At 37.5% G+C, this 72,089-nt stretch overlaps 2 protein-coding genes across 3 annotated transcripts; both read right to left on the reverse strand.

Moving 5' to 3' along the window:
* Window positions 1-18,728: 18,728 nt before the first annotated feature.
* Window positions 18,729-32,800, reverse strand: LOC104229074 (ARF guanine-nucleotide exchange factor GNOM-like). Its single transcript, XM_070171935.1, has 3 exons — window positions 32,653-32,800; window positions 29,317-30,149; window positions 18,729-22,817 (listed from the first exon to the last, which is right to left on the reverse strand). Exons 2-3 carry the CDS (start codon window positions 30,049-30,051, stop codon window positions 19,218-19,220), a joined length of 4,335 nt encoding a protein of 1,444 aa, XP_070028036.1. The 5' UTR covers window positions 30,052-30,149; window positions 32,653-32,800; the 3' UTR covers window positions 18,729-19,217.
* Window positions 32,801-42,204: 9,404 nt separating this feature from the next.
* LOC104229073 (26S proteasome non-ATPase regulatory subunit 11 homolog) lies at window positions 42,205-47,161 on the reverse strand. Of its 2 annotated transcripts, XM_070171936.1 has the most exons (3): window positions 46,957-47,161; window positions 44,932-45,113; window positions 42,205-43,702 (listed from the first exon to the last, which is right to left on the reverse strand). In XM_070171936.1, the coding sequence occupies exon 3, from the start codon at window positions 43,675-43,677 to the stop codon at window positions 42,406-42,408; it is 1,272 nt and encodes a 423-aa protein (XP_070028037.1). In that variant the 5' UTR covers window positions 43,678-43,702; window positions 44,932-45,113; window positions 46,957-47,161; the 3' UTR covers window positions 42,205-42,405. The 2 variants fall into 2 exon arrangements, with proteins under 2 accessions (XP_070028037.1, XP_009779951.1); XM_009781649.2 differs by lacking the exon at window positions 44,932-45,113 and having other exon boundaries at window positions 46,957-47,158.
* Between the last annotated feature and the right edge of the window lie 24,928 nt (window positions 47,162-72,089).

A 72,089-nucleotide genomic window follows, 5' to 3' on the forward strand; every position in this document is an offset into this window, starting at 1 on the left:
CCTTTTCGTCTTCGAGCTTGATCTTCTTTTGACGAGCCAAATCCATAACTTTGTCCTTGAAAACAAAGCACTTCTCAAGAGGGTGACCTATAAGCCGATGGTATTTGCAGTAATTCGGGTCATTGTTTTTTCCAGCTTCATTTGGCTGCTTCATTTCTGGCAGCTCAATAAGCTTTAACTCGAGGAGTTCTTCAAATATTGCAGGCACATCAGAGTCTAGAAATGGGTACTCCTTTTCTTTCATCTCTTTGAGAGTCAACTTTCGATTTGCATTGTCTTGAGAGGAAGTTGTTTTCATACTCTGTTTCTTGCTCACCTTGGTAGTAAACTTCGAAGGAGAGGCATTGACGTTCATGGATTCTTTGCTTTCATTCTTGGGTACGAACTTGCTCCATTTCTTGACTTCTTGCTTATCTCTTCCATTGCGAGGTTCGTAGTTGGGCAGCCCTTCGTTTCCCCCAGAAGCCATTCTCAACTTCATATCATGAGCACGGGTGGCAAGTTCTTCAAGTGTTCTGGTCTTAATTCATTGCAAGATTTAATGAAGTCCCCAATGCATTTCTTGGATGCACATATCTATGCCAGAAGCTTCGCTTAGCCTATCTTTGCAGTTAAGGCTTGCATTCCTTCATCGATTGATAAAGTCAATAACTGGTTTATTTTTTCGTTGGCGAGTGTGCATAAGTTCCACCATGCTCACAGTACGCCTCGTGCTATAAAAGCGATTGAGAAATTCTTGCTCCAATTGGTTCCAACTATCAATGGATCCATCCTCGAGGTTGGTGTACCAATCAAAATCATTCCCCTTTAGTGAGCGGACAAATTAATTGACAAGGTAATCTCTATATGTAACGACCCAACCGGTCATTTTGAGATTTTGCACTTTGCTTGCTAGTTCTCAGGCATGACTTGCCCCGTGTGATATATTATGACTTATGTAATCACTGGTGTTGGGTTTCAGGTTAATCAGAATGAATTTGGAAGAACAGTCTCAGTTGAAAGCTTAAAATTTGAAAGGTTTGACCAAGATTTGACTTGTTTATATTTGATCTCGGATTGGAATTTTTATGATTTGGTTAGCTCCATTAGGTGATTTGGGACTTAGGAGCATGATTGGAATGCATGTTGGAAGTCCGTGGAAGATTTAGGCTTGCATTGGCGAAATTGAGATTTTGGCGTTTTCCGGTTGATAGGTGAGATTTTGATATAAAGGTCGGAATGAAATTCCGAGAGTTACACTAGATTCGTTGTGTCATTTGGGATGTGTGTGCAAAATTTTAGGTCAGTCGCACGATATTTGATAGGCTTTTTGATCGAAAGCATAATTTAAGAGTTCTTGGAGTTCTTAGGCTTGAATCCTATGTTAAATTGGTGATTTGATGTTGTTGTGAGCGTTCCGAAGTTTTGAACAAGTTTTAACAATGTCATGGGATGTGTTGGTACAATTGGTTTGAAGTTCTGGGAGTTCCGGGTAGGTTCCGGATGTTTTAGGCCGAAAATCATAGCTGTAGCAGGTCCAGAAGGGTTGCAGGCCTCGGAACCCACCCGCACGGTCCACACAAAATGAAGTGTGGCCACGGTATGTGCTGTGAGGACCACACAAAATGAAGTACGGCCGCGGTAGGTGTTGTGCGGACCGCACAAAATGCAGTGCGGCCGTGGTGGGGGACATTTCATTAGTCCTACTTCGGAAGCTCATATCGTTTTATCTACAAGGAATTTTGAGGTGATTCAAAAACAAAAAATGTGACCCTTCGTGTCTAGTTTCCAGAAAGGTAAATATATCACATTTTGGATATTTGTAGCAAAAATTATGGCCAAAATACTAAAGTTTGTCACTGCAAAGGAAAGCCTGTGCGGTCGCGGTCGTTTTTGTGCGGACCGTACTGGTTTTGTACGGACCGCGGTCTATTTTGTGCGGTCTGCGGAGGTGGAAATCTGTGGGGTACTCTATAAATACGAGGTTTGGGTTTTATTTAATATTTTGACCTATAGAGCTCGGATTTTGGCGATTTTTCGAAGGTTTTTCAAGAAATTCATCGGGGTAAGTGATTCTAACTCAGATTTGGCTAGAGTACATGAATCTATCATTGAATTCATCATTTAATTCGTGATTTGGGATGGAATTTGGGAAGAAATTATAAAATCTTTCAAAAATGTAAAATGATGATTTGAAGGACCAAATGGTATCGGAATTGGATAATTTTCGTATGGTTAGACTCGTAAGAGTATAAGGATTTTCATTTTGTGAATTTTGTCAAATTTCGAGATGTGGGCCCGGGGGGTCGGGTTTGACTAATTTCAGGAATTTTGTGGTAATTTGATTATTTTCGAGTGGACTTTGTTCCCTTAGCATATTTTGATGGTTTTATACTGATTTCAGCTAAATTTGGAGCATTCGGCGGCCGATTCGAGGGGCAAAGGTATCGCAGGCTCGGTTCAGACCAGAGAGAGGTGAGTAATGATTGTAAATGATGTTCTGAGGGTTTGAAACCCCGGATTACACATCGTTATGCTATATTGAGGCGAGGCACACACTTGATGATGAGCGTGGGGTTGTGCACTATTGGGGATTGTGACTTGGTCCATCCCGATTGATGATTTTACCACATATTTGATTGGAAAGCTATTTGATGTCATCATTATTTGGGCTAAAAGCCATATTTGGGCCTAGTGTCAGCTATTTGAACCCTTCGGGGATTTTTGTTGATATTTTCTCACTGTTTTGACTTTATACTTGAACTCAGTCATGTTATTTTTCACTATTTTCAAAACTCAGCCATATTTACTCTACTTTAACACTTGAAAAGATATTTTAAATAATATTTGGGCTGAGCATCATGTTTTACTGTTGCCCGAGTGACTTATGTGATTTTTGACTGAGTAAGGCCGAGGGCTTGTATTGTGAGGATACTTTTGGGTCGGGTTGCACGCCGTAGCAGTGAGATACTGATATTGATTATGAGGCCGAGGGCCTGAGATATGTATGCCAAGAGGTGGCTTGTTGATATTGATATGAGGTGAGGGCCTGTTTATGATGCCACGAGATGACTTGATATTGTGCTTGGGCTGTAAGGGGCCCCTCCCGGAGTCTGCACACCCCCAGTGAGCGCGAGTACCCATTGTGATGTGAGATATAGCCCGAGGGGCTATTACTGTTCTGAGATATTGCTCGAGGGGCGAATCTTTATGTGTTTATCTTCTTAATTGCCTGTCAATTACCTGTTGATTGTGTATTTGTGCCCAAGGGGCGAACCGTTATGTGTTTATCCTCTTAATTGTCTATCATTTCCTGTTGATTGTGTAATTGTGCCTGAGAGGCGGATTTCTGTGCTTATCTGCACTCATTGTTTTGCATTCATTTGCATAACTATTGAAAATTCATTTTCAAAAGAAGTTTGAACTGAGCTAAGATGTTTTAAGAGATTTCACAACTTCATTGTTTTTCTTAAATGGTTTTATACTGCTTTTATACAACATGTTGATATGCTTTACGTGATTTCTTACCGCTCAATTGTTATTTACCTTTATTACTCACTGAGTCGAAGTACTCACTTTACTCCCTGCACCTTGTGTGCAGATTCAAGTATTTATGCGCCCAGTAGCGGGTTTTGGCTGATCGGAGGCAGAGTTATCGGAGTTTAGCAAGGTGGATGCCGGCGTTCGCAGCACTGCTTTTCTCCCTCTTTATTTTATTAGTCGGTGTTTCGTACATTTCAGACCTTTTAGTTGTATTTATACTCTAATAGATGCTCGTGACTTGTGACACCCTGGTTAGGGTTGTGTTGGGTTGTACTTCCGCACTTTATTGACATTATCCGCTACTTAGTATTGCTATATCATGTTTTAAATTGCTTTTATGATATTTAACTGTTTAAAAAGTGAATTGGGTATAATTGGTTGGCCTTGTCTTCACGAGAGGCGCCATCATGACCGGGTTCGGGTTTTGGATCATGACAAGTTGGTATTAGAGCCTAGGTTATATAGGTATCACGAGTCATGATCAGGTTTAGTAGAGTCTCGCGGATCGGTACAGAGACGTTTGTACTTATCCTCGAGAGGCTGCAGAACCTTTAGGAAAAATTTCACATTCTTGAATTCTTATCGTACGTCCTTGATTCAGCTTGAAAAGTAACTCTTTGAATTCCTTCCACGCGTTCGTATGCACGCATGAGTGCTCGGTATTGGATATGCATTGATGGCTTGTGATTCCCTGATCGAGGGGCGAGATACGATCTTTGTGTGTTGATGTTGAGCCAGTCTGGAGGACTTAAGGCCAGATTTTTGTCTATAGATTGAGCACCGATGTATTGATTGTGTGAGCAAGTGCTTTTGAATTTATATGTTCGGTGTTTTTCTCTATTAGTGGAAGTGACGGCTAGATGGCTATGTAATGAAAATGTTAGTGCTGTGAGATGTATTCGTATGATTTGGAAGTGACGAGAAAGGTATGCTGGAGGATAGAAGAACTATTAGGTGCTTGATTACCATCTTGATTCGAGTTATAGCTCGAGTTATGGGCGTGTGAAGAATATTTTCATGTCTCCTAGTTGGGAGTGGAGTAGATTTCATGTTGCGGTATGAGTTCAGACTCAGGAAGACTAAGTGACTGCGTAATGGTTATGACAGTGGAAGTATACATAAATGTTAGTTTAAGGCGAAGCAGGTGTGTTATCTCCTGCGAAGTGTTCTGGAGTTGTGTGATCTTTATGTTATTTGTTAGAAGATCCATTTACAAGTGAAATATATGTGTGAATTTAATTTGGGTCGCTTAAGAGAGTGGGTTTAATTGTTACGAGAGTAAATGCGAGATTTGTAGAAGATATAAAGTACCAGATGGTCTGTGTTCCACGAGCTTATGAAGGATTGAGTTAATCTCACTATGGTGTTATGGTAGCAATAAAGTGTATGCGTTATGAGTTATGGTGCGTGTTTTGATCTATGGCTTCGAGCCAAGTGGGGGAGTCCACTATTGAATAGTTGATTGCACGGTTATGTGCTCTAATGGTTCCAGCTCAAGGCGTATTTGTGAATCAGTTATGGCTCGAGTAAAGGAAATTTCAATAAAGGCTATGTTATGCTTTATGGGTGTACGAGAATTGGGGAATGATTTGAGTTGTGGTTGGTAAGGAATGCTCGGTGCATAGGGCAGGAAGTTGCTTGGTTATATTGGAATGAGGTCATATTCTGCAGTGTCGGAGTACTAGTGAAGCACAGGTTGTTCGGTTCGTTAATCAATCTTACTACGGGTTGAGTATAGTGGATGGCTCTAGAGAATGGTCCTATTGTGTTCAAAACTCTACATGCAATAATTGGAGGCTTTCAAGTTGTACTTATGGCTAGAAGCTGAGTTTTCAGTGGAAGATGGCAAGACTTGTGGTATTTTCTATACTAATTATGGAATTCTATGTATCAGAATCAGGAAGGTAAAGGTAACGGATCTAGATTCGCAGGAAGTTTCCTCAGAGTAAAGTATTTTGAATGTGGTGCCTTTGGGAATAGTTAAGAGAGTATTCAACGACTTATGGGTCTCAGACGATGTGGTTTTATGCTTGGGTCCTGTGTGGTAAGTTTGGGGTTGAGGAATTGTGATGTTATAGCAAGAAGGAGTATCAAGTTGAAGGTAAATTAGAAGGAACCGGGGTGGATAGTATAGCTTGGTAGTGAACCGGACCGGTATGGTAAGGATATGATTAGTTCCTTGGGTATGTTCGGAGCAATGAGTTCTATAGGTATTTCGTGTCGATGCTCTTAGGTTTTCATGGCTTTGCGTAGCTTGGTCTAGTTGGAAGGATTCGGTCCTGACAGTTTAGTTTTGTGCAAATGGAATTCGGAGAGTTATTGTTGATTCCTACCGTGATTGGAAATGTTTTTTTTTTCTATGAGTGTGAGAAGCATGGAAGGTGTAGTGATTTTTCTTCTAGATGGGATCAATGGAAGTTCTTGGCTAGATGGGTTACAGTTCAGTTCTGAAAGGAAATTCATAAAACTCTTAGGCAGCGGGTAGCCTCAAATGATTAAGGAAATGGTATTGCTAATTGGAGAGATTTGACGAGGGTATATGTTTCAGAAAAGGCAATGAGATTAAGTTGATAGTACTTCAGTAATATTGCAGCACTTTATTGCTAGATCGACTGCGGATATTCGAGTTTGCTTGGTAGCACAGAGGAAAATTAGATTATCTCTCGTGGAATGATTGGGTACTTGAGGTGTGGTATGCATTCGGACGACGAAATTGGGATCAGGTGTGTTGATTCATGTGCCATATGGATTTGGAGACGGGAAGTTCTTATATTCAGGCTATGTTGTGGTTGCGAGTCGTGGGTATCGGCACTGTTTAGTGACTATCGGGGTTTGGAGACCCGAATGGATCTTTTGTGCTTGGTATGTTAGATTTTGGGCGTGATATTGGGTTTAGACTGGTTGCCTCCATGTTGTGTCATTTGGGACTATTGTGCTAAGGCGACGCTGTTGGCTATGCTAGAATTACCACGGATTGAGTGATGAGGTTCGATGAATTATGTCCTAGTGGAGTGGTTTTATATTTCGAAGACCCAGCGGACGACTGGGAAGGATTGTCTTTCTTATATGGGCTTTCGTGATAGACGTCTGTGCAGAGGCTTCTACCATTGATTTAGTTCAGTGGTGAGGGACTTTTCGGATGTGTTTCTTATGGTCGAGCATGTCGTCAGGCAAGGTTGTTGATTTCGGTATTGCTTTGATGCTGGGCACCGTATCGTATGGCACCGACAGAGTTAAGGAGTTGAAAGAGCAGCTTCTGGATTTCCTTGATAAGGGGTCCGTTGACAGGCCAATGTAGATTTGTGTTCTAACATGAGTCAGCTTGGTTCGCTCCAAGTTGTAATGTTGAGGGATGTGTTGATTTGATTGTTATTGAGCTTATTAGTAATTTGGGGAGATCTAAGAGATACCTTTCTGTGTTGCGAGATGTTATGAATTGTGGGTTATAGGCACCTATGGTGCGGTTCTATTGGGGTTTCATAGTGGAAGTCGAGCGGGGAGAGTAACTGGGTACTATGCGGTGGATGGCATATCGGTTATGTCCTTTCAGATTGTGAGGTGTTATGTATTTGCTTTACCATGGGTATGATGATTTTCTTTGGTTCCAGATATCAAATTGAGGGTGGTTGTCGATTTCGAGCATAGAGACTTGAGGTGTTTCATGGGGAGTAGCGTTTGGGAATGTGGAGGTATGATCTTTCGGGTTAGATTCATGTGTTCTGTTCCTATGATGTGAGACGGGTTCTCAGCCTTATGTTGTGGTGGTACTGGTGAGCTTGAGGTACAACTCTTTCATCTGAATCATTTTCATGATTTGAGTATGTTCGGACTGTTGCGTATTGGTGCGTGTATTGTGCAAGTTGTGGCTTAGTCCTGTATCGATATGTCATGTCACCCGAGTAATGTGTTGGATTAGATGAGATCGTTGGGGTCTTTAATGAGTACAAACGGATTCGATTTCAGCATGTTTGAAGGATAATATCAAGGTTCGGCTCAGGAATTTGCTATGGCCCTTGCCAATGGGGAAGTGGCCTTAGAATAGTTGATCTGAGAAATGGTTATGGTTTATTGCGTGTTTCATTTATCATTGGCAGTATATGGAAGTATTGGAATGAGACTTTAGTTGATAAGAGGTTTTCTATCGGTATTTGGTTGTTATGTGCAGCTGCTGTGATTAGAAGTTATCGCTGCTAGTGTTTGAGTTATGTGGTATATCATGTGATTGCACCTGAGATAGCAGATATGGTTTGTTACGGCTTGTTTGGACTTATTCACAGTATAAATGTGATATTTTGATCGTATTGAGGATATTAGAAGCAGAAATGTGGTTCTACGATTTATGGACGAGGATGGATTGTGAAATTTCAGTTATATTGTGTTATCGAACCTATGGGATATAGGGTGACGCACCCCCAGGGTATATGCATGGTAATATTATTCAGCGATTGGTTGGCTTTTGGAACAACTCTAGGCACGTTCGAGGACGAACGTATGTTTAAGTGGGGCAGAATGTAATGACCCGACCGGTTGTTTTGAGCTTTTGCACTTTGCTCGCCAGTTCTCGGGCATGACTTGCCCCGTGTGATATATTATGACTTATGTAAATCGTTGGTGTTGGGTTTCAGGTTAATCAGAATGAATTTGGAAGAACAGTCTCAGTTGAAAGCTTAAGATTTGAAAGGTTTGACCAAGATTTGACTTGTTTGTATTTGATCTCGGATTGGAATTTTTATGATTTGGTTAGCTCCGTTAGGTGATTTGGGACTTAGGAGCGTGATCGGAATGCATGTTGGAAGTCCGTGAAGGTTTAGGCTTGCATTGGCGAAATTGAGATTTCGGCGTTTTCCGGTTGATAGGTGACATTTTGATATAAAGGTCGGAATGAAATTCCGAGAGTTGCACTAGCTTCGTTGTGTCATTTGGGATGTGTGTGCAAAATTTTAGGTCATTCGCACAAGATTTGATAGGCTTTTTGATTGAAAGCATAATTTAAGAGTTCTTAGAGTTTTTAGGCTTGAATCCTATGTTAAATTGGTGATTTGATGTTGTTGTGAGCGTTCCGAAGTTTTGAACAAATTTGAACAATGTCATGGTATGTGTTGGTACAATTTGTTTGAAGTTCTGGGAGTTCCGGGTAGGTTCGGGGATGTTTTAGGCCGAAAATCATAGCTGTAGCAGGTCCAGAAGGGTTGCAGGCCTCGGAACCCACCCGCGCGGTCCGCACAAAATGAAGTGTGGCCGCGGTATGTGCTGTGCGGACCGCACAAAATGAAGTGTGGCCGCGGTAGGTGCTGGTGCGGACCGCACAAAATGCAGTGCGGCCGCGGTGGGGGACATTTCACTGGTCCTACTTTGGAAGCTCATATCATTTTATCTACAAGGAATTTTAAGGTGATTCAAAAACGAAAGTTGTAGCCAGAAAGGTAAATATATCACAATTTGGACATCTGTAGCGAAAATGATGGTCAAAATACTAAAACTTGTCACTGTAGAGGAAAGTCTGTGCGGCCGCGGTCGTTTTTGTGCGGACCGCACTGGTTTTATGCGGACCGCGATCGATTTTGTGCGGTCTGCGGAGGTGAAAATCTATGGGGTACTCTATAAATACGAGGTTTTGGGTTTTATTTGATATTTTGACCTATAGAGCTCGGATTTTGGCGATTTTTCGAAGGTTTTTCAAGAAATTCATCGGGGTAAGTCATTCTAACTCAGATTTGGCTAGGGTACATGAATCTATCATTAAATTCATCATTTAATTCATGATTTGGGATGGAATTTGGGAAGAAATTGTAAAATCTTTCAAAAATGTAAAATAATGATTTGAAGGACCAAATGGTATCGGAATTGGATAATTTTTGTATGGTAAGACTCATGAGAGTATAAGGATTTTAGTTTTGTGAATTTTGTCAAATTCCGAGATGTGGGCCCGGGGGGTCGGGTTTGACCAATTTCGGGAATTTTGTGGTAATTTGATTATTTTCGAGTGAGCTTTGTTCCCTTAGCACATTTTGATGGTTTTGTACTAATTTCGGTTAGAGTTGGAGCATCCGGAGGCCGATTCGAGAGGCAAAGGCATCGCGAGATAGTGTTCGGACCGGATATAGGTGAGTAATGACTGTAAGTGATGTTCTGAGGGTTTGAAACCCTAGATTGCACATTGTTGTGCTATATTGAGGTGAAGCACATGCTTGATGACGAGCGTGGGGTCATTTGCATAACTGTTGAAAAGTCATTTTCAAAAGAAGTTTGAACTGAGCTAAGATGCTTTAAGAGATTTCACAACTTCATTGTTTTTCTTAAATGGTTTTATACTGCTTCTATACAGCATGTTGATATGCTTTACGTGATTTCTTACCGCTAAGTTGTTATTTACCTTTATTACTCACTGAGTCGGAGTACTCACTTTACTCCATGCACCTTGTGTGCAGATTCAGGTATTTACGCGCCCGGTAGCGGGTTTTGGCTGATCGGAGGCAGAGTTATCGGAGTTTAGCAAGGTGGTTGTCGGCGTTCGCAGCACCATTTTTCTCCCTCTTCATTTCATTAGTCGGTGTTTCGTACATTTCAGACCTTTTAGTTGTATTTATACTCTAATAGATGCTCGTGACTTGTGACACCCCGGTTAGGGATGTGTTGGGTTGTACTTCCGCACCTTATTGACATTATCCGCTACTTAGTATTGCTATATCATGTTTTAGACTACTTTTATGATATTTAACTGTTTAAAAAGTGAATTGGATATAATTGGTTGGCCTTGTCTTCACGAGAGGCGTCATCAAGACCGGGTTCGGGTTTAGGGTCGTGACACTATAAGTTCCTGCATTGTTGCATGTCTCAATAAAGTGCGCGATATGTTGCTTTGGATTTCCCTTGCCGTCGAACTGCTGTAATTTGGGAGGTTAATAGCCGCATGCATCTTCATGCTATCGATTCTTGCAGTATACGACTTTGCATACGTGAGAGAAGACATTGAAGCGACCTCATACTTATCTTTGATAGTTCCCATAATGAATTCCTTCAATTGTTCTATGGGAATTAATACTTCGGAGGAGACATGAAGTTCTTTGGCAAATGCCACTTGTTTTGTTGGAGGATCAGCCTTTTCGTGGACTTCAGGAAGCTTTCCAGGTGCATGCCTTGATTCTCCATCCATCATGATTTCAACTATGCCTGTTAATTTTGCGATACAGACATCTTGATCTTCAGCATACTTTGTTAAGCCATCAATCGCCTTTGTCAGGTTTGCGAGTTGCTCCTCCATTGTCGAGGTTTTAGTCATCATTGCCTCCATGATTATTGCTGATGATGAAGAATAACCGAGACCTTCCCACAGATTGAACTCAGTTTGGAACATGTCATGTGGCGAGATTGGCATAGAGCCAAACACTTAAAACTTCATCATCAGGTTGGGTAAGCTGACTCTTGGTATTGTATAAAGTAAGTTGAGCAAGAGCTTTCTCTACAACTTCTGCAATATTATCTCCTCTCTCTAACTTGCTAGCAGAGGACCTTTCTTCTTCGGATGATGAAGATCTCAAAGCATATATTTGTGCAGACGACACTTGGAGTTCTTATTGTCCGAAGACGCTCGCCTTGCTCTGGGTGATTGGCCCAAGACTCCCCATAATAACGTTCAGGATAATTTCAACATCAGGAGAAAATATGGAGTCAACAACTTTTGAGTCGATCTTCTTTGAAGTCATCTTAGTGATCTTTTATGTTGAGAGTTGAGAAGAGATGAGAGGTAGAGATAGTCCCACTGGGCGTGCGTTCCTAAAAAATAATAATCAAGACAAGAAATATAGTGACAAATATTATATTCGATTTCAAGTGATGGGGTTACAGTCTCTAAAATATCTCTAAATCTAAAGAGATGTAGTCCTCTGATTCTTCTCCTTACAGACGATGGTTCAAGAGCTTGAGAGCTTGATCTTGAACTTGACGGATTTCAGATTTTTAGTACGTCACGAACTATTTGAAGGTCGTCACGAACCAGGATTTGGTGTTGGGTTATTACGAACGGAAGATTTGAAGCCGCCCGCCTATGGTTTGAGTTCGCCTTTGGAATTTGACCACAGCCGATGATTGCAGATATGGATGGAGACCTTGATGCTACTCTTTAGAGCTTTTTTAGCCTTTCCTTTTGCTTACTTGCTTGTCCCTTAGCCTTCTCCTTTGACCCATTTATATAGGCGTGGGGTGGAGTAGTCTCCAAGAAAACTCTAGTGGATCATTGGGCTTGAGGCTTATGGGCCGACCTATTTGATCGAAGACCAATTTGCGGGTTAGCCCAATAATATATTGGACTTTTATTTAAATCAATTCATTTTAGATTTAAATAATTGACCTGATTATACTAGCCCATGGTATCCTTTGGACTAATATGTATTTAATACATGATGAAATCCAAATTACTTATGGATTTAAATTTAATAAAGTTTTATTTGTCTACAAGAGTCTTTTAAGTTATTTCATTTGGGTTTCATTTTGCTTTTGCCTAAAATTATTCTTTGTAATTTTTGTTGCTCGGGTTTCGCTCATTTTTTGGTAGCTGTCAGTGTTTCTGACTATACGGAGATGATTAGGCTCAAAAAACTGTTGATTCTACCTCCGATAAAAAAAGGGAAATGTCAATGCTCTGAAGAAAGAGGTGTCAAAATAAAAGAGAGACACCGTAAAATGTATAGAGAGATGTCAGCGGCCAGAAGAGAATTAAACTTAATGCAACGAGGAATGGCGTACCTTCATTCCACAATACAGAACCCTATTGGTAATTCCGTTGAGGTACCAACTTCCTCTCATCTTAATGGCAAGCTGATCGAAAATAGAATTGGCGTAAGAGGAGCCACATCTTCTCTCTTGGAAACAAGTTAGTACAATATTATTTTTTTGTTAATAACTTGTTGTTATATGTGTATGGTTTTGTATATATGTCTATATATAGCTCAATCTGGTTTAACTGACATGTGTTCTCTTTGTCTTTCTTAGCCGTTTCTATAATGGTAGAGATACAGGTGGCAACTCTTGCATTTTTGAAGTTGGTAAGTCTACAACTATGGTGTTCAAGTTTGTAGATTTTTCAGAGAACTGGCTCATACGATAAAACCTTATATGTTAGGGTCAACATCAGGAACGTTCACTGAACAATATAATATTACGTCGCGTACCACCGCAAAGAAAGTTTTGTTTTCATCTACCAAAATTATTTCCCTCTTTTATTTCCTGAGCTGACATACGTTCCTTTGCTAAAATCTGAGATACATATATAAATCTAGAACATTTAGTTGCTGGAACGTTAATGAATTGCCTAATAGTTCTTTAGACTCAAACCTGTATCAAACTGTCAGTCCAAAAGATTTGAATATGAACCACCGAGATTTTATTGTGGCGATGGTTTGGTAAAATTGATTCACTAGGGAATGCTCGCTAAATTGCTAAATCTTTATTTAGGAAACTTTGAGGAATATGAACATTTTCACACCCATGTTAGAATGTATAATAATATGTGTAAGCACGTGATTTCAGTCAACAATATGTTCGCATTTACTTCTCTTGGAGTGAAATATGATAGAGATTTAGCGAAGAGAAATTCTGGTATTTATACATTTAGAGTTCAGGGAAAAATATATCATTTTATAGATGACTTGATGCCCTCGAGTCAACCAGCTAAAAAGCAATAGATTTATTTCTATGATACAAATAATGAGATAGAGAATCAGATGGCATTATATGACAAGCTTAATGAATCAATTATCAGAACGTTGATGGATACATTAAAAATGAACCCATACTGTATTTTTTTTTGAAATCGTTAACAGATATTTCAAAATTATTCAACTTCTATATTGCGCTTAAGTCTGACTCCAGTTTAGATCAAAGAATATACAACCTACCAACATCGTCAGAAGTAGGAGCAATGTGGATAAAAGATGAGAGTAATTCTAATATTTCTTTACCTCACATTCGAATTTATACACGTAGTTGTAAGAGCCAATTGATAAATTATTACTACGGCTGTTATGATCCGTTGCAATATCTATTACTATTTCCTTATGGATAGAATGGATGGCATTGTGGTATTAAAAATATTGAACGAGCAATACTATTAGTATTGGAATTTACTGTAAACATGAGCAACTTCCAAGTGTAGAAAATATGTGCTAAATTGACATGCTTCTTGACATGGAAGCGGAACTTTTGCAAAAAAAGAAACAAAAAAAAATATTGTATCTTGCCGTGAGTATTGCTGTTATAAGATTAAAATGAGAGATGGCGAAGAAAACGTAGTTTTACATGCTAGGAGAGTACTCAGTTGATCAATTCATCAAGCTTGAGACTCAAAGGTTAGATTTCTATTCACTTAACCAAGACTTATTTCGAGTTGATGCATTTCTGGGGCTTCTTGATATTCTAAGACACGGAGAGAGAGAGAGAGAGAGAGAGAGAGAGAGAGAGAGAGAGAGAGATGTATCAAATATTGGTAAACAAAGTTTTCTTCTTGCGAATTTTGTAGGAGGATGCGCCGAAGATATATGGACGTTATTGCATAAGTACAACATTTTGAAAAACCTGATATATTTTTTACAATAAAATGTAATCCATCTTGGCCTAAAATAGAAGAACATTTATTGGTATCAGATGAGGTACAAAATAGGCCCGATTTAGTTAGTCGAGTGATTAGAGCAAAGGTAGAAGAGATGAAAACAGATATACTAAAGAGAAATATATTTGAAAGAGTTACTGCTTTTATGTACACTATTGAATCTCAGAAGTGCGGTCTTCTACATGCCCATTTTCTTATCATACTCAACAATGAATATAAATTATTAACTCCATAAGCTTATGATAAAATTATTTGTGCTTAATTGCCTGATCTTGATACGAATGATTACTTGTATACACTTGTTACTAAACATATGATGCATTGATCTTGTGGTAGCTTAAATCCTAAATGTCCTTATACAGAAGGAAAAAAAGGATACTGTAATTTTGAATATCCAAAGGAATTTGCTGATCACACATCAAATGAAAAGATGGCTATCTAATATATCAAAGATGAAATACCAGCGAAGTTATAGATATTATAGGACAACTTCTTGATAACTCCTGGGTGGTTCCTTACAATCCATATCTACTGAGCAAATTTAATTGTCATATTAATGTTGAAGTTTGTTCTGATATTAAAGTTGTCAAATATTTTTATAAATATATTTGCAAGAGACATGATAAAATGGCTTTTTTCGTACATGCTGATGATCAGAATATTGAAATAGATGAGATCAAACAATATCAATCCGCTAGATGGATTTCGCTGCCAGAGGCAACTTGGTGTTTATTTGGTTTTTCCATTAGCGAAATGAGTTCAGATGTTTACCATATTCAGCTACATCTTGAAAGATAAAAATTTGTCCTTTTTAAAACCACACAAACGATAAATGCAATTGTAAGTAGTCCCATGATTAGAAAAATAATGTTGACAGAATTTTTTTTTTACGAACAGAGAAAATAAAGATGTTAAGAATCTAAAATTACTTTACAAGGAATTTTTAGAATATTTTATATAGTCCAAACAATATAGAATGTGGACACGTCGACAACAGGGTACTGTCATTGGACGTATTGTGACATATCATCCTACAAAGGGAGAAAGATACTATCTTAGATTGTTATTAATGAATATTAGAGACCAAAATCATATCAACATTTGCGAACTATAAATGGAATATGTTGCAGTACATTCAGAGAAGCCGCAAAGAAAAGAGGATTCTTTGAATGTGATATAACTTGGTCGACTATTATCAGAAGCTGTAAGATATCAAATGCCTTATAGTTTAAGACGTTTATTTGTTACGTTATTGGTATATTATAATATTGTAACCCGAAAGAACTTTGGGACCAATTTGAAGACTCTATGTGTGAGGACTTTAAGATTCTGCAGAATTTTAACAGAAAATAAATTTGTCATATGACTCTAAATAATTTTAATGATATTTTGTATTCAATGGGTCATGACATAAATGAATTTATAGTTGTTCCAGAAAGAATTTTAGCTTCATCTGCTTCTAGGGAGGCTCAGAATTATCATTTTGAAAGAAATATAATTGTTAGAGAATAGGATTTATCATGGGAAGCAAAATTGAACAATGAGCAGCGAGAAGCATATAATGTAATTCTTGATAGAATATTTCAAATAAGCCCGACATTTTTTATATATGGTTCTGGAGGAACATGGGAATTTTTTTTTGTATCGTGCATTACTTGCTTCTATATGATCAAAATGATTTGAAACTTTAGCAACAACAACCTCTGGTATTGCAGCTTCAATTCTTCCAGGAGGACGAATCGCCCATTCCCGTTTTAAAATCACTATTGATATTGACAGACAATTCTCATGTAATATTAGTAAGCAAAGTTCACTTGCATCATTAATACGAGATGTCAAATTAATCGTGTGGGATGAAGTATCAATTGCCAAAAGACAATTGTTAGAGGCTTTTGATTTACTATTGAAAGATCTAATTGATACAAAGATATTGTTTGGTGTAAAAGTTGTTGTCTTTGGTGGTGGTTTTAGACAAACTCTTCCGATTGTTCGCAGCGGAAAAAAAGAAGATTTTATTTAAGAAAGTTTGCTATGCTCTGACATCTGGAATCAACTTGAAAAATTGTGATTATCAGTAAATATGCGAGCGAGAACAAATCCTACCTTTTGTGAATATTTGATGAAGATAGAGAGTGGAAAAAAATTGCCAAGATAAGATTGAAATGCCTGAATATTTTGTTGTTCCTTTTATTAGTGAAAAAGAATCGTTAAATCTTATATTTAGAGTAACTTATCCAAATTTGTATACATCTTTTTGTGATATGTCTTCTATGACTTCTCGTGTTATTCTGACAACAAAAATTGATTTTGTTGATGAAATAAATGATATGTTCATAACTCAATTTATGGGTGATTCTAGAACAATTGTTGTATTTAATGAAACTACTGAAACAAATAGTCAATATGAAGATTTCTTGCATAGCTTATACCCTCCCGCTTTACCTCCGTATAAATTAACTTTGAAAAAAAAATTATCCTGTTATATTATTGCGGATTTTAAATCCATGCAAAGGTTTTATGTAATGGTACATGACTTATATGTTGTAATTTCGAAAAGAATGTTATAAGTGCTAAAATTGCAAGTGTTGATTTAAAAGATGCACATGTATTTATTCCGAGAATACTATTGTTATATTTCCTATTAGATTATGTTTTGCTAGGGGTGTTTAAAACCGAATCGAAACCGAAAACCGAACTGAAACCGAAACTTAATGGCTTATTGTTATCGGGTTAACGGTTTAACAGATGGGGAACGGATTGAATTTTTTTTTATTAACGGCTTATCGGTTTGGGAGCGGATTATTCAATTTTCTTAATGGATAATCCGTTAACCCGTTAAGAATATATATATATATATATATATATATATATATATATATATATCCATATTTATTAAATAATCAAAAACCTTTCTTCCATTTCCGGTACTCTATCACTTTATTTGATTTTTAACACAAATCTTGTTAACGTGATTGGATACTGGGAAGTTGTAAAATGTTACTGTTGTCCGCTCTTGAGTGTTAACTGTTTCCTTTTTTTGATTATGGCTTTTCAGTTTTCATCAAAGAAGAAATGCAGAAGGTGGCGCTCACCAGGGAGCTTATGGCATTTTCACCTTTGTATGTGTAGTTCCACTTTCGTGATAGAAGCATAATGTCAACTATAGTGACTGCTCTATCATCTTGACTGTTCTGCTTCATCTTTCAGTAACAATGCTTTCTGTTGATGGGATTAAACTGGTCTTCAACTCTTCTTATTGCCTCAAGACAGTAGTATTTATCGATCTCTACTTCGTTGCCTAAGCCTTAAACCCTTGTCAACAAACAATTAATGCACGTAATATAGATTGAATTAGACCGATAAACCACTCGATAACCGCCCGATAAGAGCTAAACCGATACCAATCCGCCCGATATCTTATCGGGTGGCTAGCGGTTTAATACATTTAAAAGCCGATAACCGATAAGCCAAACCGTTAAGAGTAAATAACTGCCTAATCCGCCCGATAAACAGCCCTATGTTTTGCTATGACTCTAAATAAAGCTCAAGGTCAACTATTAGATTTGTTGGAATTATTTACGGGAGCCTGTTTTTTCACATGGTTAGCTTTATGTTGCCTTATCACGAGCAAAAAACTCAAATTCTGTAAAAATTTGTATCCGACCGCAAACAATTTGATAGCAACGACGATTGTATAACACACAATAGAGTATATGAAGAAATCATTCAGGCAGCTATCTTATAAATTGACAGTTATACTATGAGCAACTAAGCTATGTAAATTTCTTCTGGAATGGATGGATGACCTGTTAAACATTCTAATCAATAGAAATTTGAATGGCTTCCCAGTTTCTGCTAACTATATGAAATGAGCTACATTAGTTGTATCAAATATGAGATAGCTATTAACTTGACAGTAATGCAGATTTGGAAAATATGAATAGGGAAAATCAGGTACCTGTTGTTTAATTCTCCTGAGCAGAGTATACATCGTCGTCGTAACAGAAAATTGGGGTTTTGCAGTTCAATAGTTGTTCAATTGACATAATCACATGGTTGAAAGGTTAGTTTATTGTTCTATCTATTTTCGCTATATGTGATTGTGATTATTTTGTTTCTGGTTCTTGTTGATTTGTTGTTCGAAATCATATTGTAGTTTTATGTTGATTTTGCGGAATTCAAAAACACCTTGAAAAGAAATTGGGGTTTACGCGGACTATCCGACCATTTTCCTTCTTTTTGTGTATCATAATTGGGATTTTTTAACAGATGAAGAGAACAGAGGAAAATGAAGATGGCCCTACAAAGAACAGCACATGCACGGTAAAATTTGCTAAGCATGCACGCGTCAAAGCGAGAAGAAAAGCTTGTATCTTATTTTGTAAAAGCTGGAGGGCTTATGGTTTTTTCTAATTTTTCAGCCCATGTTATATTGAAGAATAGGAGCAAAACAGGAATAAAGTGGAGTTTTATGGGTGTTTTTGTAAAATCACATTGACCGGAAGCAGCTGTCGATTCCTTAATGTTCTTGAATTTCTGAGGAAAAATTACTTATTCTGGGAACAAAAAACCATTTCGATAACATGAAGCTAAAAACTGAAAGGAAAACGAAGAATGGGGGCATTCTCTTTAATAAACAAAATCCAATATTCACCTCACAGAGTGATACAGATACAAGGCCACATTCAATACCCAAGGTTCTTTAACAAGCTGAGCGCAGAAAAGTTGAACGAAAACACTCCCTGTGATAAAATTGAAAGACAGAATGGGCTAGTGCCCGGAAAAGTGAATTTTTTGAATTGTCACTTGTACAAGATTATACATTTAAGGCAGATTAGTATAACTCGTGCAGCAACACGCTGACAATACAAAAGGTAAAAACTGGGTTAGAACTTCATGTTCTGTACAATATGCGCATCCAACACAATTATCTGAGAAAGATCTTCATCAAATTCCTGGCCGAAAATGACCAAACATTCATCTCTGTGTATTATTCTCTTCCAGTGAAAAGCCACAGAAAATCCTCCCCTTCCATTGTACAAATATTGCCACCAACATAACTTCTATCCAGATAACTCAAAGCCCCGACAAGCTATTCATTTGGATCTGTTTCAACAGACACAGGATCAGGCTGTAAATTTTCTGAATCAATATCAGGGAAAACCTCAGATTGCAGAGAAGGAACAATGTTATTTACATGCAACCATGTCAATTCCCATAAGCTATCTCCACCAAGGGCGCTCCTCTTAACAAGTACCCCCTTAGACTTCATTACAGACAAGGTGTTCTTCAGGAGTTCAGGGACTAGTTCCTGAAGCTTTTCACTTTTTTTACCTCTAACTTTCACCTTCATACATTTTTCCATCCTGTTGAGGACGCCCAACCACAGTTTACAGAATGTGGTCAATTGAGATAGCTCATGAAACAGCTGGTGAAACAATTTAGTAAGGAGCTTTAAGGCAAGAACAAGTGTCTCTTCCATGTTCCGGTAGTCTTTTTGTGATGCGAGCTCAATCAAGTCATCCAACATTGTAAAAAGGACCATATCAAAGCACTGCAACCAGAGACCATGTGGAAAGTAAATTTCATGCTCTCCCGTCAAGCACATTTGTAGGGATGAAAGAGCATGATTCCTAACTTCTCTCTGATCCAAACTAACTTTCCTCAGCCCCTGTACAAGCCTCAGCCACATCTCCCCAATATCATGGGACAACTTCACAGCTTCGGTCTCTGCCAGAGCTTCCCTAGTATCTTTGGACCAGCGTGCTAAACAAGCCACTGAACCTGCCATAAGATCCACTGCCCGAGCAGGTCTATCAGCAGGTCCAACACGAGACTCTGCAAAATTTCTAGCTGCATCGAGGCAAAGAACATAATTAGCTGGAGACAAATGGGCTCCATCAGACATAATGAAAACCAGGGCATCAAATCCTGCTTCAGAAGCTTCTGGATGTCTTGCTGTTATGGAAAGTAAAAGAGTAATAGTTCTCCATCCCATTTGAGAACGAATGTGCGTGGCATTTGCTTTTACCAGACGACTGACTTCCTGTGTAATCTGCTCACAGTATGCATCAGCAACACGGGCGTCAAGCTTGAGAACAAGTTGTAGTGATCTTAAAAGTTCATCAGCTAAGTTCTCTTTATAGGGAAGCAACCTCAGGCAGATGCGGAGGAGTCCAAAAACAGCTTTCTCAATCAAAGCACAAGGCATTACTGTTGAGTGGACAATATTAGCAATATGCTCATAAACTCCCTGCCAAAGAAGTCTTATTCTATCTCTGTTGTTCAAGGTAATTGCAATCAGCAGTTCCAAGCAGAACACTGCCGTGTCTTCATCTTCAGGAGAACTACTACCCTTCTGAGGTCTCCCTGCAACCCATATGAGTGCCCGTGCCAACTGTAGCAAAGAATCAGCTAGAAGAAACTTACTTTCTGTAAAGATATTATCAATGTGACACTTCTGAATTGTCTGCAGTGTGCTATGGTGAGCAGCGAGTTGTTGTTCAGTAGGTTGAGACCTTGGCTCTTCAGTATCTAAAGATAGGAGCTGACTAAATCGCCCCATAAGTCCTGAAGATCTTCTAGGAGTACCTATAGATTGCATATGAGTGGAAGATAACGAATTAGGTAGGGGCTTCCCTTGTCCTGTATCAGAAGGTGCCTCTGATTCATCAGCCGCATCACTTGCTACACGAGCAGGAAGAAGGCCAAGCTTATGCAATCTCAAGACGCAATCCAAGATATTTCTCCAGCCAGTACGGATGAAATTACCGTATTTGTTTGCAATAGTGAAAACTGTAACAGTTGCCATCCTTGCTTTTGCATCATCGCCAAAGGCTAAAACAGGTTCCTCAACCAATGAAGGATTCAAGAGAGTTGTGAACTTACATAGAGATACTACCAGATCATCCAAAACATCTTCAAGATGATGGCAAGCTGAAATCTTTGCAACAGCCAAGAAACCATCAATACATGTTTGGTAGACATCCTCATGTTCAGCATGATCAAATACCACAGAGATAGCAGCAATAGTTGGACCAGACATTGTGGCAAACATATCATGATCAAGATAGGCTCTCAAATCACACACAATATATGGAGAAGTTCTCTTGGATTTGTGCATCAAGTCAATCCAACGGCTTGGGTTCATTTCAGCAAAACCAGCACCTTGTTCTGGTGTTGTGCGGATCTCATTGTTGCATATAGAATGATATAATTCAGATAGATATTCACGAGGGAGATCATTACCTCCATTAATGTTCCGATTATTTCGAATGAAATCTTCCTCTGTCATCTTCTTCTTCACCTGAACATTATGCTGGTCAGTATTGAGCATTATAACTGAATATGACAACACCATAGCAGCATCTTTATTAGCTAAAATCTGTGGAGATTGCTCATAATATCTCTCTGAAAACGCCTCAAGTACCCTTTGTATTTTTTGAGATTCCCCAGGCAGTCGAAAAGTTTCCAAAAATAGCCGCAATGCAATATCCAGGTTCATGTCTTCAAAATCAAATGTTCCAGCAAACTCATGAAGAACTTGAATGCAAAATTCATCATGATTTCCGAGAAAGTCCCCCACAAGATTCTTATCTAGACCAGCTGTAAACCTGAAAAAGCAAGCCACACTCTGGGGATCAAGTTTCTCTGGCAACAGATGTGTTCCTTGGAGAAACTCTAGTCCTTTCTTTGGGTCTCTATTGAAATGATCAGCCCCAATCATTAACCTTCTTTTTATGTACTTCCTCCTACGTACAAACGGTACCCAATGATCGGGATCACTATAGCTCTCACACTTAACCATCCAGAATGGAGCATACTCCTCAAGATTTATCGGAATTTGTTGCGAACTACATCCATTGCTTATCCTCTCAGCCATTCCCTGAATTACAGCAATCAGACCATCCAAAGCAAGAATGTTCATGGCAGACAACGGAGAGTTCACGGGGAATGCACTCTTTGACAATAAATTTGCAAGTTCTTCAAAAACATTGGTGCAGGTGATATCACAATCCAAATTTGCATACATTTCTACCATGAAGGACTTCTGCCTGCAAAAGTCAACGAGAGCCTCCATAGCTACTTCCTGCTGCTGGTATGAAGCCCCATAACGACTTTGTGCAAGTCTCAAGACAACACATGACAAGAAGGCCTCAAGTTGTAGCTTTAGTTCATTTCGCAAATGCTGATACAGATTTAGAACAATGCCGCAGACAGTTGAAAGAATCACTGGACTCGTTGACAGGCCAAATACCATCAGATTTTGGAATAATTCATCCTGAACCAAACTCAACAATCTAGGGTGACTGCGTATAGCAGAGCCACCCAGTTCAACGGCTGAGTTGATCAAACAAAGGGCAAAAAGTGGAACATCTTCATCAAAAGCTGTTGTATTTGCTCTGGGACCCATCCCTATATGTTCGACAACATTTAACAAGGAACACAAGAAGTGAAATATCTCAACCATGCATGGAACTCCATATGGTTCAGTCATTAGATGTAAATCATTAGGAACATTATCCTTCCCGTTATCACTCATGATCATGCCTTCATCTATGACACCATTAAGCACAACTGTAGAGGCAGAAGAAGAAAAAGCTCCAGAAGGTGGCTGGCTATCATATTCAGAAGTACCAGTGCCATTCTCTGACTTGCTATTGAAACTGTACTCATTGTCAAGGCCCACAACCTACACTAGAAGAAATTTAACTCATAATGCTCCAAACACATTCATACAGAAGAATAAGCAAAAAACAAATGATCTATCAATATGATATCTGATATCTATCTTCATTCAATTCTAGAACTTCTCTTTGGTGCTAATATACGAAGACTACTTTGTTAGAGCATAATTCTTATCCTACTCCTCCTCCCCCCCCCCCCAAGCCAGCAAGGGCAACAAAAAGAAAAAGGGATAATTTCAGATACCTCCCCTCATATTTCATTTCGTAACACAACTTCCTTGTGGTTTACGATACTAAGCTTACTTTCCTTATTTTGGATTTTGTGTACCAATTCTTTTAACCTATTTATCACTAGTGTAAAGAAAAATTTAATTTGACTTATTTACCTTATTAATATTATTATCTATTTTGTTTAACAAGTTCTTTAAGAATAAATTTTTTTAATCCATTGGCTGGCTCTCCTGAAACAACACACAACTCACACACCCAGAAGAACAAAACACAACAAAGCTCAAATCTTTTTTTATTATTGTTATAGAATGAATCTAGACACTTACTATAAGATGAATTTAGACACTTATTATTGAATGAATGTAGACTCTTTCTTAGTAGTGTACATAAATAGCAGATTTGTAGGAATCTCTTTTATTTCTTTCCTTAGTTAGCATCTGATGTACATGTATTTATATTGCTCACCTCTTGGAATGAGAACACAAGTTATTCTTTCTATTCCGTTCACATGGCATCAGAGCGGGTTCTCCGGCTTTACCGGAGTTAGATAGAGAACTTACCGGAACTATCAGTTAGGGTCAGAATACTTTTGAAGGGTTTGGAATTTGAAGTTTAACCATCTCTCTGGCATCGACTTTACATTTTCGTCCAGCTTATGGTGTTTGTTTGTTCAGGAAACCTCGGCCGGGAAAATCTCTGACCGTCCCAGGTTTGGTTCATAGTGTCAAGGTTTTGCCACCTTTTCTCTGTTGTGTTCAGATTTTGTTTCCTTCTGTGATTGCCTAATCCTTAGTAGTGAACCAACTTTGTGTGTAGAACTTTGGCCCTTTTTTTTTATAGCTTTGAGATTAATCTGTTGGTTGGTGTTTCTTGGTTACTGATTCTTACACTATTGGCCGGACTTTTGATTGGTTACTGCCCATTAGATTGGCTCTATTGGAGTTCTGTTTCTTTGTTTCATTGGGTGTCTTTCCTTCGCTGTTTCGTTGGATAGTGTTATTCTGGTGGAGAACTTTTGAGCTTTATTGGCTTTTCTGACATTTATATTGATACTTTGCGGATTTTTGGAAAGATGACCATAAATAGTAAGCAAGGAGGAAATAGTGATACAACTTCTAGTCCAACAATCCTAGTTTCGGATAAGTTTCTTGAGTTCCTTCAATATCATAAATCAATTAAGGAATCTTCTTCAGTTACTGCTTTTGCCGGGCCAGATAAGACATGTCTTATCACCTCTTCAAATAAATGGGTGATTGACTCAGGTGCCACAAATCACATGACAGGTAATCCAAATATTTTTTCTAGCTTTCGATCACACAAAGCACCCTCTTCAGTTACTGTAGCTGATGGAACAACATATAGCAGTGTTGGATCTGGAACTGTTAAACCGACTTCCTCTATGACTCTGTCATCTGTATTAAGTCTACCAAACTTGGCCTTTAATTTGATTTTTGTTAGTAAAATCACCAGAGACCTTAATTGCTGTGTAGCGTTCTTTCCCAATCATTTTGTGGAAGAAGCTCTGTCCTCAGTTTCAGAATATTTCTTCATTGGATTGTGAGTCATGTCGATTTGCAAAACATCATCGCATCTCGTTAGGTCCAAGGGTTAATAAGCGAGCTGAGTCATCTTTTGAGTTAGTTCATTTTGATGTTAGAGGACCATGTCCTGTTGTTTCTAAAACTGGACATAAGTATTTTGTCACTTTTGTAGATGATTTTTCCCGAATGACTTGGATTTACTTTATGAAGAGTCGCTCTGAAAGTGTTTACTCACTTTTCTGCCTTTTGTGCTGAAGTCAAAACTCAATTCAATGCTTCGGTGCGTATTCTAAGGAGTGATAATGCTAAAGAATACACGTCAGAGTTATTTCAGTCCTACATGAGACAACATTGTGTACTACATCAGTCTTCATGTGTTGATACACCCTCTCAAAACGGAGTTGCTGAAAGGAAGAATAGGCATCTACTTGAGACAGCTCGGACACTTCTGTTCCAAATGAAAGTTCCTAAACAGTTCTGGGCTGATGCGGTCTCCACGGCTTGTTTTTTGATTAATCGCATGCCATCTACTGTGCTTGGAGGTAATATGCCTTACAGTATTCTTTTTCCAAATAAGTCATTATTTCCTGTGGAACCTAAGGTGTTTGGAAGCACATGTTATGTTCGAGATGTTCGACCATCTGTTACCAAGTTGGATCCCAAGGCATTGAAGTGTGTTTTTCTTGGTTATTCTCGCCTTCAGAAGGGGTATCGATGTTATTCTACTGAACTTGGCAAATATTTGGTCTCAATTGATGTGGTGTTTTCAAAGACTATACCATTCTTCTATGCACCTCCCGTCTCTACAAGTCAGGGGGAGGAAGATGAGTGGCTAGTATATCAGGTTACCCGTACTTTGACAGAACAATCAGATTATGTTCCTTCATCTCCTAGCTCTTCTATCGAGCACCAATCGACTATTGTGCCTTCAACACCTGCTCCAACTGTGTTAGCAAGACCACCAATTGTTCAAGTTTACTCGCGCAGGCGAGAGACAAATGATACGTCTCCTGCACCAGTTCCTTTGTCATCTATTCCTCTTCCGCCTGATCCTCCAGAAGACCTTGACCTTCCCATTGCTTTACGCAAAGGTACACATACTTGCAAATCCACATATTCTATTGCTAATTTTGTTTCCTACGACCACTTATCCCCCGCGTCTAGATCTTTGATTGCGTCTCTAGACTCCATTTCTATACCCAAAACGGTGAAAGAGGCTTTGAATCATCCTGAATGGTCTGAAGCAATGCTTGAGGAAATACATGCCTTAGAGGAAAACCATACTTGGGATTTAGTGAATTTACCTAATGGAAAGAAAGCAGTGGGATGCAAATGGGTCTTCACGGTCAAAGTTAATCCAGATGGCTCTGTGGCAAGACTTAAGGCCAGACTTGTGGCCAAAAGGTATGCTCAGACTTATGGAGTGGATTATTCAGACACATTCTCTCCGGTTGCCAAACTTACTTCTATCCGCTTGTTCATCTCTCTAGCAGCTTCTGAGAATTAGCCTTTGCATCAATTGGATATTAAGAATGCATTTCCTCATGGTGATCTTCATGAAGAGGTGTATATGGAGCAACTACCTCGTTTTGTTGCTCAGGGGGAGTATGGAAAGTTCATTTAAAGAAGTCCTTATATGGCTTGAAGCAGAGTCCCCGGGCTTGGTTTGGTAAATTTAGTGAGGTAGTTCAAGAATTTGGGCTAAAAAAGAGCAAATGTGATCATTCAGTCTTCTACGGGCAATCAACAACTGGATCTATTTTCCTTGTTGTATATGTTGATGACATTGTGATTACAGGAAGTGACTATGCAGGAATCTCTTCTCTCAAGTCTTTCTTGCACACTAAGTTTCATACAAAAGACTTGGGACAACTGAAATATTTCTTGGGAGTAGAAGTAACTAGAAGCAAGAAGGGAATTTTTCTATCTCTGCGAGAGTATATTCTTGACTTACTGGCAGAAACTGGTAAGTTGGCTGCCAAGCCTTGCAGTACTCCAGTGGTTCCTAATTTGCATCTTATGAAAGATGATGACGAGCCATTTAATGATCCGGATAGATACATGAGGTTAGTTGGGAGATTAAACTATCTCACCGTGACTTGTCCAGATATTGCTTTTGCAGTAAGTATGGTTAGCCAATTCATGTCTGCGCCCACAATCAAACATTGGGAGGCTTTGGAGCAGAGCAGATCCTATGTTACTTAAAAAGAGCTCCTGGACTTGGCATATTATATAGCAACCACGGGCATTCCCGCATTGATTGTTTTGCAGATGCAGATTGGGCTGGATCCTAGTTTAACAGAAGATTTACTACTGGTTACTGTGTATTTGTTGGTGGAAACTTGATGTCATGGAGAAGTAAGAAACAAAATGTTGTATCTCGGTCCAGTGCAGAATCAGAGTATAGAGCTATGGCACAATCAACATGTGAGATAATGTGGATACACCATCTTTTAACTGAAATAGGGTTGAAGCATCCTACTCCATCAAAGCTCTGGTGTGACAATCAAGTTGCGCTCCATATTGCCTCAAATCCAATGTATCGTGAAAGAACCAAGCATATTGAAGTTGACTGTCATTTTATTCGTGAGAAAATTCAAGAGAACGTGATTTCCACTGCCTACGTGAAGACAGGAGAGCAACTAGCTGATTTGTTCACTAAAGCATTGAATGGTACTCGAATTGGTTACCTTTGTAACAAGCTGGGCATGATCAACATATATGCTCCAGCTTGAGAGGGAGTGTTATAGAATGAATTCAGACACTTACTATAGGATGAATCTAGACACTTATTATTGAATGAATGTAGACTCTTTCTTAGTAGTGTACATAAATAGCAGATTTGTAGGAATCTCTTTTATTTCTTTCCTTAGTTAGCATCTGATGTACATGTATTTATATTGCTCACCTCTTGGAATGAGAACACAAGTTATTCTTTCTATTCCGTTCACAATTATCATCATCATTATTGCAAGATTAATACACGTCCCATTTTCTTGGATGATGCTTTCTCTTTTTAGTAGCAGTAGCAGGAACTTCTTCCAGATATTGCAGTTGTTAATAATATCTTTTGAACTTCTGTTGGCCAAAATCCCAACTTTCTCCTTTTCTTTTGCAAACACTATTTCCGATTTCCAATTAAACAAGTAAGCAGCTTTTTTTCCAATTACAATCATTGATTTCCTTCTTCTTTTTGATAAGATATTACAAATGTTGATTTTCAATTACAACAATTAAAAAGTTGTTTCAATGTTGACAGATATCGCTATCAGCCTCGCTTTTCCCCTAAGCCAATCTCCTCTCCCACCCACCAATTCCCGGCCGATGGGGAAGTTTTGACTGAGCAAAGTCAGGTCAGTGCAAATGGGTAATTTTGTCAAAAGACTTTATAGTTCCGAATTCCGATTCATGTCAATTCACAGTTTTAATCCCATTAACTGAATCCAACAAACCCAAATAACTCTTCTTCTCGATAACACCAAATCTTTCATTGTCATCATAAAAGATAATCCTTCCACTAATTCCACAGGAAGGACATGGAATGCAACGTGTTTGCAAAGTAAGAACGACTTTCCAATCAATGGATTTAGATTTTTTACTATTAAAGAATGTGTTACATAAAAGGGTATATTAGTAAGGGTAAATTAGTCAAATTGTAAACTGTTTACATTACTGATAAATAGGTTAAAAGAATTGTTACAGGAAATTCAAAATAAGCAAGATAACCATGTTATCATAAACAGCATGGATTTTAAGCTTCAAGTGTTTGCACCTAATGGAGGGGCTATTAGTGCATTTGATGTTATTAAGATTTGACCACTTAATGGGTCTGAATAATCTGAATCATTCAAATCTTAAAAAGAGTATTAAAATAGCATTATTATTCAATGATTTTTGCGATGATCACTTTCATCACCACTCTGTCGGCACAATCACCATCGTCAACCATCATCAACAACCACTACCACCAAGCACCTCCACCATCACAACCATCACCATTGCCAACTGGCACCACCATTTACTATCACAACAACCACCAGCACCACCACCACTACCACCAACCACCGCCATCGGTAACCACCAGCCACCACCTTACAACCTATTATTTTGTGGTTAATATTTTAATTATTTTACTTGAATTTTATACTTATTAATTTTAAAAAGATAAACTATAAATATTCGGATATTGAGAAAACTTGTTGTTGAGAAAACTAACAGTCTTAATTATTCAGTTCTAAATACATCATCATAATTCAGATTTAGACAACTTAATCTTAATAAAAACAAATGGTCCCTAATACAACAAAGCGAAACTTGAGGGAAGATCTATGAAATTAAGACGAATTTTAGATGCACATACAGAAGCAAAGAGAACTATCGATTAGCTTATGACGTCAAGGCAAGTACTGCTTTGTATTGAATTGTATAAACCACATGATCTAAAAGCTTAAGCTTTTAAAAGAGGCCACTTAGCCCACTCTTTTCCTTGTGCCAACACAAAAAAATATTGTTTTATCAAATGATACCCATAAGTGAAACTGGATCATGAGAAGAATTATAACACCATTTGTTTACTACCTTTCTTAATGATTTTGCACTCTAAGAGGGGAATGTAGACAATTCTGATGGATCATTATTTCCCAAACCAGGAAGAAGAATGGTACATACTGCAGGAAGGATAAGTTCAAGATACATATAATTAAAAAAAAAAAAAAAGAGGATGCACCAATACCGTATTTTGGGTGGAACTGCCTCGTCTAACTATAGAGTGTTGAGTGTTGTCGACATCCGGAAGGTGTGAAAAGATACATCTCACAAGTTCATGCATGGTGTGACGTGCTATCTGCTGTAAGAGCTCACTCTTGCTTCCAGCTTGATGAACTACTCTAAAGCACGTATTGACTATGGTGCAAACATGCTGATTACTTAACACAACTGATGCTTTACTTCTCATGCATGCCAAAAGTACTTGAAGTATCTTCATCAATACAACTTCTTCTGACGCAGGATCAGTTACCTCGAATCTGCAACTGGTCACAGCATCCACTACAGAGTGCATGGCATTTTCAACGTTGGCAGTATTACAATCAAGAATATCAAGACTCAAAATTTTGAAGACAGAAGACAATGCAACACCAGTGATAGGTGCCCCAGTTTCATCAGATCGAATAACATCCAGAAATGGCTGGAGATATAAGGCTGGACTGACGGATTGCCACTGATGCTGCCATGAGAATATCTGTTTACGTAAAGTCTTCAGAGACTGGATGAGTGAGTGCTCTAGTTGATCATCCCCAGATACATAACGACCACCCCACCTCGCATTTCTTCTCATGACTGCTAAAACAGCACTCACTTCAGAGTTAACCACACAAGCTATATCAGTTTTAATGGAAGAGATGGTCTCGCAATCTTCTGGCTCCTCTTCAATTGCCTTGATACTAGATTGTAGCCTTAAACGCCCCATTGCGGAAAATGTGTAACTCGAATGAACTCTGAATATGTAATCAAGAAAAAGCTTGCAGGGAGTATGATTGAAGCAAGTCAAAGCATACCCCTCATTGTCTACAAAAGACACCATTAGAATCGAAGGGGTCATATAACATATTTGTTGGAAAAGCAACTTCTCAAAAACAATCATAAGGAAGCAAAGCACCCTCTGAATAGGGGTAAGATATAAACGCCATATAAAGGTAGTGCTTCTTATTCAGGAAACATACAGTACCAATTGTATAGATCACTTTTTTTTATCGGTACTAGTTGTATAGATAACTGACCCGTCTCAATTCCTAAAGATGTCGTTTGGCTTGTTGAATAAATTTGGAATAAGTAGAGACAAAAATATATAGTCCATCGTTGATTGTTTTTGCAGCATGGGTTGAATTATGGGTGGGGTTGTAATCACCTTACCATGGGATAACTTTTATCCCACTGGATAAATTGATGCTTTTACCCCTTCTCATATTTCTCTTCTTCCATAATAGCCACCAACTTACTTTAAGTAAATGGAAGGGCGTGGTAGTGCTTCCAAACAATTGACATATAGAATACACATCAAAAATATATCCCACTACTCCTCAAAGATATTTCATATCAGATGTGATAAAACTATTCAAGTTCTCTGTTTAAAATAAGACCTTCAAGAAAGGAAAAGGACAAAAATCTCACACTGGCGGGTTTTTGACTAGTGACTAACAAAGACATCAACAGTCACAGTCAGAAGACCTAATCTGTCCATCTGCATAATCTCTCCTTGCTGATAAACAAATAAAGGAATAAGGATCGAATACAACTAAGGCTCAATCCAAGCAAGATGGCGTCGACTATATGACTCATTGTCCATTTCACTTCATTTATGCCGTCTCAGTCCAAATATTATAAAAAACTTAGTTTCACTAGCATTAGAAGCTCTTTACATTTTCTATAGCCATATAATTCTCTAACAAAACTAGAAGACTCCTAGCAGACATTGGACTTAAGGTAAACGTACATATATTTCTAAATCAAAGGAATAGGGGTCGAGTAAAGCATTAAAAAATAACGAAACAATAGAAACACACATAACACTAACAATCAAAAAGAGGAACGCCAATGATGTGACTAGTGACTAACTACCCATCAATAGTCTAAGTTACATGAAGTCATCTGGCCGTCAGTGCAATCTCTCTGCTGATAAAATACAAGAGAATAAGGGAAATAAAGCATTTAAAAAATAACCACATCATCCATGTCAAAAAAAAAAAGAAACGAAGCGGACAAAGGTGGATTATTTTACCAAAATTTAGCATTCAGTTGATGACAAGTGGAGAAGAACAGAGTGCTTTTTGCCCAAAACACCAAGCAAGCACACATTAAACTTGCAGTTCCTTTACCTATGTTGCTCGCTAGTAGCAAAATTTTATTTGACTTAACCTTTTATTTGACTTATGTACTATACCAGTGGTAGTAGAAGAGAGCATTAAAATAACATCACAGCAGAGCTTAAACTCCGAATAGTTAAATAACTTAGTTTCCTGAAAGTCATGATAGTATGTTAGGTATATACAATAATATCACTAGCCGAAACAATGACAAACATTTCGCTAAAATTGGAAAATGTCATAAATTGGAATGGAGGGGGTATTTAATAATCTTACCCCCTCCGTCCCTATTTATGTGATAACAGTATTTTTTTAACTTTGTGACATTAAATATGTCATAACATTTGTATGGCTATAAAAGCACAAAATTTAGTGGGCGTTAGGACATAAAAATTGTAAAATTCCAAAAAAAAAAAGTGAAAAAAAATTTCAAGTTAAAATGGTATTTGAAATTTATTGTGTTTGGACATAAATATTATTTTGGGTTGTTTTTGAAGTTTCGTAGTGATCTAAGCGAAAATTTTGAAAAACAACTTTTTGGAGTATTTCAAATTTTCGAAAAATTCCAAAATGCATCTTCAAGTGAAAATTGAAAATTTTATGAACAACCCCTTATTTCGAAAAAAAGTGAATTTTTTTTGGAAAAAAGGGAAAAATTTCTTATGTCCAAACGGGCTCTTACATGTTTAAAGTTAAATTATTTTCAAATACAAAATTGACATTTTTTTTAACGATTAATGTGGAAATAGTGTAAATAAAATGGAACAAACGGAGTAGACCAAGAAATCATTAATTAGTTGACAAATTAATTCTCAAACGACCTCAACTCAGGGGCTCGTGAGGAATGACTAATTATGGACTTACATTAGTAATATTTAACTTGACCCTTATATTGAAGTTGGAAGTTTGAATTATTAGAAGGATCACAATATTATTACGATAATCATTTCATGTTTGATGAAGTTGCTAGAAAACGGACTGCTAAAATACTAGTAATACTCAAAATGCAGATCATTAAACCCTTAAACTTCATAACTTTTACGAAATGTGAAGCAATTAAGAATGCATTTCTTGTAAAGATCACACAAGTAACTCTGTAAAGTGGAGCTAAAGCTTTATTCGTGTAATGGAAAGTTACTACATAAGAGGGATTAGGGTTTTTATTTCACAAAGAGGAGAAAATGCAGGAAGAGCAATAGGAAACTTACGGCTCGATTTCGGAGGAGAATGCCGGGAGTTCGCCGAAGAAAGAGATGGAGAAGGAGAGTGGACTTATTTGAAATAAATTGCAAAATTTAGGCCCTCAAAGTGAAATCGATAAAGCCTAGACTTTCCCATTTCCATCCAATCAGTCAGCTTTACGATTTACATTTAATTTGTAGTACTTTCATATAGAGTAGCTTTTAAATGGAAAACTAACGGGAATGACCCACCAAAAGTACTTATCCGAAAATAATAGTACTACTTATTTTATTTTAAAATATTACTCCATCCGTCTCATATTAACAGTCGTGATTACTAAAAATATTTATCTCAAATTATTTATCATTTTAGATGTTCAAGGCATAATTGATTATTTTTTGCCTTTTTTATTCTTAATAATAGTTGTTCTTGAAGATGGAAATAACACATATATAGAATAAATATTCAATGAATCGAAAATTACTTAAGACATAAATAAGGGTAGAATAATCTAATCCCTTTCCTAATTAATATTTCTTAAGGGACATGTAAAAAAGAAATACGACACATAATATGATACAGAAGGAGTACTACAATTTATACTATAGAAAAATATTCACAAAGTACTCAATAGTTATATATGTGTTATATCCTCACGGTATATAATTCACATGTTGTATACCTTAAGAGGTCGTATGGTGGGGAAATAAGTTATCCCTAGATTATAATGATTGGATTATAATACGAGAATTAAATAATAACAACATTATTTAGTGAATATATTTTTATTGAAAGATGTTTAGGTCATCGAACTAAAAATGAGATATATAGGGTACAATATAAATATGTGTTTGGTTTATAGTAGATAAGTTGGGATAAACTTTTATTTTTAATTTTAACCTTGGATTTTTTAAAAGACTTTGGGGAGAAGAGACTTGGAGAAGGATATCTTTGTCATTTTAGTATTTATCCTGGGATTAATGAATTCGAGATTATTATCTCACCTTTATTGTGAAATAGAATACTATTTAATTGTGGGACTAAATTAATCCTGAGATTGCTAATCCCTGGTTGAAAAATTCAATTAAACGCAAGGTAAAATAATTTTGTAATTAATCTCGGGATTATTATCCTTTATTTCACCTATCAAACGACCCCTAAAAGCCCGTTTAGTTGGTTGTACAAGTAGGATTAATCTGGTTACAAAACAAACTAGCTAATACTTTGTTTAGTTACTATTCTTCGCGTGTAATTCAACAATGCTATTATATTGTCTAATTACAAATTCACTTTTCCTCGTTAGTAATGCCAGCATAAGTTATGCGAAAATATATTTATTATTTTATGAGCGATATAATATGGAAAGTAGATTTATTTTATCTGGTCTTCTTCACTAACTCTGTTATTAATCTGTATTGTTGTAAATAAATAAAACAGTAATCTTTCTGAAAACAGAAACAGAAAGTTAGTATAAATAAATTCTGAAAACAGTATTTGAATTTCAAAATAAATTTTGAAACATTATAGAAACAAATCGAGCCCACTGAATACGCAGTGTGTCCTTAAGGAAATTATTCCCCCCAAGTACCCGAGGTTCTGGAATATATCATCCCAGGATAGAATGATTTAACTCACCAGCATATCGGTACCAAAAACGCCGATGAACAACGAACCACTCGAAGGTTGCAAAAGACACTGAATTTTTCGTGCAGAAGAAGAAGAAGAAGATTATTAGAAAATTTCTTAAGTAAATATTCTGGGATTAGAAGGTATATTTATAGCCAATTTGGTACTATTTCTGAAAAGGTTTGCAACCTTTCAGAACAGTCATAGCTGTTGGAACAGGTTTGACACTGTTTTAGAACAGCCATAGCTGTTGGAAATTTTTGCGGGAAAATTAAAACGGGTTTAAAATAATCCGAGAAAGAAAACGGGCCAAATGGACTGGGTCGCGGGTCATGGGTTATTCCGAATTGAATTTTCGTTAATTAATTAAATATTTGAAAAGAATTTTGTCCAAAAAGATTAATCAATCAAGCCGAGCGAGTGACGACGGCGCGAGGTTTGCCTTCTTTTTAGCTCTTTAAGAGTTAAAAGATGAGCTTCTCTATATATACACAAAGATTTTTTTTCCTTCTACCAATGAGGGACAGAGTGCATTAGTAAAGTAAACTCATTCAAAATTTCACTTTCCTCCATTTCTTTTCCCACCATTTTCCATTCACACTTCTTTTGTTATTAATAACAAAATCCAACAATCCCCCACATGAATGGGGAATAGCTATAAACTTAAAGGAATGCACGGACGAGTGTGTGTTTCACATGCAAGAATTAATTGCATTTGGATAAGTAGGTTTCCCTTTGAACTTTCCGTAGTGAACTTATATCAGATATACTCGGTCAATCGGTAGATTTGATATCTTTGAACTGTCGAGTTTTGTTGTATACCTAGACAACATAAGTCACACAATCGATCCTTGACCATCTTTGGTTCCCACGGTTGTGTTCATTTCAGCCATGAACACCGCCTGGTTTCATGAGTGTTTAGAGAATGGGCCTTTACTTTCATTCCCCTTGAAGCGGCTTACACTTCGCACTCACATAGGTGATTCATAAACGTGTAATCCTAAAGACACACTATATGGTCATATCCTGCCAGACTTACCAAATCCTTAAAAAGCTTTAAGCTTTATTGACTCATCAAGAAGCCTTAATGTTTTACCTTTTTTTTGAACATTGTCTTCATCACGAGAATGGGTTGAGTTATTTGACAATGTTGAACCGTCATTCATAACTTTGTTTGATCTCTTTAAACCTAACTCTTGGGATCTCTAGTCTACTAGGTAGAGTTACCGCCATGATGACTTGTCCTAGGCTTTTAACCCCATTCCCTTTGATGATCTTTCAACTGCCTCTCTAGATAGGCCTTTTGTAAGTGGATCCGACACGTTATCTCTTGACTTTACGTAGTCAATTGTGATAACACCACTAGAGAGTAGTTATCTAACGGTATTGTGTCTCCGTCGAATATGACGAGATTTTTCATTATACATAACGCTCCCTGCCCTACCTATTGCCGCTTGACTATCACAATGTATACAAATAGGTGCCAAAGGTTTGGGCCAAAATGAAATATCTTCCAAGAAATTTCGGAGCCATTCAGCTTCTTCATCGGCCTTATCTAAAGCTATGAATTCAGATTCCATTGTAGAACGGGCGATGCACGTTTGTTTGGATGATTTCCAAAACACTGCTCCACCCCCAATTGTGAAAACATATCCACTCGTGGATTTAACTTCAGATGATCCGGTGATCCAATTTGCATCACTATATCCCTCGATCACGGAAGGATATTTGTTATAATGCAAAGCATAATTTTGGGTATGTTTCAGATATCCCAAAACCGTTTCATTGCCATCCAATGTATTTGATTGGGATTACTTTTAAACCGACTTAGTTTGCTAATAGCACATGATATATCTGATCGCGTACAATTCATGATATACATCAAACTTCCCAATACTCTTGCATAGTCCAGTTGTGAGTCACTTTCACCTTTATTCTTTTGAAGTGCATAACTCACGTCAATTGGAGTCTTGGAAATTTTGAAATCCAAATACTTGAACTTGTCAAGTACCTTTTCAATGTAGTGAAACTGTGATAATGATAGACCTTGTGGAGTCTTGTGAATTCTGATTCCTAAGATCACATCAGCAATTCCTAAGTCTTTCATGTCGAATTTGCTAGCCAACATGCGTTTTGTAGCATTTATATCCGTCATACTTTTGTTCATTATCAACATGTCATCAACATGTAAACAAACAATGACTTCATGACCTGGAGTATTTTTAATGTAAACACATTTGTCACACTCGTTGATTTTAAATCCATTTGCCAACATTATTTGGTCAAATTTTGCATGCCATTATTTGGGTGCTTGTTTAAGTCCATAAAGCGACTTAACAAGTTTGCACACTTTCTTTTCTTTACCAGGAACCACAAAACCCTCAGGTTGTTCCATGTAAATCTCTTCCTCCAATTCTCCATTTAAGAAAGTTGTTTTAACATCCATTTGATGGATTTCAAGACCATACACGGCCGCTAGTGCCACTAACACCCTAATAGATGTTATCCTTGTTACTGGCGAGTAAGTGTCAAAGTAATCAAGGCCTTCCTTTTGTCTATAACCTTTGACAACAAGTCTTGCCTTATATTTGTCAATAGTGCCATCAACTTTAATTTTTTGTTTAAAGATCCATTTTGAACCTAAAGACTTATTTCCTGGAGGAAGATCAACCAATTCCCATGTATGGTTATCAAAAATTGATTGAATCTTGCCTCTTTCCAAAATGTTGAATCAGAAGATGACATAGGTGCTTTAAAAGTTTGAGGCTCATTTTCAAGCAAGAATATCACAAAATCTAGTCCAAATGAAGTAGATGTTCCTTGACGTTTGCTACACCTTGGATCTTCTATAATTGGAGTATTTTCTTTTGGTTCTTCCCGAGGTCGTTTAGGTCTTTCACTTAAAGACTCGCATTCAGTTTTATACGGATAGATGCTTTCAAAGATTTCAGCATTATCTGATTCTATTACCGTATTAACATGAATCTCGGGATTATCGTATTTATGAACCAAAAACCGGCATGCTTTACTTTGTAGCATATCCAATGAAAACGCAATCTACTGTTTTTGGTCCAATTTTAACCCTTTTAGGTAAATGAACCTATAACTTTGTTAGGCACCCCCACACTTTGAAATATTTCAAGTTGGGTTTTCTTCCTTTCCATTTTTCATATGGAATAGATTACGTTTTGCTGTGGGGTACTCTGTTGAGTATCCGGTTAGCTGTAAGGATAGCTCCCCCCCATAAACTCTACGATAATCCGGAACTTATTAATAAAGAATTCGTCATTTCTTTTGATGTCCGATTTTTTCTTTCCGTAATTCCGTTGGATTGAGGTGTGTAAGGTGCAGTAGTTTTATGGATAATTCCATATTCCGAACATATTTCTGCAAACGGAGATTCATATTATCCACCTCTATCACTTCTAATCATTTTGATCTTTTTATTCAGTTGATTTTCTACCTCATTCTTGTATTGCTTAAATGCTTCAATTGCTTCATCCTTACTATTAAGCAGATAAACATAACAATATCTAGTGCAATCGTCAATAAAAGTAATAAAATATTTTTTTCCACCTCGAGATGGTGTCGATTTCATATCGCAAATGTCAGTATGAATTAAGTCTAAAGGATTTGAATTCCTTTCAACAGACTTATAAGGATGTTTTACAAACTTAGATTCAACACATATTTGACGTTTCGATTTATTACACTCGAATTTAGGCAATACTTCTAAATTAATTAACTTCCGCAAGGTTTTATAATTGACATGTCCTAAACGAATATGCCATAAATCATTTGACTCCAATAACTAAGAAGAAGTTGAAATTTTATTCATACTGTCAACAACCATTACATTGAGTTTGAAAAAGCCCTCCGTGAGGTAGCCTTTTCCAACATACATTTTGTTCTTGCTTACAACAACTTTATCAGAAACAAATGCACATTTGAATCCATTATTTACAAGTAAAGAAGTAGAAACTAAATTCTTCCTAATAGTAGGAACATGAAGAACATTGTTGAGCGTTAACACCTTGCCGGAAGTCATCTTCATGAATATCTTCCCATAACCTTCAATCTTGGTTGTTGCATTATTTTCCATGGAAATTTCTTCTTCGGGACCAGCAGTAGAGTAAGTCGCAATTTGACAGCACAAACATGTCGAGTGGCTCCAGAGTCAATCTGCCACTCCTTCGGATTTCCAACTAGGTTGCATTCCGAAAACATTGCACAGAGATCATCAATGTCACCATTCTTCTCCACTATGTTGGCGTGTCCCTTCTTATTATCCTTTTTCGGGAGACGACAATCATGGCTTTTGTGACCAACTTTTCCACAATTGTAGCAGATGCCCTTGAATTTCTTTTTGTTCTGCTCCTTAGTTTGTCCAGAAGACCTTTTCCTCTTCTTACTTTTTGGAGCAGTCTCCTCAACGATATTAGCTCCCATGATCGTTGAATTTCCACGAGACTTTTTCTCGGTTGTTTTGTTGTCTTCCTCGATCTTTAGACGTATCACAAGATCTTCCAACTTCATTTCTCTGCGTTTGTGCTTAAGATAGTTCTTGAAATCTCTCCACGAAGGAGGCAATTTTTCAATCATAGCAACCACTTGAAATGCTTCATTCATGACCATACCTTCAGCAATAAGGTCGTGAAAATAAGTTGAAGCTCCTGAACGTGGGTTCTCACAGTTTTGTTGTCTATCATTTTATAGTCTAGAAACTTGGCAACCACAAACTTCTTCAAGCATGCATCTTCTGTCTTGTACTTCTTCTCAAGTGTGTCCCATAATTCTTTCGAAGTATTCATTGCACTGTACACATTGTACAAGTCATCCTCTAAAGCACTTAAGATATAGCCTTTGCAAAGACAATCTTCTTGCTTTCACGCCTCAACAACCATGAACTTTTCATTGTTCGGCAAGTCCGCAACAGGCACTGGAGGCTCTTCACTAGTGAATTTCTGCATACCAAGTGTGGTAAGCCAGAAGAATACCCTTTGCTGTCATCCTTTGAAGTTGGTTCCAGAAAATTTTTCCAATTTCTCGGCCGGAGGAACAACAGTGCGGCTTGACGAGGCTATCATCGTTGCACCAATAGTCGCAGAGGATTTCCGTTATCAATTGCCATTTCTCACTGTCAACAACAGAAGAGATCAATTAATGGCAAAACCAGAACAGTAAATAATACTGTAATCAATAAATAGTACGTAATAAAAACACCTGAAGTTTTTATATACTGTTTTACAGAAAAACGATGAAGTTTTCTGTTCTTCAAATTGTTTTTTGAATTTCAATACTCTGATGAAGTTTTTATATCTTCAAATCAGACTAGTAAAATTCAGACAGAATACAGAATATAATAAATATAATTTTCTTAAGATTGTTATTAATTTGTGTTGCTGTAAATAAATAAAACAGTAATCTTTCTGAAAACAGAAACAGAAAGTTAGTAGAAATAAATTCTGAAAACAGTATTTGAACTTCAAAATAAATTTTGAAACATTATAGGAACAAATCGAGCCCACTGAATACACAGTGTGTCCTTAAGGAAATTAGCGTATCGGTACCAAAAACGCCGATGAACAACGAACCACTCGAAGGTTGTAAAACACACTGAATTTTTTGTGCAGAAGAAGAAGAAGAAGATTATCAGAAAATTTCGTAAGTAAATATTCTCGGATTAGAAGGTATATTTAGAGCCAATTTGGTACTGTTTCTGAAAAGATTTGCAACCTTTTAGAACAGTCATAACTGTTGGAACAGGTTTGACACTGTTTCAGAACAGCCATAGCTGTTGGAAATTTTTGCGGGAAAATTAAAACGGGTTTAAAATAATCTGGGAAAGAAAACGGGCCAAACCGGACCGGGTCGCGGGTCATGGGTTTTTCCGGATTGAATTTTCGTTAATTAATTTAATTAATTAATTAAATATTTGAAAAGAATTTTGTCCAAAAAAATTAATCAATCAAGCCGAGCAACGACGGCGCGAGGTTTACCTTCTTCTTAGCTTTTTAAGAGCTAAAAGATGAGTTTCTCTATATATACACAAAGATTTTCTTTCCTTCTACCAATGAGGGACAAAGTGCATTAGTAAAGTGAACTCATGCAAAATTTCACTTCCCTCCATTTCTTTTCCCACCATTTTCCATTCACACTTCTTTTGTTATTAATAACAAAATCCAACAAACTCTTCGATCAAATCCCTCACCGTTTTTATTTTTATTTTTTAAATAAAGTAAATCTTACACTTCTGAGATCTGTATTTAGTTTCTTTTGTTTCAGTTTACTTTAAAATCAATATAAAGCAAAAGATTTACTCAACAGATAATTTTTCCTTTCAATAATTAGCAGTACATAGTTTTATGATATTATGACTCCTTCAGGTAGCTGTCATTGAATTTCATATTGCATGATATTAAATTATTATATTTCATATTGATATTGAATACCATAAATATAGTTTCTGTGAGAGTATATAAAGCTTTTTTAAAGGAATATATACAATGATAAAAAGAAGGTAAAGACCATAATAGCAAGCACCTCTAATTTTGTTTAAGAGATAAAAACATATATTAACTTATATTTTATATACTAATTTTAAATATTTAACATAACAAACAACGTCCAATAAGGAACTCGATGCATCAGAATTCTTAAGGATTGAATGAATATATTTTTCTGATAAGGTTTAATTGTAAAAATAGCACGGTATAACCAGTTTTCGAAAAATAGCCACTATTTTGCTGCAATAGAGATCGGTCCAGCATAATATATTGGAGTTCGGTGCACCTGTGTATGAACTCCAGCATATTATGCTGGACCGGTATACTTTGCTGGCTCCAGTATAATATACTGGAGACTGGAGCACCGGTGCTCCAAACTCCAGTATATTATGCTGGACCGGTATACTTGCTAGAACTCCAGTATATTATGCTGGAGTTTAAGAGTATTCATACACGTTATATATAGCTTAGGTCCAATGAGGAAATATCACATACGTTAAGAGTATTTTTGGGTGGGCTTAGCCTAATAATTGGTATGAAAGCCAAGGGTTCGATGAAACGAGTAGGTTCGAGGCGGAGATTGTTGGATATGCGATCAAAGTACAAAAGCTACATATAACGTGTATGAATACTCTTAAATGATGTAAGGTCTTTTGGGAGCCCAATCCTTCGATTCCTTCTTCAGTTCATGCTTGTGGCATAGATTCGGCCACAACATATGAGTAATGCCAGTGTAATGGCTCAATTGTTATTAGGCTAGAAGTCGTAGGCAGTATTTGATAACTCGAAGTAGAATTTGGAAGGAGTCATATGTAGTCATATGGTTAGTAGGCTAGAAGCCATTCGTTTTGAACTCCAATTATTAGGCTAAGCCCACCCAAAAATACTCTTAACGTACGTGATATTTCCTCATTGGACCTAAGATGCGCAGTTTTCCCAAAAGATATCGTACCATTTAAAAATATTTATACACCTTATATATAGCTTTTCAATCTTTTCAACAGTCAATGTGAAACTTTGTTCGCCGACCTTATACAACCAAGCAAACTAATATACTATCTTATGCAGAGATACTGAAGCAGATTTAAACTGAAGAAACCATTACTTTTTTTTTTGATAACCGTGGTGTCCGGGCCAGCTTGCGCGTACCTCGACTAATTCTATGGGCAGCAACAAGTACCATGTAACTCTATCCACCAAGGCTTGGATAGATGGGAAGAAATCACCTAGTGTTTTTTGTCTCCGCTTGGATTTGAACCTGAGACTTCATAGTACTCACCCACTTCATTGACTTATAAGAAGAAATGAGCCTTGCAAGTGGTTCAGAAGCTTATAAATAGTGTACGAGTCATCCCCACATAAAACATTTTAGAAATTCAGTTGCGACCTTGCTCATCAGTCACTCCTGGATTTCTAACATATATGATTTACACTAGGTTCAGAATGTATCAGGAAAGGAACCTTATAAAGAATGTCAAATGCTGAAAACAGACGCTGCGTGCAGCACACAAAAGGTAGAGCAAATAAAGGGAAAAGATACACGTCAAAAGAGGATCTAACACTCAAGCTATTGTTCTCGAAGATCTTACAAACAGACTGTCAACAACTTATCCCCATATTTGAAACGGTTTCCAACGGATCTAACACTCAAGCTATTATTCTCGAAGATCTTACAAACAGACTGTCAACAACCTTCCCCATATTTGAAACAGTCTCCAACGTAGCTGGATAAATTGCATCTGGTTTAGGATCCTCAAAAATTATAAGGCATCCAGCACCCTGGTCCAGGGTCCCAGCGAATTTCTTATCCAAAATCATTTGAGATAACTTCTTCTCAACATGGTCACCAGGTAACTCTATCAACTCAGCAATATGAGCAATCTCAACTCTAGAGAAGGGCTCAATCAACCTACAAAGGTTCTGCTCAAGCAAAGTGTCATAGAGGGAAGACAGGTGCCGGTGCACGATAGGATCTTCATCTAGCTGAGCCTTAAAGTTCCGAAGAGCAGTCTCAAAGAGCTTCAAGGAGCGCTTGGAGTGTGCATCCGCAACAGCTTTCATCGCATCAACTTCTGGCCCCTGATATTGCAAGCCAACCTTTGGGGATGATATTATTCCTGCAACATCATCAGACTGGTTGACCATGATTTTGCAAAGCAACATATACTTGAGGCTGTATATGGCCTGGGGATCTTCAAGGGCATTGAATGCTTCAAATGCTTCATAAAAATAGCTGTAAGCAGTTTTATAATCCTTCTCTTCCGCATGAAGGATCCCGCTCTGCAAATCAATAGAACCTTGCTGCGCTGGAGGCACATAAATAGCATTGGCTGCTGTTCGAGCAGCTGTGAGCGCAGCCTTGGCTTTGGGAAGATTTCTCAGTGAGAAATGTAGCTTGCTCTCAAGCAAGTCAATCTCCACAAGAAGCAGCTTATCATCCAATCTTCTCACCTCCTTAATCAGCCCTGAAAGGAGTGTCAATGCTTCAGAGTACTCCTTGTTTTCCATCAAAAGAGCTGCGAGTCTAGCCTCAATTCGTTGACGAAGAAACGTCCGCTTCTCCTTACGGGTCCACTCCACTATATCTTTGCAAAGTGTAACCTGAAGGTCAGATGTACCTGGTATTTTAGCCACTGCATCAATAATTCCTCGAACAATTTTTGCAGTTTTTGCCTTGGGGATCAAAGAAAAGAAGGGGCGCAACTGGGTCAGAAGGTTTTTAAGCTCCTCTGCCCTATTCTCCTGTCTAAGGAGGTCAGAAAGATTGGAAATTGCCTGCTCTTTGATCCTTAGGGCCTCAGAAGCAGAAGATGGGTTATCAAGGATGCGGTAAAGAATAGAGATGGCGTCAGATGGTGTTGTAGCGTCAGAAGCCTGAGCTAGAGAATCAGTAGTTGCTGGGAGATATGAAGATGACATGGTCACAGCTTGCAGATTTTAACTCCTGCAGTTTAAGCAAAAGAAATTAGTATTCCTTGTCAAGGAAAAAAAATACATGGAAAAAAAGTACGTGCAGCAGATTAAGATACTTGGCCTTATAGTCTGTACCTACATCCTACGTTGAAATTAGTGGCTTACAAGATGTGAAGCTTTTAAATGTTGGATTAAGATGGGTTTAAATGGAGCGACATGGACAGTGTGGATTCATATCGCTGTCCCCGACTTTCTTGGGATGGAGGCATAGTTGTTGTTTGTTGTACAAGATGTGATGCACCAAAATGAGAACGAACTGCGAAAGCTATATGCAGCTACTTTGGCGCAGAAACTACCACGAATCCAATAACTAAACATATCCAAAAGAGTACTACATCGAACTGCAAAAGCTATATGCAGCTACTTTGGTGTAGAAAGCAACACCAACAGTAACTAAACATTTGCAAAAGAGTACTACATCAAGACTACAGAGATCATCTTTCTGCCAATATAAGAATGACAGTTCTTAGTATAATTCAAAACCACTAAGTACTTAAATAAGTACCTCTGACTATAACAAAGTCAATTTGTCTTTTACTTATCCAAACAAAAATCAAGAAGCCAAGTATGACGAAAATGATAAGAAATACTATGTTCAGTTCTAAAAGGGCTTATAAGACAAATTTTATCCAGATCTCCAATTTTATGTCCCGGCTCAGCTCCCCTCTTAAAAGTCTAGAATCATAATTGGACTCTGCTATATATGTTTCCAAGATAGTGCTCCTCGCATTCCCATTTCAAGAAACAACAAGAACGATTACTCACCTACAAATCCACATCCCCCTCCCCCCCACCCCCCCAAAAAAAAAAAAAAAAGAAAGCAAACCTGGCTAAATTATTAAAATTTACCATATTTATGGTCTAATAATACTTTAATAACAATCCATGTTTTCCTAGAATAAGCAGTGAATTCCGTCGGTCTAAGATAATCTCAATTAACAAGCTGCTCTTTTTTCCTTTTCTATTTTCAAAAGCATAAAGGAGAAGGGATCAAGAAGCAAACTAATACATGACCAAACTAAAAGTAATTTAGGTAATTCACTTTTGAAGTTAAAAAATGAACATGCAGAATGAGTCATATGATTCGAGGACAAAGGCTGATTGAATCATGATAAGACCCCAAATACCGTAGCGAAAAGCAGCTCATTTCTTTGAAATAAAGCAGGAACATAGAAAATTCAGATGTCAGCAACAAGAAACCTTGAACTCTGGCAAAAATGGAATGGATTCTTTTAAACTCAAAATGATAACAAAGCACTCAAAATCTTAAAAGCTCCAGCACCATCACATCCAGATAAGGGCCAAAACAACCAACACCATCCTCATTATAAGTGTATTGTCCAAATGGCTCTCTTCATACATACACATTGACGCATTACGACCTGAAAGCATGAAAACCCAACAGTTGGACCAGTGATCAACTATTGACTAGTATAGCCGATCTGCCAATGTCCACCTGATACATTTTTAAGTTTTTTTTATAAAGACACCTGATACAGTTTTTTAACTAAAGATGTCTACTAGATACAGTGGAGGATTAGAGCAGATATCCACAGGCAAACTAAAATAAACTGCTCTTATTCTAGCTTTAACTTTCTTATTTAATTTTACATTTCTTATTTTTCTATTCGCTAGATGTGCTTCTACTGCTCTTCAGAAACCACAAAGACTTGAGCGTTGGAGTGGGCAGAGCAAGCTGGTCAAGTAAGACATTGTTGGCAAATTAGAATAAACTAATTGCGAAACATTGAGATTCAACTAAATCCTATTTTTATTGAAACAAGCACAAATAACTGACTATGCGTCAATTCCAAACTAGTTGGAGTCCGCTATATGAATCCTCTATTCCATTTCTACTCTACTCAAGACCATTTCATAATTGTTGAGACAAGAACAACTGACAGAAATTCTCAGTTTTACATTCATATTCCTTTTATATTTTCCTATGCCAAAATTCCTTTACTGACAGTTAAGGGCATACAATCTTCAACACAAGCCCCTGGGTTGCCAATTTAAGCCAACTTACATTTCTGCACAAATACAAAGCATATGAATATCTATTGATGGACAAAACACAGATCATGGTAAGATCCAATATTGTACATACAAAAGATACAAGTATAGATTGGGCATATTGAAGCATTCAAATGCTACAATACATTGAGCTCAAGGTACTTTGAACAAAATTCAGCAAAGTCAAGTATGGAAAAAAATCAATTATGTTATCAGAAACTGCAGTTCAAAACTATAACGCTTCAAGAAAAAAGATGGACACTGAAACTGTATCACCACCTACATATATGGAAACCGGAGGTTTTCAGAAATAAATTTGAAAAGCTTCCAACACATTAAACCATTCATGACTTTCTTAGAAATAAACCAAGTCACTAACTAAACCTCCAACAAGTTTCAAAACTCTCAAAATTTAGTGTGATTGATTGATTCTTCCTATCAAGGAATGTCAAGCAATCTTAGCTGCCTGTTTGGTTCAGAACATTTTTGTGGCAAAAGTAGCACTTGCAGTAACTTAACAAACAAGAATATTGGTAAAAAAGAAAGTATGCATTATTAGCGGCATAGTAACAAAGTTCTCTACTATGCTAACCCTAACTCAATTACACATGTGGATAAACTGACTTAGACTTAACGAATATTCTTAATTAGTTAATTCAAAATTTCCCAGATTTGGGGATAATTAAAAATTGAAAGCCGCGGTTGGAACAATTTTGGGGATTTGGTACATGCCATGAAGTTTATACATCCATCCAAGTGCTGAACCCACAATATAGTGGTAAATACTCGCCTTGCAGTATTCAGATACTAACACTCAAAACCAGATTAGTCACAAATTCGGAACTTTAGTAGTTTTTACATGAAAATCAGAAAAAAAGAATTGCATATTAACCTGCGAAATTCACAAAATTAATCAATCAACCACACCTCAATCCTAAATCAGTTAAGATTCAGCCCAGTTCATTCCAAGACCAAATAATTTATCTTTTAAAATAAAAAAAACAAATTGTGATATCTAAATCTCACACTTTTCAAAATCAGATAAGGTGTATAAAAATTGGATTTAACGCTTTCACTGCAGATTGGGATCAAATCACTGCAACCCAAATAAAATAAATGCATTTTTTCCAGTAATAATAATGGGAAAACGGATTAGGGTTTTATGCCATGAAAGACAAACAGGAGAAGCGCAAAACAAAGAGGGAAACGTACAAATTAATTTCACCAGAGAAACAGATCGGAAGGAGCTCGCGGTAGAAAGGAGATGATTGCAGCTGAGTCTGAGTGAAAGCAGCGTCAAGTTACTGTTGGCGCAGTTCGGCAATTGGTGAAGTTCTAAACTTTTCCAACAAGAAATTGGGTCTATTTTCCCACTGAAGCAAAGTAAACAAATAACGCAGTTATTGGTAGGAGGGCTTTCTTTTAACTGAAAAGGGCCAAAACTGCCCTTGCCCTGTTTGATTTGGTATAAAATGACATGTCAACCTATTGAGCCGAAAATGCCCAACCGTTATCTTAGTAGCTCGTATATACCCTTATTAGCTAATAGACTTATTTTAAAAATATTTTTAATTAATTAATATCCACATATCACCCGTCCCATGAATTTAAATTTAAATCTTTATAAAAAATTTCAAAAGAAATTACCCATTATCGTTTCTTCACAATAGCCCGAAAAAAGGACACGCCCCATTGCCAACTCTCCCCCTCCCCTTCTCAAAATTAGAATCAGAAGAGGAGATAATGAATTTTTTTTCTCATACCCATTTTATATCCATTTGATTTCATTTAATGAATTACTTCCTAAGTCAAGATCCCGAATTTTATTCTCTTGCCTATTTCATTTTATTCCCAAACACAACATTTTCTTGCTTAAATTGTTACTTTTTTATTGATGTAGTGGCGCAAATTCTTCCATTTGCATAATCTAAAAGATGAAGAAGAAGTTATATTATCTTTTAAAATTGGGTTTGGATTAATAGGGTTTAAAATCGAGGCGGATCAATCAAAACCTAGGTTTATGTTTCTTTTTAATTTAGCAAGGGTTTATATTTAGGCTAATAGCACGGTAATGCATGGATAATCATTAAATTTTTCTATTCTTTTAGATAAGTCAGTTAGTAATGAGGGCATAATTGAGCCACTAAGATAACGATGTAGGTATATTTTGTTCAATAGATGGATGTAAGTCATTTTTGTACCAAATCAAATAGTCTAGGAGTAGTTTTGGCCCTTTTTTCGTTCTTTTAAGGGGGCCATACCAAATGCAAATCCAAATTAATTAGTCATATATTTGGAATATTAAATGGTTAAGTAAAAAATCTAAAATTACCCAATCTAGTCCTTTTACTAATCAATTTGATACAAATTAGCAAAGTTTTTAACTCAAAATAATTTCCTCTTGATGAGTAGTAAAAAAAAAAGAAGTTAAATTACGGTTCTCCTCCCTTTTTTGTATGATTGCAATAACGAGTCTTGTTCCGTGCGTGTACTTAATCTCCATGAGTACAAAATTTAAAAGATCAGATAACTATTATTTTAAAAGTAATGTTTGAGTTATTTATAGATGTCACGATCAAAAACATAACTTGTTGTGATGACGCCTAACATGGTACTAGGCAAGCCAACAACTCAATTATTTCCAACAAATAAAAATGAAAGATGAACTAAAATAGGTTTAAATAATTTAAGCTCTCATAAACTGGATAAAAAATCAAAATTCAATACGGAAGTTCCCAGAATCAGGGTGTCACTGAGTACATGAACGTCTATATAACACAAGTTTAAAATATTTTTTATGAAAAATTGAAACTAAATACATAAAGCTCAAAGATATGGAGGGAGAGTCAAGGCCTGCGGACGCCGGGCAGCTATCTCGAAATCTCTGAATACCTAAGCTGCTCAAATAATCAACACCAACCATGTCCAAAAATATTTGGATCTACACACAAAGTTCAGGGTGTAGCGTGAGTACAACCAACTCAGTAAGTAACAAAACTAACTACGGGACTGAAGGTAGTGGCGAGCTTCACGGGTATAGTTCAATTATAGAATTACGGTACAGGAAAGACGGCATGCTCTCAAGTTCAACAGTTAAAGTCAAAACAGTTAAATTATGTCAAGTTTAATATATATATATATATATATATATATATATATATATATATATATATATATATATATACCAATTGAAGTACAACAGTAATGAAATCAGGTGCATACTCTTAGAGTAACAGTCACTTAGTCCTCTCATTCACTCCAACATCACAGTCACTCAATTCTCCCAATCGCTCGACACTCGCATTCAGTAGGTACTTGCGCTCACTGTGGATGTGCAGACTCCGGAGGGGCATTTCTAGCCCAAGCGCTATAATAAGTCAATCCTGGCATGAATCAAATACACATGTTGTTGCATGCATCCCACTCTTGTAAATATCCTCACAATCAGGCCCTCGGCCTCACTAAGTCATCAATCTCTCCAATATCTCGGGCTCTCAAGAATCATGATAATCAGCCCAAACAACAATAATATAATGTATCAATAAAGGGCATAGAGACTAAGATATAATATGCAAGTAAAAGCCATGACTAAGTACAAAATGGCAATTTAGCAATTAACTCAACATATAAGAAGACCTTTGTGGGTCCCTACAGTATCAACACGTAGGCTAAGCATGACTTCTAACATGACTGGTAGCTTAATTTCTTTAACACATGATGAAAATACGGGTAACGACAAGATAAATCAACTATATAGTTTCATGGAATCGACCAAGTCACAATTCTTATGGTGTACGCCCACACGCCTGTCACCTAGCATGTGCATCACCTTAACACCAATCACATAACATGTAATTCAAGGTTTTGTACCCTCAAAACTAAGTTTAGAAGTGTTACTTACCTCAAATCGTGCAAATCTCTACTCCAACACGCCATTGCCTCGCAAAACGGCCTCCGAATGTCTCAAATCTAGCCACAAATAGTTCGATACAATCAACACGAGCTAACAGAATCAATTCCATAAGAAAATACTAAGTTTTAATCAAAAGTCAAAAAGTCAACTCAAAAGTCGGTTCCCAGGCCCACATATCGGAATCCGATAAGAGTCACAAAATCCGAATGCCCATTCAACCACGAGTCCAAACATACCAAATTTATCAAAATCCATCACCAAATCGACACCCAAACCCCCAATTTAAATTCTCCAAATCCCTAGCCTCAAACTCCCAAAATTACACATCAAAACCACGCAATCTAGGTGGGAAATTTAATGGGGAAACATAATTATTGAAAAAATGTAACCACAAGTGACTTACCTCAAAAATCCCTTCGAAATCCCTCTCAAAAATCGCCCAAATCCGAGTTTGCAAAGTCCAAAATGAGAGAAATCACGAACCCTTCGAGTTTAAGGTTCTGTCAAGGGGTCTTCGCTTCTGCGGACAACTTATGCGGGCGCAAAAATATTTCGATTTTGCGATTCCCACTCGACCCCATACCATGCGCACCTGCGGCCAAAATTCACGCATCTGCGGGTGCGATCATGCGAGACCTCGTCCACTTCTGCGACTCCAACACAGCCTGCCCTTTTCCACTTCTGCGCAAGACCTTATACAGATGCGCGTTCGCATATGCGGTGTAAGCACGTGATTTTTGACCTGTATGAGAATTACTCCCAAAAAATTCAAAATAAAACAATTTTCCTTTGTGTGCAATTTTTGAATTTTCGTGACATTTTTTTTTGATAATTATTTGTATTTTTGCCTGTGCGTGTTAATGTGTTAAATTAATAAAAAAAAAATATAAAAATATGTCACATTTGCATTTGATATTTAATATAGTTTGTTTTACAAAATGCAAAAATCATAAAAATAATGTACGTTGCATTTTTAGCATTTAATGTCCAAATTGTGTGATTTTATCGTTAATCGCTATTTAATTGTGTGTTAATTGTTACTAAGAGTTAATTAGTATTTCCAGATAATTTTGGGTTTTATAATTTAATCTTAGCATTTTAGCTTTATTATTTAGGAAGTTGAATAAAAAGAAAAGAACAAAAATAGAAGAAGACCGGATTGAGCCTTTTCTTCAATTTTAAAACTACAGGCCCAAAGATACCCAACCTTCCCCTACGACCCGATCCATTTCAAACCGGGTCAACCCAGTCCATAACCCCAAAGACCCAACCCCTTTCTTCATTTTTCATTTTTTTTATTTCCCTAACCTAAAAACCCTAACCATCCCCCACTCCCTCTTCTTCTTCTCCAAACCAACCCCAAGCTCCCATGGCTGCCCCTTCCCCTCCGTTCACCACTGTCCAACCCCCCCTCCCCGTCGCTCGTCGACCAACCACAACAGCCATCGACGACCAACAACATGGTTGCTACTCCTTCTTCTTCAACGTTCAGCTCCTTCCTCCGCTCATCACTGCCCAAACCACCATCATCTTCTTCTTCGTTCCATGAACGTCGCCTCCATCGACCAACCAGTCCATCAGCTCCACTGTCCCATCCAGCAGCTCATCCAAACAACCAGTTTCATCTCCATCGTCGTCTTCTCCGATCCCGTCGAGCTCCATGTTCAGCAGTAGCAGCAGCTGCTGCTTCACCGCCTCCGTAGCTGCCCTCCTCCATCGAGCTCCAGCTCGGCGATGCAGTAACCGCCCTCCCGTCATTGCTGCTGCCTTTTGCTACATCCAGCCATGGACGACCACCAAAACAGCCAACTGCTTCGTCTTCAAACGACACCAAACGACCATCTTCTTCGATCGTCCGTTCGTGGTCATCTTCGACGTCGAGTTATTTTGGTACGATAATTGTTTCCGGGCAGATTTGTTTTCGTTCGAGTTCATCGTCGTTCCGATCCGGTTAGTTGTTTTAACCAATTCGTGTTTATCCTTTTTTTTTATTTTCTTCAGTTTGTTTCATTTTTTTCTTGTTTATTTTTAGGTAGAAATTGTTAGTTTAATTATAATGTTGTTAGATTTAAGTTGAAGTTCAATTAATTATTTCTTCAGTTTGTTTTTATTAATTTAAAAGGATTTAGTTTTAATATAGAAATATGTTAGTTTGATAACTTGAATCCTTCGTCTTGACTGTAATATTGTTAGATTTAGTTTGAGGTTCAATTGGTTATTTAATTTAGTGATTTGAATCTGTTTATTTATTCCGTTTAAGCTTAATTTGAATTTAAGCTCAATGATTTGAATATAATTGTTTGTTATTGTTGTTGAATCTGAAAGTAGATTTGTTGTTTAAAAATATTGTTCAGTCAAAATAATTCCAGTTTTTTTTTTGTTATTCATCATTTAGTTTGAATTTGTTGATTGAATTTGATTAGAAATTAGTTATAGCTGTTATATTTTGGTTAGAATTGATTAGGTGAATTGGTTATAGCTGATGGGGGTAGAATGGTCAATTGCAGTATTTTCAGGGGTAAAATGATAATTTCAGTAATTTCAGAGGGGTATTCTTGGAATTGAAAATTTGAACAATTATTTAATAGAAGTGCTCTGTCCACTAAGTATTCAATAATATTAAAATAATACGCAGTGGGGGACAAGACATAATAATGGGGAATTAATACATTGTTTAATATAGTGGGGGACAAAGCATGCGGTAGTGGAGGATAATGGAATTAAATAAAGAAAATATATGTGTTAGTGGGAACTAATATATTTGTTTAATGTAGTGGGGGACAAAATATTAGGTAGTGGGATTAAAAATGGGGATGGGTGGAAGATAGTGAGATTTAATTTAAATAAGGAGAGTTTGACTATAAATAGAGGGGGGCTGGACACAAATAAAAGGGTCTGGATATTGAGAAAAGAAAAAAAATCCGAAAATATTAGGGAAGAATTCCGAAAAATATTGAAAGGGGATAGGGGATTGGCTGAATATTGAGAAAACAGTTCAAAGAAGATTCGAAAGAGAGAGTAGTATACACCCGATATACAATCTGCATAGACTGGATATACAGAGGGGTCAGAATTTAAGGATTAAACATTAACTGGTCTTTCAATCTAAAAAAGATTCACTTTGTTTCTGCCCGTTGATTGTTGTTGGTGTTTCTGGATTTTCGTTTGATTTGTTCCTTGAGTTTGGTTGGTTGTTTGCCACTACTTCACTGGTTTGCTGGATTTTAATCTTGATTTTAAAATCTGTCACTGGTTTCTCGTTGCTGGTTGTTACTGGTTGCTGGGTGTTGTTGTTGTTGTTGTTGTATGCTACTACATTTCTGCTGATCTTCCTTTTATTTTGCTTCCAATATCAGGTACACAACTGACACGCTGGTTACTGTAAACTGAAACATGAATATGAAATGAAGAGTTGAAGTTCTGAATTTATCTTAGTTATATTCTGAATTTTATTTGTATATGTACATTATTTGGCTTCCTAATATCAGAATCATGTAGTTGTTTAATATATATAATGGAACATCTGACAGTAGCTTAGTGGACGAATTATCTATGTATTGCTAAAAAATAAATAAACGGTGTAGTAACTCTATCCAGTTAGTTCGTTATTGTTGGATGATTATCATGTCTCAAAAAGCATGTTAGCTGATTTAGACTATTTTTAAACATTCAACAGTTAGCTCATTAAACGAATAAACAGTTTCGGAACTTGTAGGAATATTGTTTAGCTAGATACTATTGGTTAATTTCAGCATGTAAATGGTTTAGGATTAAAATTAGATTGCCAAGTTTTTTTTTTTAATTTGACAAACTTTAAGCATGCCTAGTATAATGTAACTAGGTAGTAACATGTGAATGAGATGACCCAGGTCCAGTTTTGTGCCATACACGTTGGGCCTGGGTCCACGTTGGTCAATGGGCTGTCCATATTATGTTTACATTCTGATTTAACAAATTGCGTTTGGAACCCGACTATAACAACTCGTAAGCATGTAAATAAATTAGGACTTTTTCTCTTTCATTTTTTAGAGACAAATTTAATAGGAAAAATGTAGGCACTTTAGGATTATCCTTTTAAAATAAATGAGATGAGCCTCGCCCAATAAAACGCTCAAATTGCGGGGCCCTCGATAAATGTTTAATTGAATACTTAGACTTCGGGATGAGCCGTTTAGCAAATTTCACGGCCTTACCCAAAATAATGATACGCTAGTCGCTTTAGGCGCGCCTTTAACAATTTATTTTCTTAAACTCGGGTGCACATTTATGTGACCCAAATCCAAATCTCAACAGAGTTGAAATATGTCGATAACCACGGGTACATTGATGTGACGAGGTTCGAGATATATTTTCACGATGTTGCAATTCTCTGTTAAAATAATAATAATGATAAAAGCGGTTAAAAGTTAAAATTCGCACATATGTTCAACATATAATATATCAGATAATCAAGCCGAATATGACAGCTCTGGCGACTCTGCTGGGGATAAAGAACCCAGAACGTTTTGTTCAGGGTTCAGAATTTGAGCTTAGATAAATTGATGTATTTGGTTATATATGATTTTTCTACATGATTTTCTGAACGTGCTATATGTTACCGCTTTGATATTATCTGAACTGTATATAAATTGTGCCGACACCCTTCTCTCTTCACCTCCGGGGATGTGCTTACTGGTTGAGACTCCCTATTCTGTTAGTGTCATACCTTGAAATAAGAAAGAGGCTCGGATAAGTTACTAAGCCGGATGACCTTTTGGTTCCCGAAAAGTTGCCCCCTCCTCGACTCGAGTTGTCTGCTCGGGCACACAGTCTAGAACACCGAACCAGATTTTGAACATAGAATAACGTGACTTCATGCCGGATCCCTTGTAAGAACGGTTATTTGCATCACGTTGCATTTGACTTAGGGGACTCAACACAGGGGTTGGGTCCGTCTAGGACTAGCAACCTGAAATGAAAAGACCATCCTGATGCATCCTATTTATTTTACGTGCATTTATTTGTCTCGCGCCCGCATGCTGACCGGCTTTTGAATATCAGGAATATTGTGAAATTAAGGAAAAAAAAAGAAGAGAAATAACGGTTAGGGAGTTAATTGTTTATTTTTGAAAAATTCAATGCCCAAATACTGTCGAAACTCTGCCGAAATTTTGAGAAAATGAAAAAAAAATGTTTTATTAGTTTGATTTACTAAAAGCAAAGGAAAAATAGAAAAAAAAAGTCGTTGTTCTGTCTTGTTTTCAAAAATAGAAAAGGAAAATAGTTTATCTTGCCATGAAAAATGAAAATGAAAAAGAGTCTTATTTTTAAAATAGTTTTTTTATTTGTTTATGAAAATGCCAAAAATGAAAAGGAAAAGAGTCGTGCTTTGAAAGTGGTTTTGTTATTTGCTGCCAAAAATGAAAATAAAAAAAAGGGTCCTGTTTTAAAATAGTTCAGTTAATTTGGCGAACTACGCCGGTTTGATTCTCACCGGATGTGAGATACGTAGGCAACCCTAATCGGGTCTAACTTTCCCTTTTGCTAAAATAGCCAAAAATAAAATAAAATAAAATAAATTAAAATGTCAATTGTAAAGAGAGTCATAAATAAGTCGGGTGATGCAGTTTTTGTCAAAAATAGCCGAATGTTCCCGAAAGGGACGCCGGAAGGCTGACTTTGCATAAACAGTCACCTTTGGATCATTTTTTAAGATTTTTGCCAGTTGACCCACGCAGCCTTAAAATCTTCGCCGCTGAGGCGCTGAAAGGCCGTGTTTGCAATATCGGGTCTTCTATTTTGAAAATAAAATAAAATAAAATAAGAGAGTCATAAATAAGTCGGGTAATGCTGTTTTGTCAAAAATAGCTGAATGTTCTCGAAAGGGGCGCCGGAAGGCTGACTTTGCATAAACAGTCACCTTTGGGTCTTTTTTTAAAAGATTTTTGCCTGTTGACCCACGCAGTCTTAAAATCTTCGTCCTCGAGGTGCTGAAAGGCCGTGTTTGCAAAATCAGGCTTTAATTTGAAAATAAAAACAAAGAAAAAAAAGAGTCAGTGGGCGATTGAATGCCGTTTGGATTTTTTATCAAAATAAACCGAGCCAACTTCGGCAATGTATTAAACCGTTCTTGCCGAGATAGCCTTGGAGTATCTTTCAGTTGTCGAAAGGCTATTTTCGTAAAAGAACGGACAAATTTGTAAAGCGCCATAAAATAGAATCTCCTCGGCCTAAAAATTCATGTAAAATTGGGAAGGGGCCACGTTTGCAAAAACATCCATTTGGTTAAAATTAGCAAATAGGGAAAGGAATCTGGCCGTTTATTTTTGAGTTTGTAATTCTTTTGATTAGGGTGTGGTATGTTTTGATTTTCAAGTCTGTAGGTTGTCTTTTCGTCAAAGTCTGTTAGTATGGTCAGTTTTTAAACCGTTGTAATCATGTTTGTTTTGTTATGAAAATTGAAAAAAAAATATATTTTATTGTTGTTTATCTTTTATCAGTCCGAACTACGCAAGGTCTGATTCATGCGGGGTCATGATACGTAGGCAATCTCCATAAGATTCGAACACAAAAAGAAAAATGAAAACAAAAATGAAAAAAAATTCGAAAAAAGAAAGAAAAATGAAAAGAAAAAAAGAAAAAAAGAAAGAAAAAGATGTTGTTAATAATGTGGACCGACTGAGTCCATTCTAACCTATTTTGTTTTGAATCGCAAAGAAAGTTAAGGTGGTTGGTTTGTGGTAAGCCGGAAACACAAGATCCAGGAAATCTGATTGTAATCCAAGATAATGACGCCCAGAATATCACGCATAATCTTTTACCTGCACATCATGATGCACACTTTGTGGGGATGAGGCCTGATGACAGGGAGCACTCGAATCCTATTGGGAACTTGTTGACTGAGGTTGATGATATTGAAGTTGATAATGGTCTTGGCAATATTGATGCGAAACTCAGTGGCTAAAATGCCAGGTTTGATAAGTGGGAGGACGCTCCGTTCCTTGGTTAATAAGAGAAAAGCTTTTGGTGGCTTATTTTGTTGTCATTTCTATTGGCCGGATTATTCTTAGGGTTGTAATCTGGATATTGTCTTGTGTCAAACTTTCTTATCTTTCCATTTTTTTCATAGCGGATTGTTTAGTTTTGTCCAGGTTTGTTTCAGGATTTTATTTTGGTTTGTTTTTGTTTGTTTTATTATTCAAACCATTTCATCGTTAGTCTAATGCAAAATCCGGTCTTTTATTTTTCCAGTCATCTTTTGTTTAGTTCTTTTATCATTTTGTTCAGCGCCGATTCTGGTGACATGACATGCACACACAGTTTGGGCCTAATCTTAAAAGATAATCATAAAACCATTGGGAGGTGATCGGAACATTTAAAAGGAATAAGGACGGTTTGAGATTATTCGGAGCTCGAGTCATGTGGAACTAGGGCAAATAAAACATAAAGAAAAACCATAAAATCAAGTGAGAGTATTGCCCAATGGTGCTTTAAAAATGACAAATGAAAATGCAAATGTATGCATATGGATATCAAGTCCGGCACAATCAGAAGATGTGGCGAATATTTAATGGTGTTGTTTGTGCTTGGCGTGTTTTGAAGATTGGAATGACGAAGACATTTTATTCTGCTATCTAAACACTTTCTCCTTCGTTAACCCTTTGAGCCTTATTTGTTTTCTTTCATACCCCTCTTTCTGATTCAGTAGCAAAGAGTAGAAACACAAACATAAAAAGATAAGAAAAGAAAAAGAGAAAGAAAAAACAAAAACAACAGAAAGAAAAAAAAAGAGAAGAGATAAAGAAAAGGAAAAAATGACAACAAAAACAAAAGAAAGTCACAACAAGGAATTGGGAACTACGTTTGACCTGATTCCTCAACAAGGATACGTAGGCGTCTCACGGCTCGGTCATAGTGTAACAAATTTTTTTTTAAAAAAAATCTCCAAGCAAGAAACTGGGGCAAGGGTTGCGCTTGTTGTAAACAAATATGGTTCCGAAGGTTGTAATTTTGAACCCCAAATTGATTTGTTTTTAATACTTTTTCTTTCTAGCCTATCCAAAATCCCACATTACGGTCCAAAGAAAGACCTTTTGATCAGTCTTCAAAAGATGCCAGGTCAGACAAATGAGAGTCTTACCGGTGAACATAACACTCTGATCCACAACAGAAAGGACTCTGATCCCCAACAGAAAGGAAATAAAAAGAGAGTCTTATGGGTAACACCCCAATCCCCAACTGGAAAGTAATACAAATGAGAGAGTCTTATCGGTGAAGATCTTCACGGGCACCATAAGGCGATGAAAGCTGAGAGAAAAACCAAAATGAGAGAGGCTTGATAGTGAAAACTCTTCGGGCACTACAAGTCGAATAAGATTGAGAATAAGATGGGGAATCACCAAATGAAGATCTTGAAAGACGATTGACGGCAGGGGATAGGCCACATGTGCATGTCATGACCATTAGAGTCGGTATCTGCGTTTGATAGGTTTTTATTTATAGTTTCTCTTGTTAAAGAGTCATCTTTTTCCTTTGTCTTTTATTCGGTTCCTTTTTTGTTTATCTTTCTCCTTTCATAGAAAAATTCCCCAGTAGAGTCTGTTTGGTCAGAACAAGTGAGAAATGACTTCAAAATCTGCCATCAGCTTTCCAATTATGCAAGACCAGATCCGATTAGAACATCCAAATGGTCTAAGTCAGGAAGGAACAAGCGCGAGGCCAGTGTCAAGAAAGATATCCCCAGCAAAAGGAGATTGACAAAAGGATGGACGAGTGTCAAGAGGGATATCCCCGCCGAAATCAAAGGTTATAAACCTCAAGGCCAAGGCCCGTGGACAAATCAAGAAAGAACAATGCGGAGAGCAATGTGCATGATTTGAGAAATTCATATGAGACTAAAAGGTCATGGAAATGCCAGTTTCTGAGCTATGCCACAAAAGAAAAGGGATATCCCCAGTAGAAAAGGTTGTTTTCAGTGACACGAATGAACAAAGAATGTGGTTTATCAGCAAAACATTGCAAAATCCTCAAGGGGAATGAGCTATCGTGGAAAAGATACCTGGTCAGATGGAAAAACAACGTTAAGAGGTTGGTGAATAAGGAATCGACAATAAGGTCAGAAGTTATCACCCAAGTTTCAAGATAGCCGAACGACGCAAAACAGGGCAAGTCGTTCTAAGACCAGCAGGAATATCATCCCCAACAAATAATATCATCCCAAACAAGTTTTGATAGTGTAATAGGAACGCAGAGCAGGGAAGGAGAAAGGGAAAAGCCATCCCCAGTAGGAGTATCACAACCAACCACCACGTTTTAAAATAACAAATTTTGTTTGATTTGAAACAGGTAAAGGAAATGGCATTGATGACGGAAATGCATGCCACAAGGGAGATTATCAAACTGGGGCAGAAAATTTTCCTTTCATTTAGAAAATTTTCTGGAAGTCAGATACCCATTTGGGGAAGAATAAAGATAGCACCAGTCTAAAGGGAAGTGGTCTTTGAACCAGTGTTACCCCCAGCATAACAAGTTTTAATGAAGGAAGTTGTTCCCCAACGGACAGAACAAAAGGATGAAACTTGTGCTCGGAAAAAGCAAAAGGCCAGTGTCATTCCCAGCAGCCTTCAGAAGAGTGAAGCACTAGTTTTGAAGGAATCAAAATCCCCCAGCAGTGTTATCCTCGACAACGTTATCCCCAGCTGATAACATTTTATCCCCAGCAATGTTGAGAGAGAAAAGTTTTGAAGGAAGTAGTTTTGGAAAAAAGGGAAGAAAGGAGATTCCCCTAGTAATATTATCCCCCAACAGGTAAGTAAATAATTCCCCAGCAGTGTTATCCCCAGCAGTTTCGAGGGAAGACAACACAAGTTTTTAAGGAAAGCAGTTCTATAAGAAGATAATTCAGGAAGAAGGAAATGGTTCACGCATAGGAGACGCACTTCCTAAGTTTATTTTTACCCCTAGGACACGCACTTCCTAAGTTTATTTTTACCCCTAGGAGACGCACTTCCTAAGTTTACTTTCATGCATAGGAGACGCACTTCCTAAATTAAGATTTCATGCATAGGAGACGCACTTCCTAGTTTAAAATCATTAAAGTTTCACCCATAGGAGAAGCACTTCCTAAGTTTATTTTTTACCCATAGGAGATGCACTTCCTAAATCAATAGTTTAGTCATAGGAGACGCACGTTTTAGTCTCTGAAGTTTTCACCCATAGAAGACGCACTTCCTCCTAAGTTTATCTTCACCATAGGAGATGCGCTTCTTAAATCAATAATTCAGTCATAGGAGACGCACTTCCAGGTTGAGTCATTGAAGTTTAAAGTTTTGCAAAAGGTTGTTGTTGAGGTCAGAAGTCCGCCTGGAGAATGGAGGTGTTAATATTTAAGAAAGTTGTTGAGGTCAGGAGCCCCCCCTGAAGAACAGAATGGCGATTTGAATTTCAAGTTTTGAAGTTTGGAGCCCGCCCATATAACAGAGGAATACATTTCAGTCTTTACATTTAAGTTGAAGAAATTGGGTTCATCCGCCCTCGAATAGGATATTTTGGGTTCATCCGCCCTCGAATAGGATATTTTGGGTTCATCCGCCCTCGAATAGGATATTTTGGGTTCATCCGCCCTTGAATAGGATATTTCGGGTCTATCTGCCCTCGAACAGGATATTGAATTTAATCCTTTCTCCAAAGGAGGTTTAATTTATTTCGACCCGAGTGGTCCTGCTTGTATGAACATTGCCAAAACATATGTTTCATAAATCATTGCCAATGGCAATTTATTTTCAAAGTTGTTGTTGAGGTCAGGAGCCCGCCTGAAGAGAGGAATGACAATTTATTTTCAAAGTTGTGGTTGAGGTCAGGAGCCCGCCTGAAGAGAGGAATGACAATTTATTTTCAAAGTTGTTGTTGAGGTCAGGAGCCCGCCTGAAGAGAGGAATGACAATTTATTTTCAAAGTTGTGGTTGAGGTCAGGAGCCCGCCTGAAGAGAGGAATGACAATTTATTTTCAAAGTTGTGGTTGAGGTCAGGAGCCCGCCTGAAGAGAGGAATAACAATTTATTTTCAAAGTTGTGGTTGAGGTCAGAAGCCCGCATGAAGAGAGGAATGACAATTTATTTTCAAAGTTGTTGTCGAGGTCAGGAGCCCGCCTAAAGAGAGGAATGACAATTTATTTTCAAAGTTGTTGTTGAGGTCAGGAGCCCCCCCTGAAGAACAGAATGACGATTTATTTTTTAAAAGTTGTTGAGGTCAGGAGCCCCCCCTGAAGAACAGAATGGCGTTTTATTTTCAAAGTTGTTGTTGAAGTCAGGAGCCCCCCTGAAGAACAGAATGACGCTTTATTTTCAAAGTTGTTGGTTGAAGTTGGGAGCCCGCCCATATAATAGAGGAATACATTTCAAGTCAGTAAAGCAGAAGAATCCAACCGGAATCCCCAGCGGGAAACAACAAGAATCCCCATCAGAGGAAGGAAGTCCAAGACTCGATGGAAAAATAATGCGAAAAGGAAATAAGCAGTTCGAGATCGGCAGTCAAGGGAGAATGCAAGACAAATCGGAAGTAAAGAAATACCAGAGGAGTCACCGAGACATCAAAGCAACAAAAGACACAAGAGAATGATCTAGATAAGATTTTGTAATTCATAGACTATGGTCTAGTCTAGCTTCTTGTTTTCTTTCAGCATGGTGTAATAAGGAGGTCAGCAAGCAGTAAAAACAGCATGCAACAACAGTAACATTGCAGTCCCATAGTAGTCCCAGCTACCAAAACTTCCCGAACTACATTAACCTGATTCCCTTCTAGCCAGGGATATGTAGGAAACCTTTGAAGCAAAGGTTTGGTTAAATCTTTTTCAAAAAATGCTTCACACGGAGTACTCGGATGGGCAAAAAATCACTCACTTTATCTTTGCACGAAAACTCTTCATGTCTTCGGACAAAGAGGGGCATCTGTAAGCACATGATTTTTGCCCTGTATGAGAATTACTCCCAAAAAATTCAAAATAAAACCATTTTCCTTTGTGTGCAATTTTTGAATTTTCGTGACATTTTTTTTGATAATTATTTGTATTTTTGCATGTGCGTGTTAATGTGTTAAATTAATAAAAAAAAATATAAAAATATGTCGCATTTGCATTTGATATTTAATATAGTTTGTTTTACAAAATGCAAAAATCATAAAAATAATGTACGTTGCATTTTTTGCATTTAATGTCCAAATTGTGTGATTTTATCGTTAATCGCTATTTAATTGTGTGTTAATTGTTATTAAAAGTTAATTAGTATTTCCAGATAATTTTGAGTTTTATAATTTAATCTTAGCATTTTAGCTTTATTATTTAGGAAGTTGAATAAAAAGAAAAGAACAAAAATAGAAGAAGATCGGATTGGGCCTTTTCTTTAATTTTAAAACCAGAGGCCCAAAGATACCCAACCTTCCCCTACGACCCGGTCCATTTCAAACCGGGTCAGCCCAGTCCATAACCCCAAAGACCCAACCCCTTTCTTCATTTTTCATTTTTTTCATTTCCCTAACCTAAAAACCCTAACCATCCGCCCCTCCCTCTTCTTCTTCTCCAAACCAACCCCAAGCTCCCATGGCTGCCCCTTCCCCTTCGTTCACCACTGTCCAACCCCCCTCCCCTTCGCTCGTCGACCAACCACATCAGCCATCGACGACCAACAACATGGTTGCTACTCCTTCTTCTTCAACGTTCAGCTCCTTCCTCCGCTCACCACTGCCCAAACCACCATCATCTTCTTCTTCGTTCCATGAACGTCGCCTCCATCGACCAACTAGTCCACCAACTCCACTGTCCCATCCAGCAGCTCATCCAAACAACCAGTTTCATCTCTATCGTCATCTTCTCCGATCCCGTCGAGCTCCATGTTCAGTAGTAGCAGCTGCTGCTGCTTCACCGCCTCCGTAGCTGCCCTCCTCCATCGAGCTCCAGCTCGGCGATGCAGTAACCGCCCTCCCGTCGTTGCTGCTGCCTTCTGCTACGTCCAGCCATGGACGACCACCAAAACAGCCACTGCTTCGTCTTCAAACGACACCAAACGACCATCTTCTTCGATTGTTCGTTCGTGGTCATCTTCAGCGTCGAGTTATTTTGGTACGATAATTGTTTCCGGGCAGATTTGTTTTCGTTCGAGTTCATCGTCGTTCCGATCCGGTTAGTTGGTTTAACCAATTCGTGTTTATCGTTTTTTTATTTTCTTCAGTTTGTTTCATTTTTTGCTTGTTTATTTTTTAGGTAGAAATTGTTAGTTTAATTATAATGTTGTTAGATTTAAGTTGAAGTTCAATGAATTATTTCTTCATTTTGTTTTTATTAATTTAAAAAGATTTAGTTTTAATATAGAAATATGTTAGTTTGATAACTTGAATCCTTCGTCTTGACTGTAATATTGTTAGATTTAGTTTGAGGTTCAATTGGTTATTTAATTTAGTGATTTGAATATGTTTATTTATTCCGTTTAAGCTTAATTTGAATTTAAACTCAATGATTTGAATATACTTGTTTGTTATTGTTGTTGAATCTGAAAGTAGATTTGTTATTTAAAAATATTGTTCAGTCAAAATAATTCTAGTTGTTTTTTTTGTTGTTCATCATTTAGTTTGAATTTGTTGATTGAATTTGATTAGGAATTGGTTATAGCTGCTATATTTTGGTTAGAATTGATTAGGTGAATTGATTATAGCTAATGGGGGTAGAATGGTCAATTGCAGTATCTTCAGGGGTAAAATGGTAATTTCAGTAATTTCAGAGGGGTATTCTTGGAATTGAAATTTGAACAATTATTTAATAGGAGTGCTCTGTCCACTAAGTATTCAATAATATTAAAATAATACGTAGTGGAGGATAAGACATAATGGTGAGGAATTAATACATTGTTTCATATAGTGGGGGACAAAGCATGCGGTAGTGGAGGATAATAGAATTAAATAAAGAAAAGATATGTGTTAGTGAAAACTAATATATTTGTTTAATGTAGTGGGGGACAAAACATTAGGTAGTGTGATTAAAAAGGGGGATGAGTGGAAGATAGTGGGATTTAATTTAAATAAGGAGAGTTTGACTATATTGGGGGGCTGGACACAAATAAAAGGGCCTGGATATTGAGAAAAGAAAAAAACAATTTCGAAAATATTAGGGAAGAATTCCGAAAAATATTGAAAGGGGATAGGGGATTGGCTGAATATTGAGAAAACAGTTCAAAGAAGATTCGAAAGAGAGAGTAGTATACACCCGATATACAATCTGCATACACTGGATATACAGAGGGGTCAAAATTTAAGGGTTAAACATTAACTGGTCTTTCAATCTAAAAAAGATTCACTTTGTTTCTGCCCGTTGATTGTTGTTGGTGTTTCTGGATTTTCGTTTGATTTGTTCCTTGAGTTTGGTTGGTTGTTTGCCACTACTTCACTGGTTTGCTGGATTTTTATCTTGATTTTAAAATATGTCACTGGTTTCTCGTTGCTGGTTGTTACTGGTTGCTGGGTGTTGCTGTTGTTGTATGCTACTGCATTTCTGCTGATCTTCCTTTTCTTTTGCTTCTAATATCAGGTGCACAACTGACACGCTAGTTACTGTAAACTGAAATATGAAGCATGAATATGAAATGAAGAGTTGAAGTTCTGAATTTATCTTAGTTATATTCTGAATTTTATTTGTATATGTACATTATTTGGCTTCCTAATATCAGAATCATGTAGTTGTTTAATATATATAATGGAACATCTGACAATAGCTTAGTGGACGAATTGTCTATGTATTGCTAATAAATAAATAAACGGTGTAGTAACTCTGTCAAGTTAGTTCGTTATTGTTGGATGATTATCATGTCTCAAAAAGCATGTTAGCTGATTTAGATTATTTTTAAACATTCAACAGTTAGCTCATTAAACGAATAAACCGTTTCGGAACTTGTAGGCATATTGTTTAGCTAGATACTATTGGTTAATTTCAGCATGTAAATAGTTTAGGATTAAAATTAGATTGCCAAGTTTTTTTTTAATTTGACAAACTTTGAGCATGCCTAGTATAATGTAACTAGGTAGTAACATGTGAATGAGATGACCCAGGTCCAGTTTTGTGCCATACACGTTGGGCCTGGGTCCACGTTGGTCAATGGGCTGTCCATATTATGTTTACATTCTGATTTAACAAATTGCGTTCGGAACCCGACTATAACAACTCATAAGCATGTAAATAAATTAGGACTTTTTCTCTTTCATTTTTTAGAGACAAATTTAATAGGAAAAATGTAGGCACTTTAGGATTATCCTTTTAAAATAAATGAGATGAGCCTCGCCCAATAAAACGCTCAAATTGCGGGGCCCTCGATAAATGTTTAATTGAATACTTAGACTTCGGGATGGGCCGTTTAGCAAATTTCACGGCCTTACCCAAAATAAGGATACGCTAGTCGCTTTAGGCGCGCCTTTAACAATTTATTTTCTTAAACTCGGGTGCACATTTATGTGACCCAAATCCAAATCTCAACAGAGTTGAAATATGTCGATAACCACGGGTACATTGATGTGACGAGGTTCGAGATATATTTTCACGATGTTGCAATTCTCTGTTAAAATAATAATAATGATAAAAGCGGTTAAAAGTTAAAATTCGCACATATGTTCAACATGTAATATATCAGATAATCAAGCCGAATATGATATGCGGAAACCTTTCCACTCATGTGACCACTGCCCAATCCTCTCCAGGTTGCACCTGCGCTTCCCAACTTGCATTAGCGATCAAAGCTTCGCGGGTGCTATTGCACTAGAAGACTCCAGCTACAACACCCTTTTTAACTCCAAACTTTGATCCGCTGACCACCAGAACTTCACCCGAGGCCCCGGGATCTTAACCAAATATATAAACAAGTCCTAAAACATGATACGAACTTAGTCGAGCCTTCAAATCACATCAAACAATGCTAATACCATGAATCGCGCATCAATTCAAGCCTAATGATCTCTTGAACTTCTAACTTCTACATTCAATGTCGAAAACCTATCAAATCACGTCCGATTGATCTAAAATTTTGCACACAAGTCACAAATGACACCACAGACTTACTCTAACTCTTAGAACCACAAATTGAGCCCAGTAACCACAAATTCCACTATTGATCAAACTTCCAAATTTTCAACTTTTGCCATTTCAAGCCTAATTCAACCGCGGATCTCCAAATCACATTCCGGGCACGCTCCTAAGTCCAAAATTACCCAACGAAGCTAATGAAACCATCGAAACTCCATTTTGGAGCTATTTACAAGTCAACATCCAGAAAACCTTTTCTACCTAAGCTTCCAACCTTGAGACTAAGTGTCTCAACTCATTTTGAAACCTCTCCGGATCCGAACCAACTAACCCGACAAGTCACATAACAACACTTAAGTAGGGAATGAGCAGTAGATGGGGGATCAGGGCTACAACTCTCAAAATGACTGGCCTTGTCATTTTATCCTCCCCCTCTTAAATAACTGTTCATCCTCAAACGGGTCTCAAATAGGCATGGATATCTGCTCCACATCTCCAGCTCGGTCTCCCAAATAGCCTCCTCAACTGGATGACCTCTCCAATGCAAATTCATTGAGGCTATATCCTTTGACTTCAACTTTCGAATCTACCGACCCAAAATGGCTACTGGATCCACATCATAAGTCAAATCACCATCCAACTGAAGTGTACTGAAATCCAAAACATGAGACAGATCGCCAACATACTTCCGGAGCATAGATACATGAAACACTTGATGAACACTTGACAAGCTAGGTGGTAAGGCAAGCTTATAAGCCACCTCTCCAATACTCTAAAGCACCTCAAAAGGCCCAATATACCGAGGGATCAACTTGCCCTTCTTCCCAAACCTCATAACACCCTTCATGGGTGAAACCTTGAGTAATACCTTCTCCTCAACCATGTAAGCAACATCACGAACCTTCCTATCGACATAACTCTTCTATCTAGACTGCACCGTGTGAAGTCGATCCTGAATCAATTTAACCTTGTCCAAAGCATCCTGAACCAAGTCAGTACACAATAGCCTAGCCTCACCCGGCTCAAACCAACCCACCGAAGATCGACATTGCCTCTCATACAAGGCCTCATACGGAGCCATATGAATGCTCGATTGGTAGCTGTTGTTGTAGGCAAACTCTGCGAGCGACAGAAACTGATCCCAAGACCCCAAAATCTATGAAACAAGCGTGTAACATATCCTACAATATCTGAATAGTGCGTTCGGGCTGTCCGTCTGTCTAAGGGTAAAATGTTTTACTCAACTCAACCTGGGTGCCCAAGTCTCGTTGTACTGCTCTCCAAAATTGCGATGTAAACTACGTGCCCCGATTTGAAATGATGGACACCAGCATACCGTGAAGGCGAATAATCTTACGGATGTAAATCTCAGCCAACCGCTCTGAAGAATAAGTAGTCCCACTGGAATGAAGTGCGCGAACTTGGTCAGCTGATCCACAATTATCCAATAGCGTCAAACTTCCTCGAAGTTCGTGGGAGCCCAACTACAAAATCAATGGTGATATGCTCCCATTTCCACTCTGGAATCTCTAGTCTCTAAAGCAGTCCGCTTCCCAGGATGACAAAAAATGGTAATATCATAATCCTTTAGCAGCTCCAACCATCGCCGATGTCTCAAATTTGGATCATTTTGTTTGAACAAGTGTTGACGACTCTGATGATCTGCAAATACCTCACAAGACAAACCATAGAGATAGTGCCTCCAAATCCTCAATGCATGAATGATGACAACCAACTCCAAATCATGAACATGGTAGTTCTTCTCATGGGGCTTCAACTGACGTGAAGCATAAGCAATTACTCTACCTCCTTGCATCAAGATGTCACACCTCCTTTTTTACTACACTCCGGAAGGGTATAAGAGAGTTTTTCCAATTTAAGTGACAATCGAAACGAGACTATATTTTTAAGATCAGAGTCGCCACTTGGGAGATTTATGGTGTCCCAAGTCACCGGTTCAAATCCCGAATCGAGGAAAAGTTGACTTTGTATTGTAGTCTGTGAACCAGAAATCCGAATAAGGAATTCTGCTAACCCGAAAGAAGGTGTTAGGCACTCCCGAGTTTTGTGGTTCTAGCACGGTCGCTTTGATTATACTTGACTTATTAAAATTGTTTAATTACTGACTTTAGATCCTATGTGCATTTACCGTTTACCGCTTTTTAATTAAGAAAATTATCTTGAAACGGGTCACCCGTACGTGTACCTGTCTGTTTGGTGTGTCAAAATCATGTCATGTGAACGTGTCCACAACTAATAACGCATTATTATTATTAAGAAAGTTTAGTCAAAGTTGCGCGAACGCATACTCTGAATTAGTTTTTTTTAAAATCGTAATTATGTTACGCGAACGTATACACAATCACGGTGGTATATTAAATGGGCCTAAAACAAACTACAAACATTTGCTGGTTACGCCTAAATCACGAGAATTAATAAAGGGCCGTGTGTTAAGGTTTGTTGGGTGCGGTACCCCCTTGACTCCAATGTTAAAGGGAATTCATGTTAACTCCCAAAGGCCACGACCACGTCCAATGTAACGACTCGCCTCTGCCCTTTTTTTTTAAAAAAAAAACTTAATTACTTACTCGTTAATTAAGCAGGGATTATGCCACTGTCCAGGCCAACTAAAGAATTGTCTGTTATAAGAGTGGGTTGATTATTTAAAGCAATTGTTTGACCTTAGCGTGAAACCCAACAGCCTACATGACACGAGGCTGCTCCAAAACTGTCTTTTCATCATGCTGGGCCCGAAAGAAAGCCCAAACTAGAGGACGAACCAGCTCCGGCAGCTTTGGGTCCCGAGATCGAGCCTTCACATGACACAAAACAGGAGGCACTCAAATCTACAGCTGCGGATCATATCATTGCATGGAAATTTAAAACAAATATTGGTCCTCTTTTACACAAATACCATGGCATATTTAACCTTAATGGATTTCTGTACAGAAAATACAATAGGACAACGATCCTTTCTGCCACCCAGCATTCGTACCCATCATCATTTTAACCAGTCAGCATACAGATCCTCAAGATGACAGGAGTAAAAAAATCTGCTAGCCTATATTGCTAACAAGGAATGATATCTCAACCTTTATTGAACAGGGCAACAACCAACAATCTACACCAAACAATCCACTGATTCCAACTGTACTAGCACAAACGTAATACCATAACTTGAATGTAAAAAATGATTTCGATTCTAACTCGTGTAAAACTAAAAGAGCTAAACTCACAAATTATTCCCTCAATACAAGCCAAGTTCAAAAGTAAAGGCAAAGATGAGCACACAGAGCAGCAAAATTCGACAATGAATGCAGAACTTGCTAAGGCAGAACGTAAAGGAGCAACACTTAATGAACAAACATGTTCCAGATTTCGACTACATCATGTTCATTGACAAACATACTAATCAGAATATCTTCTACCTAAATATTACATGCTATGAATAAAATCACAAGGAAATGAGGTGAAGCTTGAACAACAACATCAGATTTCACAAATCTATACTTCGAACTACACATAAATGACGTCCATGGGGCCAAAGTATACCTGGAATATGAAAAGAAATAAAGCAATGTAGGGTCAGAAGTCAGGCAGCAATACAGCAGAACCCAGCAGCAGGAAATAGCCAGCAAACCCAATTTCAAACCAACAAATGAAGTGCAGCAGTCCAAAAAAAATAATGTTAATCAAGCAGTGACCCAGCAAACTTCGAAACAAACCTCTACAAACCCAGATTCAATCCATTTCCACCCCAGACGAATCAAAAATTGTTTCAGAAATTGAAAGCTCCAAAAATCACAGGAGAAGTTCAATGAAACAGTGGTTTCATTGAAATTTTCAGATGTTTTTCTCTTTGTTTTGGTTTTTATTCCTGAATACCTCTTCCGCCTCTTAGCTCTCTTTTTTCTCTGCCTTGAAAGGCAAGAAACGATGCCTTTATAAGCAAGAAAGTAGGGCAGCAAAGAGTGGGTTCAATTTTGCACTTGAACCCTTTTTGAATTTTCATTTTTGCTCTCCTGTCCTCAATTTTAAAATCAGTATTTTATATAAGTCCCAATCCCAGCTTCTAGGAAGCTTCCCTATTCAGTTACAAGAGATTCCCCCACCTAAATTTTCTATACTAACCTCCAGACCCTCTGTTTTTACTTTGGGAACCAAATGGGTCATATTGACTCAATAGCTCAAACAGACATGGGCTCAGATCCGACCCCAAAACCCAAACTAACCTCTTGAGGTGAGGTCTAAACTGGCCTTAAAGCCCAAGTAGCAAAGACATCCCAAACCAAATCAGTATTTCATAGCAGGCAAAATAAAACACTCAAACAATTTCCAAAACCCAAAACCCAAACTAAGTGACTGACTAATTAACAAAATAGGTAGGGACTCAAAATGACCTAATTAAATTAAACTATGCGACTAAAACAAAAGATGAAATGAGAAGTTTAAGCTTGGCACTAATAAAACTAAACAGACCACAAACTTCAGATTTGAAAAAGAAAGCTGAAAAGCCAATGGAACAAATACAAACACAAAATCAATCTAGAGGGAAAATAGGTTCCAAACCTTGCTCGAATTTCAATCAAAGTAAAAAAAAATAAAGAAAGGGAGAAGAAAAGAAGAGGAACAAAAGGTGAAACTCGGATAGAAAAGAAAAAAGGGGAGAAAACTTACCCTAGTAAACCCGACATGGCATTGGCCACCTTGATTTAAACGGAACTGATGTTAATCACTTGTTCTTCATCAAGAACAAATGAGCAACATCAATTCGCGTTGAATCATACTTCAACCTCGAACAAATCGGAAGCCTATGGTCATGCATGCCAACAGATTTGACGGGAATTGACTTTGGGCTTTCAGGGTTCGAACTCAGATTTGAAATTCGAAGAGTTATGGGGTGATTTGAGGGAATCTAAGTGGGGATATGGAGTGAAGGAGAGACGGGGGTTTAAGGGTGTGATTTTGGGGTCGAACGAAGGCGCTGCCGCCACCGGAGAGCACAGGGGCGGCGCTAGGGTTTTCTCTTAAACCAAGATTCGAGACGTTCTGGGTTTGTTTGATGGAAGGTACTTGTAGATTTGGACTGAGGGAGTTGAGGAGGATATTTGGTGTTAATTTGAGGTCGGTTCGTGGTGGCGCCGCCTCCGGTGGTGGGGGATTTGGAGGCGTCGTCGTTAGGGTTTGCAAAGGCGGGTTGTGAGGGAGATAAGTGAGGGGTAGGGGGCACGTTTGGACACTTAAATATCAGATGATCCGAGCTTCAGGACTGTCCGATCAAGAAACCTCGACGGTCCTGATCTGTTGCCTATGAAACGGTGTCGTTTGGGGAAAAGGGTGACCGGACCGGGTTTTGGCTGGTCTGGGCCGGGTTAAACGGGTATTTTGGGCTGGAAAATCAGATTTGGCCCAAAAATCTGATCTCATTTTTTGTTTTTCTTCTTTTTTCTTTCTTTCAATTTTCCCTTTAATTTCTTTTAAATAAAATTAAAATTAAAATAAAACCTAAATTAATTCCTAATCAAATTAACTTATCAAATTGAATTAATTAATTCTAAATAATAATTACCACCATTAATTAAATACCAAATTAACGAAAAGCTACCAAAATTCGAAATTAAAATTAAAAATGCAAAATACATTTTTTTTTGATTTTTCCATTTTTATAAACAATTAAATTAATAATTAATTTTTAAAAAAATGCAAAGTTAAACTCTAAATGCAAATGCAACATATTTTGTATTTTTCATTAACTAAAATGCACACACAAAATGCAAACAAATAACAGAACATGTCACGAAAATCCACAAAATTGCGAACACTGTAAGAAATTATTTTGTTTTGAATTTATGGGAGTAATTCATATAGGGCAAAAATCACGTGCTCACAGCTGCCCCTCTTTGCTCGAAAACACGAAGAGTTTTCGTGCAAAGATAAGTGAGCGGATACGAGCGATTTTTGCCCGTTTGAATACTCTGTGGGAAGCATTTTTAAAAGATTTGACCGCACCCTGCTTCCAAGATTGCCTACATATCCTTGGCTAAAAAGGAATCTGGTCAGTGTAGTTCAAGAGTGTTTGGTAGCTGGGACTACCATGAAGCTGGGCTTTCACTGTTGTTGCTGCTGCCGCTACTGCTTACTGAACCCCTTATTACACCATGTCAAAAATAAAAGAAGCTAGACTAGACTATGATCTATGTTTTATAAAATCCTATCTAGATCTTAAAACTTGCTCTTGTACTTCTTGTTGCCTTGTGGTCCTCTATTCTCTCAGTGATATCCATTTGTTATCCCCTTGAATTGTAAGCTGAGATGTCTTCCCCTTCTTCAGGTGGGTGCCTGACTGCTGAACTTGATATGTATTTCCATGCTCTCCAGGCGGGCTCCTGATCGCTGAACTTG

This window comes from Nicotiana sylvestris, chromosome 4 (assembly GCF_000393655.2).
Source record: "Nicotiana sylvestris chromosome 4, ASM39365v2, whole genome shotgun sequence".
Classification (NCBI taxonomy): Eukaryota; Viridiplantae; Streptophyta; class Magnoliopsida; order Solanales; family Solanaceae; genus Nicotiana; species Nicotiana sylvestris.

Bases quoted from the DNA above. Each gene is read 5' to 3' on its own strand.
- LOC104229074 (XM_070171935.1), bottom strand. From the start codon at position 30,051: ATGGGGCGTTTAAGGCTACAATCTAGTATCAAGGCAATTGAAGAGGAG. The intron at 22,818-29,316 runs GTATTGGTGCAT...CTTCTAGTGTAG, and splicing joins GCAGTTCCACCCAAAATACG to GTTGTGGGCCTTGACAATGA.
- LOC104229073 (XM_070171936.1), bottom strand. From the start codon at position 43,677: ATGTCATCTTCATATCTCCCAGCAACTACTGATTCTCTAGCTCAGGCT.